At 44.3% G+C, this 72,089-nt stretch overlaps 1 protein-coding gene, 1 long non-coding RNA gene and 1 pseudogene across 4 annotated transcripts; 1 reads left to right on the plus strand and 2 right to left on the minus strand.

Annotated features, from left to right (window-relative positions):
- Nucleotides 1-19,831: 19,831 nt before the first annotated feature.
- On the minus strand, nt 19,832-21,312 carry LOC147329723 (uncharacterized; annotated as a pseudogene).
- A 9,780-nt stretch (nt 21,313-31,092) lies between these two features.
- Nucleotides 31,093-54,013, plus strand: LOC147329724 (uncharacterized). Its single transcript, XM_086290870.1, has 10 exons — nt 31,093-34,119; nt 45,098-45,208; nt 47,858-47,945; nt 48,206-48,333; nt 48,376-48,465; nt 48,855-48,986; nt 49,413-51,157; nt 51,299-51,413; nt 52,117-53,007; nt 53,939-54,013. The coding sequence occupies exons 1-10, from the start codon at nt 31,093-31,095 to the stop codon at nt 54,011-54,013; spliced, it is 6,402 nt and encodes a 2,133-aa protein (XP_086146996.1).
- Nucleotides 54,014-63,090: 9,077 nt separating this feature from the next.
- LOC147329725 (uncharacterized) lies at nt 63,091-66,224 on the minus strand. 3 transcript variants are annotated; one of them, XR_015129001.1, is made up of 5 exons: nt 65,878-66,224; nt 65,113-65,178; nt 64,607-64,762; nt 64,062-64,154; nt 63,091-63,763 (listed from the first exon to the last, which is right to left on the minus strand). It is a non-coding gene; the product is annotated as an uncharacterized LOC147329725 (long non-coding RNA). The 3 variants fall into 3 exon arrangements; XR_015129002.1 differs by lacking the exon at nt 65,878-66,224 and adding an exon at nt 65,721-65,745; XR_015129000.1 differs by lacking the exon at nt 65,878-66,224 and having other exon boundaries at nt 65,113-65,790.
- Nucleotides 66,225-72,089: the final 5,865 nt, after the last annotated feature.

Below are 72,089 nucleotides of genomic sequence, written 5' to 3' on the forward strand. Positions count from 1 at the left end.
CGGGTTTCCCTCACTAAGGACGCTAAGACCATGGCAGTTGGGATTAACGCTATAGAAGCGATCCTGGAGGGGAATCCTCATTTGCGCACACTAAAGGGATTTATGGGCTTCATGGACCAGCTGCATGAAGCCCAGGAGGTGCTACAGGCTCGGGAGCTTGCAGCCTTTGTCCGCGCCCAGTATTCTTCGCCGAAGCCGCCGCATCGGCATCGGCCGCAACACAAGGAGCTCTCCGTGGAGTCGGCCGCCGTACAGCAGCAATTGCAACAGGGGAAAGGCGTTTCTGCACCGCGGCCACAGAGCTCCACTTCTTGCCGCTCAGGGCTTAATTCACCTGCCTCCTGCTTGGCGGCGATGTGGTCGCAGGACGAGGACGTCTTTTCTCCATCGTCACCAGTTTCTCCTGTCGCCTCAGCCCCTGCTGCCAGGAGGAAGCGGCGCCACCGCCGTCATTCCTCACTACAACCGGAGCCCAATCACTCGTCAGAACAGCAGGCAATGGTGAGTGATGTTGACTGTACCCCTATTGCTTGTACCCCTATTGCTTCACCTGCAAATAGTAATGGGAACTGTTTTCTTCTCACGGCTAAGAGTAGTGAGGTGAAGGCGGTTTGTTCCATGGACATTCACCCCGGCCCAGTAGAAAGAAAAGACTCCCTGACTAATTATGTTGATGCTTTTTCCGCTGAAGAATCAGAATGCATGGGCAAAACTCTGATTGTGCACCCTCTGTTGGAGCCTGCTAAGAACTCTTCTGTTGATACAGAGTTAACCCCGGACAGTTTGAATTCAGTTTTGACATGTACTGCTGAATCTATGAATGACGCTGTGGGTTCGCAACCCAAGAATGGGGAGGGGGACTTAACGGGCTGTTTCTGCCCTGTTCTCTTAGAGCAGAGAAGCCTAAGCAGAACTGTTTCTTCTGAACTCGTTCAGCTAGTTAAACCGAGCCCTAGAGGCTCAGGGGAGCCTATACCACCCCCTGCATCACGCTCACTACAAACACCTCCTCAACCGTTAGCCCATTCAGCAGCCCAGCTCGCTGTTCAGCTGCCCTCAGCTCAGTCAGCTGCCCAGTTAGCTACTCCGTTACCTGCAGCTCAATCATCTGCTCCTTCACTAGTTTCATTCTCACCACAACGGTCACTTCAGTCTTTCTCAACCCAGTCTCCTGCTGAGCAGCCAACTTTTCTCACTCGTATTAAGCAGGAAAACATGCTCAACAGGACTGTTTTCGTCCCTCGAAAGCTGGCCCGATTAGAGACATTTACTACCTCCAGGGCCTCCCCAGAGTCCGAGTTTCAACCCGCAGTTGACTCTGGACCCCTGGGGGCTAAGGAGTCAGCCGAGGACTGCACCCAACTGTTGCCTCCTGAGCCTAACCTATGTGTTGCTCAGCCCCAGTCAGCATCAACGCTGCCAGAGGCCCGTGCGCCTGCTGGTCCTGCTCTGTCCCTGCCAGAGGCCCGTGCGCCTGCTGGTCCTGCTCTGTCCCTGCCAGAGGCCCGTGCGCCTGCTAGTCCTGCTCTGCGTTTTCCAGAGGTCCCCGGGCCTGCTGGTTCTGAAACTGTTTTTGCTGGGGGGCCCGAGGAGCCCGTCCAGCCTTCTGCTTCGTCAGCTGGGGGGCCCGAGGAGCCCGTCCAGCACCATGCCTCGTCTGCTGGAGGGCCCGAGGAGCCCGTCCAGCACCATGCCACGTCTGCTGGAGGGCCCGAGGAGCCCGTTCAGCTTCCTTCCACGTCAGCTGTACAGGCTGGGAAGCAGCCTGCTAGGAATGGCGTGAGCTTTCTCTCCGCCTCGGACTGCTTTCTGCTTCAGCCGTCTCTTCCGGCTGGAGGGCCCGAGGAGCCCATCCGGCCTCAAGCCACGTCCGCTGGAGGGTCCGAGGGGCCCGTTCAGCCTCCTGTCTCCGCTGGAGGGTCCAAGGGGCCCGTTCAGCCTCCTGTCTCCGCTGGAGGGTCCGAGGGGCCCGTTCAGCCTCCTGTCTCCGCTGGAGGGTCCGAGGGGCCTGTCCAGCCTCACGCCTCGTCAGCTGGAGGGTCCGAGGGGCCCGTTCAGCCTCCTGTCTCCGCTGGAGGGTCCGAGGGGCCCGTTCAGCCTCCTGTCTCCGCTGGAGGGTCCGAGGGGCCCGTTCAGCCTCACGCCGCATCCGCTGGAGGGTCCGAGGGGCCCGTTCAGCCTCACGCCGCATCAGCTGGAGGGCCCGAGGAGCCTGTCCAGCCGCCACCTGCGACCGCCTCGTCGTCGCCTGGTCCGGCTGCATCCGCCTGTGCTTCTGCTACGCCTGGGCCAGCCTCTGCCTGTGCTTCTGTTACGCCTGGGCCAGCCTCTGCCTGTGCTTCTGCTACGCCTGGGCCAGCCTCTGCCTGTGCTTCTGCTACGCCTGGTCCGGTCTCAGCCTCTGCTTCTGCTACGCCTGGTCCAGCCTCAGCCTCTGCAGCTCCGCCTGGTCCAGCCTCAGCCTCTGCAGCTCCGCCTGGTCCAGCCTCAGCCTCTGCAGCTCCGCCTGGTCTAGCCTCAGCCTCTGCAGCTCCGCCTGGTCCGGCCTCCGAGTCTTCGTCCTCGTCTGGTCCGGCCTCCGAGTCTTCGTCCTCGTCTGGTCCGGCCTCCGAGTCTTCGTCCTCGTCTGGTCCTGCCTCGTCTGGTCCTGTGCCCACCAGGCCATGGCCAGCACGCCTGGGACTGGAGGGTTCAGGGGGCCGACCTTCCGCGCGGTCGGCCCCCTGAACTGCTCCGTCGTCTCCTTCGCCGCCGCCGCCGCCTTCCGCGCGGTCGGCCTCCTGAACTGCTCCGTTGTCTCCTTCGCCGCCGCCGTTGCCTTGCGCACGGCCGGCCTCCTGAACTGTTTCCACGTCTCCGCCGTTGCCTTCCGCATGGTCGGCCCCCTGAACTGCTCTGTGTTTGGGTTGTTTTCTTGGGCTCCGGTGTTTGCTGTGCTCTTCTTTTGTTTTCTGTTCCGAGCCCTCCGTCCTGGGCCCCCGCCGCCCGCCCTGGGTTGTTTTCTGTTTGGTTTTGTTTTTCTGTGTTTGGGCTGTCTGGAGCCAGCCCTTGAGGGGGGGGTACTGTCATGGTCCTGGGCCATGTTGGCCCAGTGTTCTTAGTTTTCTTGTATGTTTGTATTTTGTTCCTTGCTTAGGCCATGTTTTCTGAGTTGCCCTGTTGTGTTGTTCCCTAAGTGTTTTCCCTTCATGGCTTTTACCCCCTGTGTGCCCCTCTGTGTATCTGTGAGCCCTCGTCTCTCCTTATGTTTTATTCCATGTTTCCCCTGCCCATTATGTCTAAGTTCTCCCCGTGCTCTCTCTTCCCCCTGTGTGCCCTCTATGTATTTATGAGCCCTCGTCTCCCTTTGTGGTTGTTTCATGTTTTCCCAGCCCGTTATGTCTGTGTTTTCCCCGTGCTCTCTCTCCTCCTGTCTGAACCTCTGTGCACTTCCTGTTTACTTTGTGACTCTCACGCCCGTACATGTCATGTTCAGTTCACCCCGCCCTGTCTCGTTATGATTATCAGTGTCACCTGTGTTCCCCGTGTGTTCCCACTTTCCTCGTTAACCCTCTGTGTATTTCTGTCTGCGTCTCCCTCTGTTCAGCGTGACGTCGTCCCTCATGTTGTGTGGATCTTCCTGTGCCTTCCTGCGAATGTTAGTTTACTTTTTCCCAGTTAGTTCTGTATTTCCTGTATTCTGCCGTGCCAGCATTAAAGCTGTGTTCTTTAAGTTTATCCCCGTGTCTGTGAGTCTGCATCCTGGGTCCTTCTCCTGCCTGCCGCACAGCGATTCATGACACATTATTCATAAGGAGACAAAGAATTTAAAAACAACACGGAGAATGTTTTGATGCATGCTCAAACATCCAGGTAATTAAATCCCCAAAGGTTGACTCTGTTCATCTAGACATAACGTTTTCAACGAGAGAAAAGTTTTGTCACTCATCCAGGTGACTTCTTCAGTCTCAGCTGACTGCAGGTTTCCCCAATCTTATAAACAGGACATTCAGTTTCAGTCATTATGCAATGTACTGTTTAATAGAAAAAACATTTTTTTTGCCTTGACAGCATACATCCGTCTTCATTTCACATAAGTAGTTATTTTTTACACAGAGAGCAATACCACTCTCCAGCCTCTGCTGTCCAAAGCTGCTCTGCATTCATCTGGAGGCACTGTGTGTGAAACCACTTTAAATAACTCTCATTCAGGAACAAAGCAATTGTATAAAATGAAGTGAGGGAATGGAGCTATAAATAGATTAATATAGAGATATGAAAATAAACTTAAATATAGACATAGGAACACAAGTATTAACGGTAATGTTTCTGGGATATAATAAACAGTATAAAGAAACAGGTGTGCAAGCAAACATTGTGGCATACAAAGTGAGAGAGTGCAGTGAGTCATGTTTATTCCTGTTCAATATGTGTCTGACACAAGTGGATGAATTAAAAAGTCTGACAGCAGCAGGAAGGAAAATCCTAGTGTGTCATTCCCTCAGAGAGCAGGGTTGAAAGAATGTTGCTGAAAATGCTCTTCACTTTGTCTAGTGTGTTATGGAGGGGATGAGAGTTAATGTCCTTGATTGCTAGGGTGGCAAGCATAACATAAACAACAGACTATGCCTTCCTGATGACTTTCAGTCTGTTTACATCTTTTTCTTTGATGCCTGTATCCCAGCTTGAAGAGTCTAGACCCTTTTTGTAGTCAGTGGGTGTGTGGGCAGACAACTCTGGCTTATCACCCAGTTGGATTTCCTGGTATTTGTAAGATGGCACTATCTACTGATCAGGACACATTAACTATGATATTAAAAAAATGACATGATGACATAGTCCTTGGTCAGTTTACCAAGCATTTCTCAGCTTTGTTCTTTATAGTTGTGTTCATCATATCAATGTTTGTGAGTCCTGGATTATTTGATGATATGTTTACATTATGTATTTGTAGCACTGGTGGTGCAATAGTGGTGGACATGTAAGACCTGGTAGTGCTACTTCCAGCCTTCTTTGCATGTAGTACAGGCAGTATAGTTACCTTTAACCACAATACGAGGACAGAAGGGAAATATGGGCCAGATCAGACAGGTTCTAGATTCGTAGGAGCCAAGGGTTTCTGACAACAGAGGACTTGTACGCAGTAGGTGTAGGAAACACAATTGCGTTTATTGACAATTATTAAAGTTTAGCAGGTTGTGCACATCTAACAAAAGTAGAGCGCGCTTCTTGAAAACAAAATAAAATAAACCCCGCAAATAGTCAACCCAAGGATTTATTGTCTTTTGTGTCCTTTTTTTAAAGTCAATTTCAGTCTTTCAATGTTCAATAGTCACTCAGTGTGTTTGTAACCAGTTGGGTTACAATCTAACAGTTCATCTGGATCTTTGGGCTGGGCTCGCCATCCAGTACTGGAAAAGGGATCCTCAAAACCAATCCAATCCAAATAAGCAAAGAAAAAAAACCTGACCAAGCTACAAATGCTACATGGGACTTAACAGTGCTCACGTTGGCTCACAGCCTCTGGAACACACTATCACTCTTATTATTTTCACCAAAAAAGGACGTTTACTATCCAGTTAGCTTCTTCACCGCACACGTAACGGATCTTTCACCGTCTCTGTCTCTGGCGTATCTGGTAGACAAAGGCACACACAGGTGTCTGAGCAGCGCACACAGATTGGGGGAGGGTCAGACCAGCCAATGATTGGTTGCTCAGTGGATCTAACAAACACACTCTAAAGGACAAAGTCCTGCCTCCACACCATTTATCCACATATTAGTTAAACTTATGTTTACATGCTCTTAATTAGTATTTATTATATTTAATTGCTTTTTATCAATATTTATTCCCATTGTGAAATGAGTATTTTAATCAAAAGAGTATTAATATTTATGCTTTTATCCCGTTTTTAACACTGGGTTACATATTGTTTTGTTTTCAGTACCATATTGCTTTTTAGTGTAGTTCTTCTTCAATGTTCCACAAGTGGATGGAACGCTTGTGAAAACACTCTAGTGTTAAAGCCAGTCTTGTCTTCATGTCTGTTTATGGTTTTGTCAGTGTCAAACTCATGTGTCTAAGTCTGGGTTTTATTTTGGTGGCCTCTTGTCTCTTTCTTGTATTGAGTCTTATTTCCACTGTCTTCTTATTCCCAATGTATCCCTGCTGTGTTACGCAGCTGTCTCCAATTCCCCTAATCTCCATCCTATTTATACATTTTGCCAATCTCCCAGTCTGAAGTACGTTATTCTATTCGATTCGATTCAATTTGATTTATACAGCGCAAATCACAACAACAGTCACCTCAAGACTTTATATTGTAAGGTAGAACCTATAATAATACATACAGAGAAAAACCCAACAATAATATGACCCCCTATGAGCAAGCACTTTGGTGACAGTGGGAAGGAAAAACTCCCTTTTAACAGGAAGAAACCTCCGGCAGAACCAGGCTCAGGGAGGGGCAGAGCCATCTGTTGTGATTGGTTGGGGTGAGAGAAGGAAGACAGGATAAAAGTCATGCTGTGGAAGAGAGAGGATTAGGGTTAGAGTTAGTAGGGGAGAGCACTGTAGAGCCAGTGAAGTTTGGCGGGCCATCGCGGAAAGTTATTCCCCAGGACAGTGAGCCCATATCGGATTGCCCTCGGAGGTTTCCCCGCTCCTTATACTGGTTCTCAAAAAGATGGTGTTACGCCCCTAGCCCTGGTTCCCAAGCCAGACATCCAAAACCAGTTGTGAGTAAAAAAAGGTGATTTTATTGAAGGTAATGAAGTATAGCTCCAGGGTGAACCGAGGCCAAAATAATAAACAAAACCAACTAAGTCCCACCAGAGAAAACTAACTAAACCCTAAGAAAGAAACAGAACAAACAAATGCAATACTAACCCTCGCTCCCTAACCCGGAAAACAGGAGAAAACTGTTCCAAAGAAAAAGGCGGCTCACCCCTTCCGCTTCAGCCTAAGAGTGCCTAAGCACTAAGTTAATGCACCAAGAGCGGCTCTCACAGATCACGCTCACACAAATACACATTAAAAGTATAGGCTGGGAAAACCAGAGTCAGGACCACGTCGGCTGTCAAGCTACTCGCTCGCTTGCCCCACTCTCTCTCTCTCTCTCTCTCTCTCTCTCTGTCAGAGCGGCTTTTTGAACGTGGTCACCTGTTCCATGGTCCAATCAGCTGCTCACTACTCTTCATTAGGGGAGGGACCTGTAAAGAGTCTTAAACACAGTAAAGAGACACAGAACAAAACAGCCCACACAGTGTTCTTATGGCCACAGCCGTAACAGATGGCTATGCAGGCCGGTATTATTGAACGACTCTGTGTAGAACTACGATGACATGCCGCCTAACAAATGCAGAGAGAAGGAGTGTTTTGGGTCAGAAATGTTTCCAGCCCCTAACTTAACTTATAGCCAATTGAAGAAAAACACAGCCTTGTGAACGCGCATATGTTGCGGCATGCGCTCTCATAATGTGGAACCGGCCCAAACCGCTTCAAAATAAATCTAACTGATAACTCTTCATGGATAATTGCTGCCTTTTTGCAGCCTCTGTCAGTGCGCCCCAGGGTGGCTTGGGCTACAATGTAGCTTGCTATCACCAGTGTGTGAATGGGTGGATGACTGAATATGTAAAGTGTTTTGGGGACTAGTGTTAGGGACTAGTAAAGCGCTATATAAATACAGGCCATTTACCATTTTTTACCCACCTTTTTGTTGAAATTGTTGCATTCCAAACGTAAACTTTTATGAAAAAAGTAACATAGGCAGATATATTTGTTTTCAAATACATATGTTTCTCTGTCTGACTCTGTCTGACTGTATTGAACCTCTGCCACTTCTATCTGTGTCCAGAGCTTTTATTATTATAATGGATTGGATTTATATAGCGCTTTTCAAGGCACCCAAAGCGCTTTACAATGCCACTATTCATTCACTCTCACATTCACACACTGGTGGAGGCAGCTACGGTTGTAGCCACAGCTGCCCTGGGGCAGACTGACAGAAGCGAGGCTGCCATATTGAGCCATCGGCCCCTCTGGCCAACACCAGTAGGCAGTAGGGTAAAGTGTCTTGCCCAAGGACACAACGACCAGGACAGAGAGCCCGGAGATTGAACCGGCGACCTTCCAGTTACAGATACACTTCCCAACCCCCTGAGCCACGGTCGCCCTTTATTGCCTATATTAGGGAAATATTCATAATGTTATTATGGGAACTGTCGTAGTGTGTGGAAGAAGCGGACTCGAGCGCAGATCTCCTTGCAATGAGACAGTGAATTTATTTACAGAGTGAAACAATTACAGTCCACTGAAATCCCTTGGCCGTGGCCCCCGTGGTCCATTCACCCAGCTCCCATGTTCTCCTCTCCACCTCCTGGTGCGAAAGACAAAAAAATGAGTAAATAGCAATCCGAAAGCGAGTTGGAAAGAGCGCATGATCAAGACACTACTAATGAGCTTAGTCTAATGCTCCAGCACTGACTGAAGCCTGGTCACCGCGTTAAATACATCAGGGTCTGATGGTGGATAATTCGTGGCAGCTGGCGAATGTTGATTAATCGGCGGTGTGCCGAAGCTCCGAATGGAGCTACTTCCGGGTCGGCGGACCTGCCTCCGGGAAAGTGCGGCTCCATCAAAATAAACTCAAACATAAATGATCAGGTCGCCTAGCAGGGCTGGTCAGACCATGACAGGAACACTGTAAGGGACAAGTAAAAAAAAAAAAGCATGAAATTATTCTTTTACCAATTAAAATGTTTTATCCATGTGATCTATCTTGAAGCGTGATCATCATTTTTACATCACTAATTCACCAAGTTATCTGGCAACTTTTAAGTGTTGGTAAGTAGCACATTTCCCTTGTGTAAAACAGTTTTGGAATTCTATAAACTTATTTTTCACTGATATTGTCTTTTTTTCCTTTCAGGTAGTTGGATGTGGACATGTAAAAGCTGCAGTTTAGAATTATCTAGCAGGTATTTGTTGTTGAAACATTTTAGACAGGCTCACGGGCATATAAGAGGTGTTAATCGCTTTCCCTGTCCGTACTCAGATTGTCCATGTAGCTTTACTACATGGACTAAATTGTTAAATCACACGTACAAAAATCATTCAGAACAAACAACACAAAACAAATCAGAACAATCTATTTTTCAGTGTCCTATTTGCTCACACAGAGAATATATTTCAGAGAGAAATTTTTTCCAACACATAAATACACATCTCAGCCGTCACCAAACTGTCCAATGTTTGTTTAAAAATTGTGAATTTGAAACTAATATATACAGTACATTTCAGACACACAAATACAGAAAACACAACAAATACTCCCTTCCTTAATGATTTTAGAGATAATATTTGTATACGTAATCAGTTGATTCAGTCAGGGAGTTCTGAAGATGATCTGTTTAAGGCTGGGACAACAGATACTCTTCAAGAAAAAGTAGATTGTCATGAACCAGTAGAATTACTTACTTCAGACGTTGGTGTGTTGGTGGTCCTTGTCGTCTGGGGCTGGGCGCTCATGTATGTACCGGCTCACTCCTGGTGTCCGATTGGCAGGGCCGGGCGCCTGTGGCCTGGCTGGGCTCCTTCTGGGGGGTGGGGTGCCCTCTGGCCTCAGGGCCTGAAGCTCGGTCCTCTCTGGCACAGCTGACTGCCGGCAGAGCCCGCGGGCACGCCACTGCAACCCCCTCTGGCCTTTGCTCCATAGCTGCGGAGTGACCTCTCGTTTGGGGCTCTACTCGGCACGGTTCGCCCCCTTTTGGTGGTCCTCCTTGGGTCCTTGTACTCTGGGGCCTCTGGATGTCTGGGGCCTGGAGCTCCTCCATACCTGCTTCATACCCTGGTGGACGGGGCTATCGCTCCCCACACTCCCTAGCAGATCGTTACGTGGAGAAACCTTTGGAATGCAAGCATGCTGATCCACACAGTTATGCACACAGGTGTACACACGGGTATTCACGGACGCGGACTACAGCTTTCTGCTGCCTCAAAGCACATTGTGCGCTGTCTATCTTGCGTGCGGCACAATATCGTTTAATATTTAGTATCTACTGTTATCTACTGCTAGCTAGTTTATAGTGATGGTGCTGTATTTATTATGTTGCTCTTTGTTGTTTGCTTTCTCTTCTGTTTTTTTTTCTCCATACAGGTGATCCAGGTCTTTTTTTTTCTTTCTTCCCCACCTTCTCACCGTCTCTTCTCCCCTCTGGTTTTCTTTCTCTCCCCCTCTTTCTTTCATTCTTTCCCCCTGTCCTATCCCCCAGTCATGTCTGTCCCGTTTGTAGCAACTGAAAATAAAAGAAATTCATAATTATAATAAAGGTCAATCAAATGGACCAATATGGCAAGGCCATGATGATCCACTTGGTAAAATAAATCCGCTTGGCATCTTTCTTGGCCTTAAGACAACAATTCTGATGTCTAAAGATCCAAACGGGACACAAAAAAAAAAAAAAGAATTACTTACTTTAGATTAATTTGAAGAAAGAATTGCTTGCCTTTTACTGAAGTTAGAAAATGTCATTCATGTCCCAACAACAGTTGTTGATGAACTGCTGTCTGAACTCGATTACTTATTGAGTACAGCATCTTTACATGCCACAAAAACAGTTATTTCTGGTGTATTTCAAAAATAATCAGCTACAAATTGAAGAGTCTTTAATTGATTAGATTTCCTCTGTTGTTTGCAGATCTAGTCCTGTTTGCGTAGCCATTGGAAGTGACGGCACCTCTTGCTACTGCATATAAAAGAAAACAGTATTACTGTTCACATTTTGGTATTATAGAGCCAATAGAGTACATACTAGATGCTCAAAGGAATCGGACCTATCAGTACATTCCTTTATTACGATCTCTGCAGCAGTTGCTTTCTCAGTAAGATGTTCTTGAACTTCTTGTAGCCCAGAAGGGTCAAAACATGCAATTGACTTCTAAAGAATACAGAACAGTTAGAGATGTTGAGTACTACAAGCAGAACAGTTTTTTCTGTGCTGAAGAGTTAAGAATTGCTGTAAATCTTTATATTGATGATTCTGAGATATGTAACCGGGATGTTCATCCCGGCACCCGTATCTGCTCCTCGGGTGGGGTTGATGGACACCCAGCCTTTGCCTGCTCCTGTTCCGGTTCCCCAGGTGAGGTCAGCCGTGACCCTGCCGACTCCTGCACCCGTCTCAGTTCCTCAGGTGGGAGCGGCAGAGGTCCAGCTTGCTCCTGCACCTACACTGGCCCCCAGGGTAAAGGCTGCCAGAGCCCAGCTCGTCCCCGCACTCGTGTCTGTTCCTCGGGTGGGGATGGCTGGTGTTCGGCCAGGCCTAGCACCCGTTCCTGTTCCCAGGAGGAACAGCTGAACTGTGTAGTTTTGTGCTGTCACCCCTCCGGGTTGACCGTCTAACCTCTTTGGACATTTGCCTCCCTGTTTTGAACTGTTTTTGTGTCTTTGTGAACTCAGTTTTGGTTCATGCTCCTCGTCTTTTGTTTGGTTTCGTTCCCTCCGTCCTGGTCCCCCGCCTCCTGCCCTGGGTGGGTTGTTTTCCGTTTTCTAGTCTTTTGGTTCTCGAGTTTTGGGCTGTCGGGAGCCAGCCCTAGATGGGGGGTGGGGGGGGGGGGGTGATGTCATGATCCTGGGCCATGTTGGCCGATGTTGGCAGATTTTGAGATATGTAACCCGCTTGGGACATCTCGTAAAAAGCACAAACTCTGTGGTGTCTATTGGGTTTTGGGTAGTTTACCACCAGGTTCCCATTCAGCACTAAGTTCAATTTATTTAGCTGTACTTTGCAAGTCAGATGACACAAAAGCTTTTGGTTTCGTTATAGTATTGGAGCCTCTCACTCAAGACCATTTTAGAAAAGCATGGTGTCTTTGTGTCTCAGCTTGGTAAATTTGTAAAAGGCTCTGTCCAATGTGTAATAGCGGACAATCTTTCAGCTCATGGTATTGGTGGATTTGTTGAGAGTTTTTCTGGTGGATCCATTTGTAGGTTTTGTACTGGAGACAAATCAGAATTTTAGAATCAGGATGTAATGTCAGGGATTTTCCAACTTCGAACCAGAGAGGTCCATGAAATTCATGTCCACTGTGCTCAAGAAAATGCAACTGCTCTCTGTGGTGTAAAAAAACAATGTGTGTTGACAGAGAATCTCTCACATTTTCATGTCAGCACTGGATATCCCCCAGATATTGACCACGATATCTTTGAAGGTATTGTTCCCACGGAACTGGCACGTTGTATTAGCTTATTAATCTCCAAAAAATACTTCACAGTTGACAAACTTAACACCTTGATCCAGAAATTTCCATACAAATTTGGTGACAAAACAAATCAACGTCATGCCATACCACATACTTATTCTTCAAAAAACACAATAGGGGGCAATGCTCATGAAAATTGGTCCTTGCTGAGGTTGCTTCCTTTAAATCACTTCTAGGTTTACACTGTGTTTCTACATGCTCACTACACGCATGTGGTGTACCCTCCTCCTCTGTGGGCAACAATGTAGAGGGATTCAAAGTTGTACACCGCTTAATAGTTATGTGTGGCTGGGAGAGCAACAGTGACATTAAAGACAAGTGTCTGGCAGGTGACAAAAATGTCATTTTAGTCTGCAGCAATAAAACATCAACCTCATGTGGAACTAGCAGAGTCAAAGGGTGAAACAAAACAATTTCACCAGAACACTTTACGGCTTCAGCGGCTGCACACACAGATCGCACGCAGTGAGGTAAGGCACAAGCCACTGGATCCAGCCTCTTAGAATAATAAGCTACTGGCTTCATTCGACCTCCACATTTTTGTGCTAACATGGATGTCATAAAATGCCCTTTACAGTCAACAGTTTGAACAAAAGGCTTGTTATAATCTGGAAGTCCTAAGACTGATGCTCCTGTCAGCATCTGTTTCAGCATGCACAGAGCTTGCTCCCCCTCAGGGGTCCAACTTAAACTTTCTGACATAGCTAAAGGTTTACTGTACATCATATCTAATAATGGCTGCGCAATTTCAGAGTAATGGGGCATCCACGATCGACAGAAATTTAGCAACCCTAGGAATTGCATCATGCATCATTTATAAGTGACTTATGTATGTATGTATGTATATATATGTATATATTGTACTATTCTTAGTTAGCGTATTGTCTGTCTTGTCTTAATGTTGGTTTAAAATGGAGCACTGTAACAAAAAATAATTTCCCCCAGGGATCAATAAAGTATTCTGATTCTGATTCTGATTCTGATGTGTTTCTTTGTCACTGGCCTAGGTGCTGCCAAGATAGCTGTTTTCCTCTCTGGATGTATGCTCTTCCCTGCTGCACTAAGCAGATGTCCTAAAAATTTCACTTCTGTCTTTACCCACTGTAGCTTTGAAAGTGAGGCCTTGTTACCTGTCTCAGCTAAGTGAGTCAGCAATGCCAATGATATGTCTTTGCAGTTCCTCTCTGAATTGGATGCAATTAAAATGTCATCGACATATACCAACATCTGTGAATGTGGTGGAATCACAAAATCAGACAGACAATTTGTAATATTCTGTGTGAAAATTGTAGGACTATCACAAAAACCTTGCGGCAATCTGGTGTATGTGTATTTTTTGCCTTGATACGTGAAACCAAACCAGCCTTGCGAATTCTCATGTACTGGTATGGAAAAGAAAGCATTACTTAAATCTACCACAGTGAAATGTGTCATGTCTGGCTTAAGCTGATTTAACAAGGTGTGGGGGTCGGGGACGCATGGAGCTATACTCTCCACTGCCTGATTTACAGCTCTTAAATCTTGAATCATGCGCCACGACTGTGAATCAGCCTTTCTAACTGGGAAGATGGGTGTGTTAGAATCAGAATCAGAATCAGAATACTTTATTGATCCCTGGGGGAAATTATTTTTTGTTACAGTGCTCCATTTTAAACCAACATTAAGACAAGACAGACAATACGCTAACTAAGAATAGTACAATATATACATATATATACATACATACATACATAAGTCACTTATAAATAAATATTTGGAAAAGAAACGTGTAGTTGTAGCAGCAAACAGTGTGTTAAGTGGATGCGTTGTACAGGGAGATGGCCACAGGCAGGAATGATTTCCTGTGTCGTTCAGTGGTGCTTTTCGGTAATCTCAGTCTCTCACTGAACGAGCTCCTGTGACTGACCAACATGTCATGGAGTGGGTGGGAGGTGTTATCCAACATTGTCTTTATCTTGGACAGCATCCGCCTCTCCGACACCACCTTGAGGGAGTCCAGCTCCATCCCCACAACATTGCTGGCCTTACGGATCAGTTTATTAAGTCTGTTGGCATCTGCGACCCTCAGCCTGCTCCCCCAGCATGCAACAGCATAGAGGATCGCACTGGCCACCACAGACTCATAGAAAATCCTCAGCATTTTCTGGCAGATGTTGAAGGACCTCAGTCGCCTCAAAAAATAGAGACGACTCTGGCCCTTCCTGTAAAGTGCTGTGGTGTTTTTAGCCCAGTCCAGTTTATTGTCAATGTGTACTCCAAGGTATTTATAGTCCTCCACAATGTCCACACTGACCCCCTGGATTGAAACAGGGGTCAAGTGTTTCCTGGTCTTCCTGAAGTCCACGATCAGTTCCTTGGTCTTTGCCACGTTGAGCTGCAGATGATTCTGCTCACACCACGTGACAAAGGAGTCGACCACAGCCCGGTACTCTGTCTCATCATCCCTGCTGATGCATCCAACCACCGCAGAGTCATCAGAAAACTTCTGAAGATGGCAGGTCTCTGTGCAGTGGCTGAAGTCTGTGGTGTAGAGGGTGAAGAGGAAGGGGGAGAGGACAGTCCCCTGTGGTGCCCCTGTGTTGCTAATCACCTTGTCAGACACACACTGTGGGAGACGTACATATTGTGGTCTTCCTGTCAGGTAATCAACAATCCAGGACACCAGAGAAGCATCCACCTGCATCGCTGCTAACTTATCACCCAGGAGGGTCGGCCTGATGGTGTTGAAAGCACTGGAAAAGTCAAAAAACATGACCCTCACAGTGCTCGCCGGCTGGTCCAGATGGGTGTAGACACGATTGAGCAGGTAGATGATGGCGTCCTCTGTTCCGAGACGAGGCTGATAAGCGAACTGAAGGGGATCCAGATGTGGTCTTACTATGGGTCGCAGCTGGTCCAGGATGAGCCTTTCCAGGGTCTTCATGATGTGGGAGGTCAGTGCCACGGGCCTGTAATCCTGGGGGCCACTGGGACGAGGCGTCTTTGGTACAGGGACGAGGCATGATGTCTTCCACATCACCGGGACCCTCTGCAGACTCAGACTCAGCATAAACAGTTTATGAAAGACTCCACACAGCTGGGGGGCACAGGCCTTGAGGACAAGGGGACTCACTCCGTCTGGTCCAGCAGACTTGCCTGAGTGAAGTCTCCTCATTTGCATCTCAACCTGGTATTGAGTGAAGGTGATGGGTGGGGGAGGGGTGTCAGGAATCTCACAGGAGGCAACATGTGAAGAGAGAGGCTGGCACAGTGGTGTGGCTCTGGATTCCAGGCTGACTGCAGGTGAGGTTGTGGGGGTGGGAGCAGACACTGTGGTGTCGAATCTATTGAAAAACAGATTCAACTCGTCGGCTCTATTCTCACCTCCCTCAGCTCCCCTGCTGTTGGTTGGCCTGAATCCAGTGATGGTCTTCATGCCCCTCCACACCTCTCTCATGCTGTTCTGCTGGAGTTTCCACTCCAGCTTCCTCCTGTAATTGTCCTTAGCCTCTCTGATCTTGTCCTTTAGTAACACCTGGACCTTCCTCACCTCCTCTTTGTTGCCCCCTCTGAAAGCCCTCTTCTTGTTGTTGAGGAGGGCTTTGATGTCCTTAGTCACCCACGGCTTGTTATTTGGGTAACAATGAACAGTCTGAGCTGGAACAATGGAGTCGGTGCAGAAAGTTATGTAGTCTGTGATACACTCAGTAAGCCCATTGATGTCCTCGGCGTGAGGCTCACAGAGTGTTTCCCAGTCGGTCACCTCGAAACAGCCCTGTAGTTCCGCTATTGCCTCCTCTGACCACCTCCTAACAGTCCTGGTGGTCACAGGTTCCCTCCTCACAATTGGCACATAGCGGGGGGTGAGGTGAATCAGGTTATGATCTGACCTACCAAGTGGGGGGAGGGAGGAGGAGCTGTATGCATCCTTGACGTTAGCATACAGTAAGTCTAAAGTTTTCTCTCCCCTGGTGGGACAGTCCACATATTGTTTGAATGTTGGTAGTGTATTGTCCAGTGATACATGGTTGAAGTCACCCGAGATCACAATAAAGGCACTCGGGTGCTGAGTCTGTAGCCGAGCTATGGCAGAGTGGATAGTGTCACATGCAGCTGTGGGGTTAGCAGAGGGGGGAACATAAACAGCCACCAAGATGACGTGAGAGAATTCCCTGGGTAAATAATACGGCCTGAGTCCAACAGCACACAGTTCAGTGTCCGGGCAACAAATCCTTTCTTTGATTGTTATGTTGGCAGGGTTACACCACCGGTTGTTAACTAAAACAGCAAGCCCACCTCCTTTACGCTTACCGCTAGCGATACATACTGCTTGTGGAGCTTCAACTAGTATCCCTGCTTTAATCATATCCTCTATTACTGGTTTAATACCTTCTACTGCATCAGGCTTCAAGGGATATTGTTTCACTCTTGGCCTAAAAGACGTTTTGGGCTTTATTACTACTGGACTCGCTGTTGTTATTAACCCCACATCAGTCTTCCCAGTAACCCAGAGCTTCTCTGGGACCTGTTTAAGCTCCGGGTGATCTTTGACATCTACAACATATCATTCTGCTGTGTCATTCTCACTCCCCTGTAAATGTGTTTGTGGTGTAGTATGTATCACCCATCCCAGCTTTTTACGAAAGTTGTTGTGCTGCACGTCTGTCTCCCAACCCCCTCCAGCTTGCTGCCACATTCCAACACTCTCCCCCTGTCTCACCAAAGATGCTAAGTCTGTCCACTCAGCTGTGCCACTCTTTGTCAGTGAAATATGTGGTGTTTGCCCTGTAAAAAGTTGTTGTGCAGCTTTAGAAAGGATAACACTACATCCAGCCATGGTTTAATAATAATAATAATAATAATAAATTTTATTTATGAGCGCCTTTCAAGTCACCCAAGGACACTTTACAATAGGATAAAACACTTAGTAAAACAATGGCAGAATAAGAACAATAAAATAAAGCACAAGATAAAATGAACAAACAGTGGATTCACAGTGAATATGCAGATTTGAACAGATGAGTTTTGAGTTGGGATTTAAACTGGGGGAGAGAACCAATATTTCTTATTTCAGGGGGCAGAGAATTCCACAGCCTGGGAGCAGAGCAGCTGAAAGCTCTGCTTCCCATGGTGGTGAGGCGGAAGGAAGGTACAGTAAGCTGGACAGAAGAAGAAGAACGAAGTGAACGGGCAGAACAAGTGGTGGTTAACAGGTCAGAAAGGTAAGAAGGAGCGAGGTTATGAATGGCCTTGAAAGTGAGCAGAAAAAGTTTGAAAATTATCCGGAATTTCACTGTGAGCCAGTGAAGTTCCTGAAGAACAGGTGATGTGCTGGTAGGAGGGGATTCTGGTGATAATGCGAGCAGCAGAGTTCTGAACCAGTTGAAGCTTATGGAGGGATTTTTGGGGGAGACCATGCAGAAGAGAATTGCAGTAGTCAATACGGGAGGTAACAAGACTCTGTACAAGAATGGACGTAGACTGGGTGGAAAGAGAAGGAAGCAATCTGTTAATGTTACGTAGATGGAAGTAGGCAGAACGGGTGAGATTATTGATGTGTGATTTATAAGAAAGTGTACTGTCTAGGATGACACCAAGGCTCTTAACCTGAGGAGAAGGGAAAACTGTGGAGTTATCGATGGTAAGTGAGAAATGGTTTGCCTTTAAAAGGTTGGATTTGGTGCCAATAAGGAGGATCTCAGTTTTATCCTCATTGAGCTTTAGAAAATTAGAGGTAAACCAGGATTTTAACTCGGATAGACATTCTGTAAGGGAAGAAGGTGGGAGGGAGGAATCAGGTTTGCAAGAGAGATATAACTGGGTGTCATCAGCAAAACAGTGAAACTGAAGATCAAATTTGCGGAAGATGGTACCTAGAGGGAGGATGTATATTATAAAGAGAAGAGGGCCTAAAACTGAGCCTTGGGGTACACCAGAGGTGACGGGGAATAGACGAGAGCGGAATGATCTTAGTTGAATAAACTGGGAGCGGTCGAGGAGATATGATTGAAACCAGGCGAGGGGTGTGTCAGAGAGGAAAGTCTGCTTAGAAGGACAGAGTGAGAAATGGTGTCAAAGGCAGAGCTCAGATCTAAAAGGACGAGAATGGTGAGAAGACCAGAGTCAGCTCCGATTAAGAGATCGTTAGTGACTTTAAGTAGAGCAGTTTCGGTACTGTGACATGAGCGAAAACCAGATTGAAATCTCTCATAGATGTTATTATTAACCAGGTGTAAATGAAGTTGAGCTGCAACCACTTTTTCGAGTATCTTAGAAATGAAGGGTAGATTGGAAATCGGACGGAGGTTGTTAAAGTTGTTAGGATCTAAAGAAGGTTTTTTCAGTATAGGAGTGACTAGAGCAGTCTTCAATAAGGAGGGAACGATACCGGTGGTGAGAGAAGAGTGAATGATAGCACAGATGAGTGGGAGTAAAGAAGAGAGGCAGGATTTCACAAGCCCCGTGGGCATGGGGTCAAGATGACATGTGGCAGGCTTTGATTTACATATTAACTCGGAAATATCAGATAAATCAGGAAGATGAAAAGTGGAAAACGGCTCAAAAAGGAGAAGAGGTTCTGGAGAGGGCGTAGACACAACATTCGATCTGAGTTGCTGGTGGATGTTATCGATTTTCGTAGTCCAGAACAGCATCAAGGAGTTGCATGTTTCAGAGGAATAGAAGTGCGGTGGTAAAGCGTTGGGGGGTTGAATTAGTTTGTTGAAAACTGAAAACAGAGTCCTAGCATTACCCTCATAAGAACTGATAATACCAGAGTAGAAGCTTTGTTTGGCCTTGTTAATGGAGTCTTTATACTGAAGTACATGGTATTTATAGATTTCTGAATCAACAGTTAAACCAGATTTCTTATATTTACGCTCTTTCACCATCAGTATATATTGCTTTTATGGTGATTCTCTGTGGCCCTAATTTCAGCACTTTATCTGTGTAGGCCTCATCAGGCCCAGGCATGGTCTTAAATCTCAGTGTGACATGCAAGTCTTCTGGTGGCTGTATGTCATGGCTAGTTGTCAACATTTCCTCAGCTGCAGCTAACAGTTTACAGTTTATTTGATCAGGTCTGGAGGCCGACAGGTCGAGTGTCCAGTAATAATGCAAATCCCCACTGTCCTGATGAACCATTGTCTCAGCAGTTTCACCTTTTCCTGCAGCTATCATCCCAATGGATGTTGGAATTATTGAAATTCCAAGTTTCATCATCATATCTCTTCCCAAGAGGTTCACCGGACAAGTTGGGCACATTACAACTGAACCCTGAGCTGCCTCTCCTGTGGTAGGATCTCTAATCCACACTGGTTTAGAGATTCTATGCTGATTTAACTGACCATTTGCAGACTTCACATAAATTGTGCCATTTGAAGGATCGACTCCTGACACATGATCTTTTAAAACAGTTTTATCTGCCCCTGAATCACACAGAAATTGAACAGTTTTGCCTTGCACAGTTAACGTGCGAACTGGTTTTACTTCTTTCCCTGACAGATTTAACAATACTTCAGTCAAATCTAGAGTTTGAAACACAGGCTGTTGTAAATTCTGACAAAGTAAGGGATCATTTGTACATGTATGTGTGTTAGCAGTGTCAACAGGTGCTAGTCATTTATTATAATAAGGGTTTCTTGGATCAGGGCGTTTATACTCTTCAGGCATGCGATCAGGACACTCCCTTGCGTGATGGCCCATTTCCCCACATGCATAGCATCTATTATCTCTTTTACCACGGTTCCTCCCAAATTGCCATGAGCCTCTATTTCTCCTATTCCTGCCTCTATTTTGCTCTCTTCCAGCCTGTCCCTGAAACAAAATTTCACCTGCTAAAAAAGCAGCGGCCTCAGAGCTTTGTAACTTCTTTTTTTTTTTTTTTTAATGACTTCCTGTGCATGGCGGGCCTAGTTCATGCATTCAACGGACCCGTCAGTGTTATGACTAACATTTTGTTTTCTGATGAAATCAGCAATGGGTGAATGAAAGCCATTCATCAAAGCATGTTTTAACTGCTGCTGATATGGGCTGGCCTTCTCTGCACTCTCTTCAAGGCAGCTATGTTCTTTGAAAACTTCCTCTAATCTTGCCCTGAACTCATGAACATCTTCTCCTGCCTTCTGAATGCATTGGGCAATTTTGTTGTAATCTACAGAAGCTTTAAAAGTATTTCTAAGACGCTCATAAACCCCATCAACTTGGCCTCTTAAATTTGCATGGCCATAGGGTAGGACAGTATTACCATCCCTCCCTGTGTAGGTGCCTCGCACCCGAGCCCAGTTATATGTGAGACACTTCTTAAAGGTGGCTTCTGTTTCCTGACCGTTTAAACGATACGAGGAGCAGAGTTGCTTGTGTCGGGCGATAAATTCATCAACATTAGTCAACGGGTTTCCTAAATCTTTACATGCCTCTGCACATTCAGATTCAGTCCATGGCCTGTAAACACAAATAACACGGCTTCGGTCATCTTCAACACCAAAGTGGGGATTTGCAACCTCCACCATGGGAAAGGTATCATGGAAAGGGTAGGCAGGCATACCAGCTGCACTCGCCTCATCCCTTTTAGTTTTGGATCTAGTGTTATAAGGGCTTATATATCGTGCTGCGGCATCCCCAAACTCCTGCCGTACTCTATCCTCCTCCTCTCTCTCTCTCTTCTCCTGCTCCTGCTTTTCTACCTCCTCTCTGGCCTCTCTCTCTCTCGCTAATGCTGCTCTACGCTGTTGGTCTTTTAACATCAGCACCACTGAAGTAGACCGCACCGTCTCATCTTCAGGTTTCACAGCTAATGCCTGCAAAGCTGCTGTCTTCGCATTCACTGCCTCCTGTCTTTTCTGCGCCTGCTCTAACCACAATTTAGCGGACGCCAGTTGCAACTCTCTCTCCTGTTTCAATTTCCCTTTTGCACAAGCTGCCTTTACTGTCAACTGGTCTACTAACATTTGACATTGTCCTACAACCAATTTACCTTCAAAATCATATTTCTTGCGCCAATGTCCTAAATACTTTGCGCTACCGGGAGCGAATTTCACCATAAACTTCTCATCACCCTCTGACACACTCTTGGTTGCTTGGGAACCCATAATAACAACAACAGCTGCTGACGTCACAGACCACGCGTTCTGCTCCGCACACACTCACACAACAACAACAACAACGACGACAACGACGACAACAACGACAACGACAACGACAACAACACAAAATAGGCCTATCGCCCAGCACAGTCTGGACCCCGCGGAACTTCTCAATTCCTCACAAAGTGGCGGAGAACTCACCTCTCGCTCCACAAAGCAGCGAGGAACCCAGTTATCGCTCCACAAAGCAGCGAAAAACTCACTTATCGCTCCACAAAGTAGCGAACTTCTCAACGCCTCACAAAGTGGCGGAGACTGCACAACCACACGGTTATAGAGTCGGGCTCTTTAAACTTACTTGGTGTTGCTTATTGCGAGTAGCATCAGTCCCGAATCCCGTCAATCGTCATCCATCGAGGAGAAAAAACAGACGGCTAATCCACCGGCCCGATGACGAATTCTCACGCCTCGGGACTTTGCTGCAGGACCTCTATAAGTCCTGGCTGACGTCAGTCTGTCGGCGTGTCTCTTTTCCCCTCGGTGAATGTCGACTCCAGGGATCCGGCTCTCGAAGGACCAATTAATGATAGGTTTGTAGCATAAACCTATTCGCTGGAACGTTAAGGACAATTTGCTACGCAGCAAAAAGCAAGACACAAGGCACCAAAGTTCTATGGTTTACTCATGCATGAGGGAGACCTGGCTGGAGCCAAGCGTCGTTCCACCACTTGACCTCTGTCAGATTCTCAGCCAGGTTCCCCATAGCACTCCTTTTATTGTGGTTACATGAATATGCATAGGGTCATTAACATATAGCATCTTACATAGGTATATATGTGAACAAAGAATACTGTGTGTGTGTGTGTGTGTGTGTGTGTGTGTGTGTGTGTGTGTGTGTGTGTGTGTGTGTGTGTGTGGTACTGCTGATCAAAAGGGTCATATAACATGAAAGCACAAAAGCAAACATCCTTGGTCAGGAAGAGGGTAGCCTCCCCCTCACCCTAGATGGTTCACCCTAGATAACATGGTGAAGAAGTCCAGCAGTTCATCTAAACAAAAAGCACTTAGACTAGAACAGACGTAGCTACGTTAATCCTACCATAAAACAATAAAACAAGGTACGACCTCTCTCGTGCTCCTAGGATGTAGGTGTGCATTCCAGTGTGGAATACACACCAAGCCTCTGTAGCCTGCGAAAGATCACACATCCTATCACTACACAATTGATTATACACCTCTAAGCATATATGGTTAAATGTTTCCTAATACAAATGACAATAATAAAATCTAAACCCATCAGTAACTTAGTTACATTACTAGTTCTCTCAAAAGTAACTCAGTTACTTCAAGTTACTCGTTACTTTCAAAGTAACTAGTTACTAGGGAAAGTAACTTTGGTTTTACTCAGAATTCTCTTGTTAATGTGTTGCTTCCATAACTTTGCCAGTCTTCTAGCTTGCTTACTTGCCACAGTGCACTGTGCCACCTACCAATAGAAAGGAAAAGATAATGTGCACATTTCCACGAGAGAAATCCCACGCCTGGACCGTCATTGACTGGTGCCATGATTCTAGCCTACGTCACAGCATCATGCGCGCCTTTTACATCCAATACAAAAACTGCAGTCGTGGTGCTTTCGATTGTACTCAGAACTCGGAAATTCTGCCTTCTGAATAGGAAGATGTAGGTAACACCAGACTGCAGATGAGCTGCATACAGGGCTGGACTGGGACAGACAATCGTCCCGGGCATTTTGACTAGAGACCGGCCCACCATTATAGGAAAAATCATAAAGCCTTTGAATGAAAATAAACACTGTTGTGACAGTGATGTTCACTGTTTTGATGGTATACACTCAGAAAAATTATGGTTCTTAAATGGTTCTTCAGATGTCTTCATGGTTCTTTAAAGAACCATCATACGTCAAAGAACCTTTTGATTTTGTGGATGGTTCTTCAGCTATTACAAAGGGTTCTTTAAAGAACAAAAGGTTCTTCATCCCTGCAAACCCATTATGAATATGGTGAGTTAACAAACAGTAGACACAATACACACATTCAAATACCGTACTTTAGTTTTACATTTTAATAAAGCATTACTATTTTCTACTCCAAGGCATTACTTTTGAGATTATTAGGCAGACCACCCCGGAGTCGGGTGGTCTGCCTCTCCCCACCGCAGGGAAAAGGGTAACACCACCTGGGTCTGGGTGCAGTTCCCCCTCCAGGGGCAAGGGTACCTAGACCCGGTTTGTAGAGTACGCTTGGGGAGTGTGATCGTGTGTACAGCGTCTCTTTATGTCTGTCTCCACGTTGGTTGAGTGTGGAGTGAGTGCATATGAGAGCATGAGGGTGGGAATGGATGTTTGTGTCTGTGTGTGCCTGTATGTCTGTGTCTATATGTCAGGCTGGGTATCAGACGCCACCTCTCTGGGGACACCTCAGGCCCTCCAAGGTTTGGAGGCCTATCTCCACCTACCACCACTTCCCCTGCCGGTGGCTGACTCCCTCAGGTGTCGGTGCGTGGGTGGTTCTTTGTGTCTGGGGGTGGGCGTCCAGGTACACACCGGCTCACTCCTTGGCGGCCGCTTATCTGGGCCTGGAGCCTGGGGCTCGCTCGGGCCCCTTCGGGGGTGGGGTGCCCCCGGCCTCTCGGCCTGGGGCTCGGTCACTCAGGCACAGCTGGCGGCCGGCGGAGCTCACGGGCGCGTCACTGCAACTCCCCCTGGCTTCTGCTCCGCGGCTGCTGAGTGAACCCTCATCTGGGACTCTCCTCAGCTCTTACTGGAACAGTGGCGCGGCTGCCCCTCTGTTGGTTTTCCATGGTCTCTTGTGTTCTGGGGGCCTCTGGATGTCTGGAGTTTTGATCTCCTCCATACCTGCTTCACACCCTGGAGGACGGGGCTGTGGCCCCCCCACACTCCCTAGCAGATCGTTACATGGAGAAACCTTTGGAATACAAGCGCGCTGATCCACACAGGTATGCACACGGGTGTTCACTGCTCGTAGACCCAAATTACACCTTTCTTGGCTGCTACTTTGAAGCACATCTGTCCTGCGTGCTGCACAACAACATTGAATATTTAGTATTTACTGCTGTTTACACTTAGCTAGATTAATGCGATGGTGTTGTGTTTAGTATGTTGCTTTGTTTCTTTTTTTTTTGTCTTTTTTTGCTTGTTTTCTATTCTTCTCTCAACAGGTGATCCAGGAGATTTTTTATTTTTTTTCTCCCCCCCTTTCTCACTGTCCCTCTCCCCTTCTGTTTTTCCTTTCCTTCCTCTTTCTTTCTCCCTTTCCTATCTCTCACTCATGTCTGTCCCGTCTGTAAAATTCAAAATTCAAATTCAAATTCAAATTCAAATTCAAATTTTATTTGTCACGTACACAGTCATACACAGTACGATATGTAGTGAAATGCTTGGACAACTGCTCGTGACCTAAAGAAAACAAAAAAGGAAAAGGCTATGAATAAGATAGGAAATAAATATGAAAAATTAAAAAGGGTAAATTTAACTAAGAAGGAATAAAATATAAATTAAGGTTAAAAATGAAATAACTGTATAACACAAATTAGAATGAAGGGTAAATTTAACTGGGAAGGAATAAGATAAAATATATAAATTAAAGTTGAAAATAAAATAACTGTACAACAAAATACACAATATAGAACTATATAAGAATGTATGAAGAAATCTAAATATAAATAAATATATACACAATAACAGCAGCTGTACAAGTATTAACCGGAAATGAAGAATATAGTGACCAGTGTTGTGCAAAACCAAAGTCCAGAAAGTCCAGTGTGTGTGTAAGAACTGTATGTGTGGGTCAGTACTGTGTGGTGGTGTGATTGAGAGACCGTATCGCCTGCGGGAAGAAGCTCCTCCTCAGTCTCTCTGTGTTGGTCTTCAGGGAGCGGAATCGCTTTCCTGACCTCAGCAGAGAGAACAGTCTGTTGTTGGGATGGCTGAGGTCCTTCACGATCTTCCTGGCCTTGGTCCAGCACCGCCTGCTGTAGATTGAGTGCAGGTCAGTGAGCTCGGAGCGGATGGTGCGCTCAGCTGACCGCACAACCCTCTGTAGAGCTCGTCTGTCCTGCATGGTGCTGTTCCCGAACCAGGTTAAGATGTTTCCCGCCAGGATGCTCTCTATGGTGCACGAGTAAAAGTTCCTGAGCACCTTGGAGGGCAGTTGGAAGTCTCTCAAGCGTCTGAGGTGGTAGAGACGCTGTCGGGCCTTTTTCACCACGGTGTTGATGTGACAGGACCATGACAGGTCCTGCGTGATGTGAACTCCGAGGTATTTGAAGCTGTCCACTCTCTCCACTGGGCACTCGTTGATGACGGGGGTCTGGTAGTTCCTCTCCTGCTTAGTGCTGAAGTCCACTATCAGCTCCTTTGTCTTACTGACGTTTAGAAGGAGGTTGTTCCTCTGGCACCAGTTCTCCAGATTCCTAATCTCCTTCAGGTAGGCCGTCTCGTAACATCTGAAAATAAAATATAATAAATAATAAAAACAAAGATCGACCAAATGGACCAATACGGTAATGCCACGATGATCCATTTGGCAAAGTAAATCCATTGGGTATCCTTGTTGGTCTTCAGATAACAATTCTGATGACTAAAGAACCAAATGGGACAGGCGAGAAAAAAACAAAACAAAAACAAAAACAAAAAAACCAGCATGAATCTTTATCAGGGCATTTATTCAGGGGCACATTCCATTTAAGAAGATTTGGTGACAATTTCCTATCTGGTAATAGAAACAGAACTTTCAAAAGATAATGTGTTTTTAGAGAAAGGGAAAGTGAGATGTGTCTGAATATCATTAGTATACCTTCTGTATTTCCCAATATATAACATCACATTACAGTACACATTAGAGTGTCCCTTTAGTATTATCTTCATAGCTGTAATCAAGGAAAAAAGAAGAAAAAAAAAAAAGAAAAAAAAGAGATTATTATGTATTTTTGAAAATATAGCATAATGATAATACTAGTTATTGTAAACTTTACAAACCACCCAGCAGTATGTAAAGTCAAATTACAAGATACAAGTAAATAACAATTGCAGAACAGAATGTCAGTGTAATGAACACACACTTCGTTTTGACAAAGCGCACTGCTTAGGTAAATGATCTGAGTAGTTGTTCATAACTGAGCAATTTGTTAATATGTGTTTCGAGCCAAATACATGACAGGGAGAGAGAGAGTGACGTCAGAACACGTCATACTATAACCTCCCGGGAGCGGACGGAGGGGGTCAGTCATTGGGATGCGCATGCGCAGACAGAGTGCGCGAGCGGCGGGCCTTGACCTTTCGGGGAAAAAAACCCTCTTTCTGTCAGCAGGGTTATGGCGTCCACCTGAACGGTAGCGAGACTTCAAGCTCCGACCTCATCGTCCTTTAAGTACGCCTAAACAGCGGTTAAAAGCCAACCTCTTAGCGGCTGCCTCACCGACCTAAGCTTCTGCTTTGATCTAAACAGCCAGGATGCCGACTAAATATAGGTCCAAGCCTAAAACAGCCGGAAAGGATGGATCAGACGACGATCCTAGCAACGAACCTGAAACCGAGAAAATGGAAGGAGCTAGTGCTAGCTCCCAACAGACCGAGGCGAGTGTTTTGGCCGCAATTCAGTCGCTGAAAATTCACTTCACTGCCCAACTGCAAGAAGTTATAACATCAAACCAAGAAATAAAAGACGCAATTGGAGTGTTTTCAGAGAGGCTTACCTCAGCAGAAACTCGCATCAGTAAAATTGAAGACGATGTCTCTTCTCTCACAAGTAAAGAGGCTTCCCTTCATAAGAAACTTCAGGAACTCCAGCTAAAGGTGGATGACCTCGAAAATAGAAGTCGAAGATCCAATCTGAGACTCGTCGGACTACCCGAGAATACTGAACAAGGAGAAATTACAATATTCTTGCAAACATGGTTAATGGATGTTTTGGGACGGGACGCGCTCCCATCCCCACCTATCATTGAACGAGCACACAGGCTACAAGGCCGAAACACTCCAACTGGCCCACCTCGTGTGATCATCATGAAATTCTTGAATTATCAAGACAAGATGAGGGTGATGAGAGCGGCACGTCTGAAGGGAAAAATAACGCACAACGGATATCACGTTATGTTTTTCCCTGATCTGTCAACGGAGGTACAGAAACAGCGAAAACAATACAACCAGGTAAAACAACAACTCCGTGAAATGCACATAAACTTCGGACTGATCTTTCCAGCAAAAATGAGGATTTTCCACCATGACAACAGGCTCCTTTTCCACACACCAGCGGAGGTGGAAGATTTCATACGAAAAGTCCGGCAACAAAACGACGGATAAACTTCACGCCCACTCAGAAACGCTACCATATCAAACACGTGTAACTCTGATGAACAATTCCAAATTGGGCATACAATGGCTGCTGGTGTACAGGTATGATATAGATGGCCTTAGATATACTATGTGTGGCAGGATGAATGTTATCCCTCGGTCCAACCCACTTTCAGCCTGGCCCATTAGGGGGCGCTGGTATAAATAGTGGCCATTTGAGTGTCTCTGCATCGCTTGCCTGTGATCTCCTTTTTGGTCACCTGACTTCCTCGGTGTGGTAGAGATCGTTTGTGGGTTACTCCTCTGAAGTCTCCATCGTGGCTGGTCGTAGCTATAGAAGCCTCCTCTGAGCTATTCTGCTTACGTTCTGTGACCCGGCTTACTTGGTACGTAATCAACTTTTGTCACGCTCTCTGCCTTCTATTGTTCTTTTATAGTAATTATTTATTATGTTTCGCAGGAAGTGTGGGCCGTAGTTTTGCGCCAAGCTACACGAACTGAAGTGCTGCTGTTTTGCCTTGCTGTGCTTTTATCGTCTGTTCCCGTTGTGAGATTTCTTTCCCTGCTGCTGTCAGCTTTTACAGTGGACGTCGGCATGGACAACGGCCATATGCATGCCGGTTATCGGAGTCAGCTGGCGTGCATATTGATTGACTGTTAACTTGTCGTTGTGTGACGGCAAGTTGGAGCAGTACGGCGATTCCGTTTGCTCCAGATTTTAGCGTTTTATCCAGATTGTATGTTGCTTTATTGCTTTTGATTTGTAGTTTGGATTTTTGTTACACCACTGGTGGGAGGCCCTTTTTCTAGCTGTAGATCACCAGTGTGGTCCTGCAGTTGGGTTATCCCCCGGTGCTACACATTAGTTTGTTGTAATATATTAAAATTTTCTTTGTTTCTTTTTATTCAGATGCGGAGTGCCGACGTGGAGGAGACTAGGGTGCCTTGGTGGTGGGATCCCTTGAGTGTACACACCTGCCTTGTCTAGTTTATTAGTGTGAGTGTGTGTGATAGTGTGTTGCACTTGTGTTTTGGGTGTGTTTTCTTTCTTTAGTTTGTGTGTGGCATCCCTGCCCCTCCACTGGTAAGCCTCAGCTCTGAATACCTTTTTAAGCATATTTGTACTTGAATATTTATGATTGTGCTTTTATATGGTGTTTTAAATAATTATTAATAAATTGTGAATTTGTTGATCATTGAACCTCGTCTCTGGACTGAGTATAGCGAACCTAAGTGCCTTTCTGGTGATTTAGTGTTACTTTCAGTATTCTCTGGGTGAAATTCCCAGGGTGGCGTTGTCTTTTTAAAACTGCAAAGAGTATTTACTTTATATCCCATCCTCGTCTCGCCACAAACTTGGCGTTGTTGTCGACAGGATATACTCTTTAACACAGAGACGTGTGTTCTTTTTTTTTTTTTTTGTCTGGTGTAACGTAAACTGTTTTTTTAATTTTATTTTGTACAGAATAAAGGCAAAGCAGCAGCTACTTTGGTGTGGGGTTTCACAGCTGTGTTACAGAGATGGAGGAAGAGTTACAGGAACTCAGGGACTTGATCGCGCAGCTGAAAGCAGACAATGAGAGGCTGCGCCAGGAGAGGGCTGTTGGGTCAGGTACTAGTGCTACACCTTCTACTTCAACTGCATCATCTGTGAACCCCCCAACGGCTGGTGTCTCTGTAGCAGAGAGACTAGTTTTTGTGCCCCGTGACAGAAAATGCCCTATGTTTAGAGGAAAATCAGGTATAGGGTTGAATGAATGGTTGGAGGAAATAGAAGGTTGTGCTAGAGCACGTCATTTGTCTTTGGCTGATAAAGCATTTTTCCTGTTTGACCACCTAGAAGGAGAAGCACGTGAGGAGATCAAATATCGCTCTAGTGCAGAGAGGACTGATCCTGCTAAGATAATTACTATATTGCAAGAACTTTATGGCTGTTCAGACTCCTATGTAGCATTGCAGGAAGCTTTCTTCTCCAGAAAACAGCAGGAAAGTGAGACACTGCAAGAGTTTTCCCTCGCTCTCTTGGGTCTTATGGAAAAAGTTAAATCGAGTGCCCCCAATGGCATGCCCAATGCTGATGTTTTATTAAGAGATCAATTTGTTGAACAGGTTTTAGATAGTACCTTGCGGCGGGAGTTAAAGCAGCTAGTAAGGAGGCAGCCAACACTGACATTGCTGGAGATTAGAGGGGAAGCTATTAGGTGGGAACGTGAAGGGTTGCCTAGTGGCGTTAGGCATAGAATCAATTCTGTCCCTTCTGTTTATGGCATTCAGTATGGGGTCCATAGCGGTCCTTCAGGAATAGCCCAGTCTACCCATTTGTCTGAGATGAGCGAGATGAAGGAATTGTTAAAGTGCCAGCAGGAGCAACTTAATCAGCTCACTCAGAGCATTGCTCGATTGCAGGGCCCCCATCGAATGCCTCGCTCAGGACGGGGCGATTCCATTATATGCCGTCGTTGTCAGCAACCTGGACATTTTGCTCGGGAATGTGATGGGGAACGCGTTCCTCGTTCCCGGCCTCTTTCGCAGGCCCCTCTGCATAATCGCAGGCACTCTCCTTTAAATACGGCTTCGGAAAACTAGCACCCTCCGTATTGCTGAGCCACAGTTCGGGTGGGGTGTCTATTGGCTCAAGGGTTGCTTCTAATGGTCCAGAGGCAGTCTCCAAATTAATTTCATCCTGTCCTCATATAGATGTGGACATGGGCGGTATAAAAGTACCTTGTTTGGTTGATACGGGGTCCATGGTCTCCACCATTACTGAAAGTTTTTTCCGCCAGCATTTTGAGTCCTGGGGTCAAGAGCGTCTCCAAGCTTGTCATTGGTTGCAGCTTAAAGCGGCTAATGGGTTGTCCATTCCTTACCTTGGCTATATCGAGCTAAGTGTAGAGCTCGGTGACAAGTTTCTTCCACAGTGTGGCGTGTTGATCGTTAAAGATCCTCCAGGTGCAGGACCTTCCACGGTTCCGGGTGTATTGGGGATGAATGTCATTCGGAAGTGTTACCACGAGCTTTTTGGGCAACACGGTGAAGCATTGTTTAGTTTGGGCTTTGTCACAGAGGCCCCTAAACCCCTTGTGCAGGCGCTGCAAGAGTGCCATGACGTTAGTATAAGAGCCCCACTGGATTTGTCTGGCCATGTGAGGGTGAGGGGTAAGCGAGCATGTTGCATTCCGGGTGGCGTAATGAAAGTAGTGGCCGCCACCTGTTCGGAGCAATATTCAGGTGCCACCGTGTTATTTGAACCTAATGATGTTAACTTGCCTGCTGGACTTTTAGCATCCCCTGCATTGGTTCGAGTGGTTAGAGGTACTGCATACATACCAGTTGTTAATGTAGGGACCACGGCGGTCTTGCTTCACCCCAGGACCGTTATAGGGACCCTGGAAGATGTTCATGTGGTCAGTTTGCCCGCTGGTGTGACAGAAATACCCCCTAACGTAGCCAAAATGGCATCTCACACCGCCACCCCTACTGTGCAGGATCAGATGGAAGGGATTGATTTGTCTAAACTGTCAGCAGAGGAACAGGGACAGGTGATGTCTCTCCTTAAGAAATACAGCTCTGTCTTTTCTGCTCATGATACTGATTTGGGTTGCACTAACTTGATCTCCCATGACATTCCACTCTTAGACGATATCCCCGTGCGGCAGCGTTACAGGCGCATCCCCCCTTCAGAGTACGAGGTTGTGAAAGAGCATATTAACCAGTTGTTAGGGGCCAAGGTGATTAGAGAGAGTAGCAGCCCCTATGCTTCTCCCATTGTGCTCGTTAAGAAGAAGGATGGCAGCCCGCGCATGTGTGTTGATTATCGGCAATTGAACAACAAGACAAGGAAAGATGCATTCCCCCTGCCGCGCATTGAAGAATCTTTAGATGCGCTGACTGGTGCCCGTTGGTTTTCCACCATGGATTTAGCAAGTGGCTATAATCAAGTCCCAGTTACAGAAGAGGATAGGCCTAAGACTGCCTTTTGTACCCCTTTCGGCCTATTTGAGTGGAACCGAATGCCATTTGGGCTCTGTAATGCCCCTAGCACCTTCCAGAGACTAATGCAACGCCTTTTCGGTGATCAACAGTGCCAGTCTCTGCTTCTCTATCTTGATGACATTGTAATCTTTTCATCAACAGTATCGCAACATCTGGAGCGGCTGGATGTGGTGCTAGGTCGGCTTCAGCAGGAAGGTTTAAAAGCAAAGCTTGCCAAATGTGCCTTTTTCCAGCGGGAGGTTCGCTACTTAGGCCATGTCATCTCCGATCAAGGTGTTTCCACGGACCCTAGCAAGGTGGAAGTGGTGGCTAACTGGCAGCCCCCTAAGACTGTCTCAGAACTATGCTACTTTCTTGGGTTTGCCAGCTATTATCGCCGTTTTGTAGAGGGTTTTGCCAAGTTGGCGGCACCTCTGCATAGACTGGTGGCAGAGTGGGGAGGCAGAAAATCAAAGAAGAAGTCAGAGCATGGTGTAGCGGAGAACTGGACTGCAGAGTGTGCTCAAAGTTTTGAGGCATTAAAGACTAAGCTGACGACAGCACCAGTGCTGGCTTATGCAGATTTCTCTTTGCCTTTTATTTTAGAAGTGGATGCCAGCCATGCCGGCCTAGGGGCAGTGCTTTCCCAGGAGCAGGGAGGTAAGGTGAGGCCAATAGCCTATGCCAGTCGGGGTTTGAGGCCCCCTGAGCGCAATATGCTAAATTATAGCTCAATGAAGCTGGAGTTTTTGGCACTTAAGTGGGCCATGACTGAGAAATTTAGAGAGTACTTGTTGGGCCATAAGTGTATTGTTTACACCGACAACAATCCTCTTAGTCGCTTGCCTTCTGCTAAACTTGGGGCTACTGAACAGCGCTGGGCAGCTCAGCTCGCTTCGTTTGACTTTGACTTAAAGTACAGGTCAGGAAGGAGTAATAAGAATGCAGACGCTTTATCTCGCCAGCATCCACCTGATCCTCAGGAGATTAAAGCCATGGTCCCTGGTACAGCCTTGCCTGGACCTCTTCAACAAGCCTTGCGGCTGGGACCAGCTGAGGTATCACAAGCTGCCATTACAGTTTTGCCCCATCTCACTACTCCTGATCTTCATACCCTCCAACAGGTCGACCCAGTGATAAAAGAGATCTTGGTGTTCTGGAGACGGAAGCAGCAACCCAGCTTTGAGGAGCGGCAGCAGCTTGCTCCACCTGCTCTGGTGCTGCTACGACAATGGGATCGTCTGATTGAAAGGGAAGGAGTTCTGTATCGTCAGGTTCACCGCCCTGACGGTGCCGAGGTGGTACTTCAGCTTTTGCTGCCTAGTGCACTGATTGAGCAGGTGTTGACTCATGTTCATCAGGACCATGGCCATCAAGGGGTGGAAAGGACCCTAGCGCTTCTCCGCTCACGGTGCTACTGGCCAGGTATGTTTGCTGAGGTAGCTCGTTGGTGTCAGAGATGTGAACGTTGCCAAATTGCAAAAGACACCCAACCAGCAGCTCAAAGTTTCATGGGACATCTGTTGGCTTCTCGACCAAATGAAATCTTGGCCATTGATTACACCTTGCTCGAACCTTCCCGGAATGGGCTGGAGAACGTTTTGGTGATGACTGATGTTTTCAGCAAGTATACATTGGCTGTCCCCACTCGTGACCAATGTGCTGCTACAGTGGCCCAGGTTCTCGTGACTGAGTGGTTTTCAAAGTTTGGTGTACCAGCGCGTATCCATTCCGATCAGGGTCGTAACTTTGAAAGCTCCCTGATCCAGCAGCTCTGCAGGTTTTATGGTATCGAGAAGTCCCACACCACTCCTTATCATCCGGCTGGAAATGGTCAGTGTGAACGTTTTAATAGGACTTTGCACAATTTGTTGCGGACCCTGCCAGTATCCAGAAAAAGAGACTGGAATGTATGTTTGCCCCAGTTACTCTACTGTTATAATACCACTCCCCATCAGGCTACTGGGGAAACCCCATTCTTATTGATGTTTGGGCAAGAACCCAGGTTGCCAGTGGACTTTCTGTTGGGCAGAGTACCGGACCCCATCAGTGGAGATGTGCACGAGTGGATTCAGGAGCATCAAGCCCGGCTACAGGTTGTACATGAAGGAGCCAAGGAACGATTGCAATTGGCTGCCGACCGCAGAAAGAGGCACCACGATAAAAAGGTGAAAGAGGCACCATTGAACGACGGCCAGTTGGTGTTCCTGCGCGATTTGAGTGGAAGAGGGAGATGTAAAATCCAAGATCGATGGAAACCCGTGGTATATAGAATCCTGAAGGCACCTAAAGGAGGTGGGCCAGTATATACCATTGCACCTGCAGATGATCCCAGCAGTGTAAAGCATGTTCATCGTACCTTGTTGAAGGCTGTGGTAACGGCAGCTACACCATCAGAAGGGCCTGCTCCAAGCAGTAGCCCACATGGCCCAGAAAGATCCTCCCCAGAACCAGGACATGACTCATCAAGTGACAGTGACCTGTTATTCCTGAGCATAGGAGCTCAAGTAAATGTTTCACCATCTTACAGCCCAGTGGCAGTGATTCAAAGTAGTCCTGAGTTGTTGCTCCCACCAGAAGACCGAACTTTCGATGTCCCAGCCACTTCTACGGTTACTCCGAGTGTAGCACCAGTTCCATCTAGCTCTCTTCCTGCTCCCTCTACGAGTTCTGATACAAGAAATGTGGTGGTGCGAAAAACAACCCGGTCCACAGCTGGCCAGCATTCAAACATCCATCGTCTCCCAAGACCAACAGGGGAGGTGGCACAAGGGGCTGCTAACTCTATTTCTGAGCCTAGGGTACATGCTGTCTCTGCATTTTTTAGGCCTTGGGACTAATCTGGGTGTCTTTGTAATTCATCGTCGGGGCGACGATGCAAGAAGGAGGGGTAGAATGTGGCAGGATGAATGTTATCCCTCGGTCCAACCCACTTTCAGCCTGGCCCATTAGGGGGCGCTGGTATAAATAGTGGCCATTTGAGTGTCTCTGCATCGCTTGCCTGTGATCTCCTTTTTGGTCACCTGACTTCCTCGGTGTGGTAGAGATCGTTTGTGGGTTACTCCTCTGAAGTCTCCATCGCGGCTGGTCGTAGCTATAGAAGCCTCCTCTGAGCTATTCTGCTTACGTTCTATGACACGGCTTACTTGGTACGTAATCAACTTTTGTCACGCTCTCTGCCTTCTATTGTTCTTTTATAGTAATTATTTATTATGTTTCGCAGGAAGTGTGGGCCGTAGTTTTGCGCCAAGCTACACGAACTGAAGTGCTGCTGTTTTGCCTTGCTGTGCTTTTATCGTCTGTTCCCGTTGTGAGATTTCTTTCCCTGTTGCTGTCAGCTTTTACATTGCATATTGATTGACTGTTAACTTGTCGTTGTGTGACGGCAAGTTGGAGCAGTACGGCGATTCCGTTTGCTCCAGATTTTAGCGTTTTATCCAGATTGTATGTTGCTTTATTGCTTTTGATTTGTAGTTTGGATTTTTGTTACACCACTGGTGGGAGGCCCTTTTTCTAGCTGTAGATCACCAGTGTGGTCCTGCAGTTGGGTTATCCCCCGGTGCTACACATTAGTTTGTTGTAATATATTAACATTTTCTTTGTTTCTTTTTATTCAGATGCGGAGTGCCGACGTGGAGGAGACTAGGGTGCCTTGGTGGTGGGATCCCTTGAGTGTACACACCTGCCTTGTTTAGTTTATTAGTGTGAGTGTGTGTGATAGTGTGCTGCACTTGTGTTTTGGGTGTGTTTTCTTTCTTTAGTTTGTGTGTGGCATCCCTGCCCCTCCACTGGTAAGCCTCAGCTCTGAATACCTTTTTAAGCATATTTGTACTTGAATATTTATGATTGTGCTTTTATATGGTGTTTTAAATAATTATTAATAAATTGTGAATTTGTTGATCATTGAACCTCGTCTCTGGACTGAGTATAGCGAACCTAAGTGCCTTTCTGGTGATTTAGTGTTACTTTCAGTATTCTCTGGGTGAAATTCCCAGGGTGGCGTTGTCTTTTTAAAACTGCAAAGAGTATTTACTTTATATCCCATCCTCGTCTCGCCACATATGTTTAAATGTTTTCATTCATTTACATTGTGTGGCCACTTCTTTAGTTAATAAGGTCGGACCTAAGTTTGAAGCTTCAATCATGAGGACGCTTCATCAGCTCCTTTACATGGATCTGATGCATACCCAAGCCGCAATGACTTTGGGGGGGAAAGTTTTGAGACCTACACCCACGGGAGGTCTCTGGGTTGTTTTTTCTTTTTTTTGCTGTTGTTTTTTTGTTTATAAGAGATTGTTTTTAAAGTATAGTGCTCTTGAAATAAGAATTTGTGAGCTTCGACAAGAGAGACGAGATGTAGTCAAACCCAGGTCACTAAGGGCACAAACTGTATGAGTAGTTATTCAAATATTGAACTAATTTCCTGGAATGTAAGAGGCCTTAGGAAATATATTAAACTGAAAAGAGTAATGGATAGAATAAAACAATATCACCCAAAGATAGTTTTTATTCAAGAAACACACTTACTCGCGAGTGAAACTGACCGGATATGGAGGAGATGGCCAGGTCAGGTTTTCTCTAGCCACTTCTCAACATATGCTAGAGGAGTGGCAACACTCATTCATAAATCAGTGCCCATGTGTATTAAAAAAACCATCTTGGACCCTGCAGGGAGATTCATTATTCTACAATGCTCCGTACTCAACCAAGATTTAATATTAGTTAATGTATATGGCCCCAATATTGACGACCCCAGCTTTTATAATAATCTATTCCTCTCTATTGCAGCCCTCCACGGTGAGATAATTATTGGGGGGGACTTTAATTGTACCCTAGAGCCTAGGCTTGATAGATCATCAGGTTTAGACTCCTCCCACCCAAAATCTAGACAAGCCATACAATACTTTATGTCTGAATTGAATCTTAAAGATATATGGAGATTAAGAAATCCAACAGGGAGAGAATACTCTTGCTACTCAGCCAGTCATAATAGCCGCAGTCGCATAGATTATTTTCTGATTTCAAACTTTCTTATTTCCAGAATTAACAGCTGTTCATATAAAAGTGTGCTTATATCTGACCACTCATTAACTAGGCTTAACTTTTCAGTTACAACAGCTTTTAGACGTAACCCTATTTGGCGTTTAAAACCACACTGGCTGCACAATCAAAATTTTTTGGAATATGTAGGTAAAAATATTGATGACTATTTTTACTTTAATAAATCCGAAACCACAGCCTCAGTAAGATGGGAAGCCTTTAAGGTGTTTATTCGTGGGCAGATGATAAGCTACACCAAAAGCAAAGCAAATAAAAATTATACTGAGATGTTGGACCTCGAAGATCAAATAAAAGAAATGGAACTTGAGATAAACCTGAATGACTCTAAAGAAAACCAACAAAAACTTTTAAGATTAAAAGCAAAATATGATAAATTAACTACTGAGAAAGCCTCAGCAGGACTATTTAGACTGAGACAGACCTACTATGATCAGGGGGAGAAGGCAGGAAAACTTTTAGCATGGTGCATAAAAACGAACAAACAATAAATGAAATTAGAACTGCAGACGAAAACACCACAGATCCTCATAGAATAAATGAACTCTTTGAACTCTATTACTCACAACTATATACCTCAACAGGAGATACGACTCGAGAATCACTAGAATCCTTCTTTGACTCAATAAATACCCCTTCACTCCTTGAAGAAGCTCGATGTGAATTAGACTCTCAGTTATCTATGAATGAACTGTCGATCGCAATTGATAAATTAAAAATGGGAAAAACTCCCGGCCCAGATGGAATTCCACTAGACCTTTTCAAAATATTTAAAGACAAATTAATATCCCCTTTGTACGACATGCTGGTGGAAAGTTATGATCTAAAAGAGCTTTCCCCTTCCTTGCGTAATGCACTCATAACGGTATTCCCTAAGCCTGGGAAACCGCCTACAAAATGTGAATCTTATAGACCAATCTCATTAATAAACTCTGATGCCAAGATAATAAGCAAAGTACTGGCAAACAGACTTGAACGGTACCTTCATCTTCTCGTTGATACTGACCAGAATGGTTTTGTAAAAGGCCGACAAACGCAGCATGGTATCCGCAGAGTACTGAATGTACTATACTCAAACTCAGAACAACTAGACATGGCTTTGCTTTCCTTAGACGCAGAAAAAGCTTTTGATAGGATCGAACATAACTATCTCTATAAGGCACTGTCTCAATTCGGCTTTGGCAGTTACTTCATGACCTGGGTCAAAATATTATATAATAAACCTATAGCCTCAGTTAGAACTAACAACATCATATCTAGACCATTCTATCTAGGTAGAGGTACACGTCAAGGCTGTCCCCTTTCGCCTCTGCTCTTCGTCCTAGCAATAGAACCATTGGCTATTGTGATAAGGAACAATCAAAATATCTCTGGTATTAGAACAAATAATATTGAGTCAAAAATTGGATTATTCGCGGATGATATTATCTTAATGCTATCTAAGCTAAAGAGCTCAATTCCCCAGCTACTTAAAACAATTAACTCCTTTGGCAAGATCTTCGGTTATAAAATTAATGAATCCAAATCGGCCATCCTCTTCTTTAATCATTCTGAAAGAACTAAACCACCTATTCAAACAATGTTCCAAATTGCCAGAGACAGTCTTACCTATCTAGGTATAAAAATCACTCCAAAAATTAACGATTTGGTACAAGCAAATTACTCTCCTATTATCAACTCTGTTGTTGACTTAATCAATCGATGGTCTATGTTGCCAATCTCATTGATTGGACAAGTAAATATTCTCAAAATGAACGTCCTTCCAAAATTTCTATATCTCTTCCAAGTCATTCCTCTCAGCCCTCCAGATGACTTCTTCACAAAGGCAAAAACAATATTCATTAAATTCATTTGGAATAACAGACGAGCCAGACTGCGTCTTTCGTTACTATATCTTCCGTATGATAGGGGAGGTCTTTGTGTTCCAAACCTCAAATGGTACTACTGGGCTGCCCAGCTCTCCGCGGCCTCATGCTGGTTTTCAACAACAACCCTACCCTGGGTAAATTTACCCCCTTACCACTCAGCATGTACTTGTACTCTGCAAAGTATAAAGATCTGATGAAAGATACATCAAACCTCTTTGTTAAAAATACCATTCGTGTGTGGTTCGACGCACTCAAATTTAAAAATGAAATGCCAGCACTATCCCAATTCTCATCTATCTGGGGCAATAGGGCCTTTAAACCCGGTTGGAAAGATTTGGGCTTTAAAATGTGGGCCGACAGAGGCCTGTGTAAAGTTGCAGACCTATTTGACAAGGATACCTTACTACACTCAACAAAAATATAAACGCAACACCTTTGTTACTGCTCCCATTCCCCATGGGATGGACGTAGAGACCTAAAATTCATTCCAGATACACAATATAACCATCCCTCCCAAACAGTGGTCACAAATCAGTCCAAATGTGTGGTAGTGGGCACATCTGCCATATTGAGATAATCCATCCCACCTCACAGGTGTGCCACATCAGGATGCTGATCTGACATCATGAGTAGTGCACTGTGATGTAGCATAACTTAAGCAGCAAGGAAGGTGATAAGTAAATAGCATTAGCAGACAATTGAAGTTCTTTTTAAGCATACTTTATTGCTAGCATCTCCCTTTTACCATAAAACAATCAATCAGGCATGCAAAAATCCCACTGGCTTTATACAAGACTTTGCCCACACCTGACCTCGTTAGTCCCTACCATTGAACAAAATAGGTCAAACCAAATAATACAATTCTAAACAAAGAACAGGAATAAAGTCATGCATGAAACTGACAAACTCATTTACTCAACTAAATGGTTTGTAAAGTAAAACACTGCATACAATATAACTCAAAAGGCTACTTTAAAGAAAACAAACAATACTATACAAAATGAAAACCCTCCATTTGGTTACACCCAGTGATCCAATCATTGACCTCATGACCCTATATAAACAGGAAGTAGTGGGCGGCCCTTCCCATACACCCGTCTCACATACAGGACCTGAATGCACAACATGGACACCATGGTAAGTATAACCAAAGCAACATAAAGAAACATAATTTACTAGACATGTGCCTGTAAACAGAAGAAAATTCAGATGATCTGATGGTTAGTAGTGTTTGCTTTAAAACACATGCATGGATGTAAAGAATGTAACTACTGCTACCACAAACAAAACCCGGGATATTGTGTGTTAAGAGAAGTTACACCAGCACTGTCTAAATTAAAGCATTATGGCTGACTGTAAAATAACAGAACACAGAATAACAATATACGCAAGTGACAAATGGCAAATGAATTCTGTCCTAGCCACTTTGTCACATGCACAGGTGTACCTCAGACTGCCCACAACAAAAGGCCACCCTGGAATGTGCAGTTTTGGTTCACAGCAAAATGCCACAGATGCCACAAGCAATGAGGGAGCGTGCAATTGGCATGCTGACAGCAGGAATGTCAACCAGATCTGTCGCCCGTGCATTGAATGTTCATTTCTCAATCATAAGCCGTCTCCACAGGCGTTTCAGAGAATATGGCAGCACATCCAACCGGCCTCACAACCGCAGACCTCGTGTAACCACACCAGCCCAGGACCTCCACATCCAGCAGGTTCACCTCCAAGATCGTCTGAGACCAGCCACCCAGACAGCTGCTGGAACAATTGGTTTGCACAACCAAACAATTTCTGCAAAAACTGTCAGAAACCGTCTCAGGGACGCTCAACTGCATGCCCGTCGTCCTCATCGGGGTCTTGACCTGACTCCAGCTCGTCGCCGTAACAGACTTGTGTGGGCAAATGCTCACATTCGATGGCGTCTGGCACGTTGGAGAGGTGTGCGCTTCACGGATGAATCATGGTTCACATTGTTCAGGGCAGATGGCAGCTGAGAATGTCCCAGTTCTTGCATGGCCAGCATACTCACCGGACATGTCACCCATTGAGCATGTTCGGGATGTGCTTGACCGGCGTATACGACAGCGTGTACCAGTTCCCACGAATATCCAACAACCTCGCACAGCCATTGAAGTGGAGTGGACCAACATTCCACAGGCCACAACTGACAATCTGATAGACTCCATGCGACGATGTGTTGCACTGCATGAGGCAAATGGTGGTCACACCAGATACTGACCGGTTCTGGGTCCCCAGACCCCCAATAGCGCAAAAAACTGCACATTCCAGGGTGGCCTTTTGTTGTGGGCAGTCTGAGGTACACCTGTGCACTACTCATGATGTCAGATCAGCATCCTGATGAGGTGGGATGGATTATCTCAATATAGCAGATGTGCCCACTACCACACATTTGGACTGATTTGTGACCACTGTTTGGGAGGGATGGTTATATTGTGTATCTGGAATGAATTTTAGGTCTCTACGTCCATCCCATGGGGAATGGGAGCAGTAACAAAGGTGTTGCGTTTATATTTTTGTTGAGTGTAAGTTCCAGAGAGACATTCGGGACTGCAACCTCCTCTGCTTCACCGAGACTTGGCTGAGCCCAGCGATACCAGACCACGCCGTGCAGCCGGCGGGGTTCTTTTCGGTTTACCGCATGGACAGGACAATGGAGTCGGGGAAGAAAAGAGGTGGTGGAGTGTGTTTGATGGTGAACAACAGATGGTGCAACAGCACAAACATCTCCCCACTCACACGCTCTTGCTCGCCCAATCTGGAACTTTTGATCGTTAAGTGTCGCCCTTTCTATCTCCCTCGGGAATTCACTGCGGTCGTTGCCTGCACTGTTTACATTCCGCCCCACGCGGACTCGGACACTGCCTTATGTGAGCTACATGAGGCTCTCACACATCAACAAACACTTCACCAAGCTGCCGCACTCATTGTTATGGAAGATTTTAACAGAGTGAATCTCAAACGGACATTTCACAACCTTCACCAGCACATCAACTGCCCCACCCGGGGCACGAGGACATTAGACCACTGCTACACCCCGTTCAAGAACTGTTACAAGGCTCAGCCCCTGCCGGCATTTGGAAAATAGGACCATGCCGCCATCCTCCTCATGCCTGCTTACAAACAAAGGCTAAAGCAGCAACCACCAATCAGGAGGGAGGTCGCTCGCTGGACGGACCAATCGGTGGCCGCGCTGCAGGACGCACTGGATGACGCAGACTGTGACATGTTTCGGCGCAGCTCTGATGACATCAACATGTTTACGGAAGCGGTTGTGGGATTTATCGGGAAACTAGCGGACGACACAGCAGAAAGAACTATCATCCGAACGTTTCCCAACCAGAAGCCGTGGGTGGATAAAAACATCCGCGACGCTCTGAGATCACGCACCGCTGCCTACAATGAAGGGCTCGTTTCCGGTAATATGGACCTATACAAGGCTGCGTCTTACAACGTGCGCAGCGCGGTCAGAAAGGCCAAGTGGAGATACGGGGAAAACTAGAGTCACAGCTCATAGTGCGACTCCAGGAGCCTGTCGAAAGGACTGCGGACAATAACGGACTATAAACGACCAGCTTCTTCAATGATGAATCCCGACTCTTCACTGGATGATGAGCTGAACAAGTTTTACGCTCGCTTCGACGCCGCAGCAATTAAAACAACAAACGGCGCTGCACGTGCTCTGAGTGCACCAGTGAAGACAATGCATTCATCATCACAGAGCATGCCGTGAGGAACACCTTCAGGAGGGTGAACACCAGGAAGGCAGCAGGACCAGATGCAATCCCTGGCCGGGTCCTTAGAGCCTGCGCTGATCAACTAGCACCGGTGTTCACGGAGATCTTCAACCTCTCCCTGGCCCAAGCTGTGGTTCCCACGTGCTTCAAACGGTCCATTATTGTCCCTGTTCCAAAGAAACAACAGCCTGCTTGCCACAATGACTACCGTCCAGTAGCACTGACTTCAATTGTGATGAAGTGTTTTGAAAGGCTGATGAGAGATCACATCACTTCTTCACTTCCTGCTACCATCGACTCACTTCAGTTTGCTTACCGGACTAATCGTTCCACAGACGATGCCATATCTCACCTGCTCCACACATCCCTGAGTCACCTGGACACTGGCAGAGGGAATTATGTTAGGATGCTGTTCGTGGACTACAGTTCAGCATTCAACACAATAATTCCCTCTAAGCACCAAGTTGAAGGATCTAGGACTCAGCTCATCACTGTGTCAGTGGATCCTCAACTTCATCACAGACAGACCCCAATCAGTGAGGGTGGGAAAACAAGTCTCCCCCTCCATCTCACTCAGCACTGGAGTGCCTCAGGGCTGTGTTTTAAGCCCCCTGCTGTACTCACTGTACACTTATGACTGTGTGGCCACATCAGACACCACCTCCATTGTCAAGTTTGCTGACGACACTGCTGTTGTGGGCCTGATCTCCGACAACATCGAGACGGCCTACCTGGAGGAGATTAGGAACCTGGAGACCTGGTGCCAGGAGAATAACCTCCTCCTAAACATCAGCAAGACTAAGGAGCTGATCGTGGACTTCACTACAAAGCAGGCGAGGAATTACAAACCCCTCATCATCAGTGGCACGCCAGTGGAGAGAGTGGACAGTTTCCGATACCTGGGTGTCCACATCACTCAGGACCTGTCATGGTCCTGCCACATCAACACCCTGGTTAAGAAAGCCCGTCAGCGTCTCTTCTTCCTCAGAAGACTTAGAGACTTCCATCTGCCACTGAAGGTGCTCAAGAACTTCTACTCCTGCACCATCGAGAGCGTCCTGACGGCAAACATCTGCACCTGGTTTGGGAACAGCACCAAGCAGGACAGACGAGATCTGCAAAGGGTGGTGCGCTCGGCAGAACGCATCATTCAATCAAAGCTCCCTGACCTGCTGTCCATCTACACCAAGCGGTGCAAAACCAAAGGTAGGAAGATTATGATGGACCTCTCCCATCCCAACAATGGACTCTTCTCACTGTTGAGGTCTGGGAAGCGCTTCCGCTCCCTTAAGCCCAAAACAGAGAGAATGAGGAGGAGCTTCTTCCCCCAGGCTATTCGAGCCCTGAACCAGGTGTAGGACTGGACTCTCCCACACACGTCACTATAAGACTGGACTCTCCCACACACATTACATCACCACACGCACTCTGGTTTTTCTTCATGCACACTTCCTATAATTTATAATCTCTTTCTGCTATTTGCACATTTTTTTACTGTAAATTTCTAAGTTAAATCTGTAAATTTTGTATAACCTGTAAATTGTAAGTACTGTAAAACTACTGTCATTTAATGGTCGGGCATTGCACAGCTACAAGCATTTCACCTCATGTCATACTGTGTATGGTTGTGTGTGTGACAAATAAAATTTGAATTTGAATTTGAGCTCATTTCCTGTGTTGATGTCTTCTGTTTGGACTTCTGATGGACACAGAGATGGATTGGAGAGTGGCCTGAGGCAGGTAGACTCAGGTAGGCCACGTCCTGCTTCCACAGCAGTGCCAAGATGAGCCATACCAGACTCTTTGAGGACAGAGATGGCAGGAGAAATGCATCAAATGCACAGGTATTGAGCACAGAGATTATTGATTCCCCTAATCTAATAGGCTGATGAAGGTTTCCATTTTTAGGTTTTAATAATAACCTTCACTCTTTTGGCCCCAAAAGATTCATCTGCATGGAGCAATTCGGCACATGAAGAGAGGTAAGAAGTCCTCTTCCTTTTTTTGGGTGGAACAGCTAGGCCCCTCCAGTTCTCAACTGCATCTTCATCAGCCTGGGGAATGTTTGTGGCAGCATCAGATCCCACAAACGGATGAGCATCCATTCTTATTTTGTCTTCTGCACTATGAGTCGTCATGGATCCTGAATTGGCATCTGTGACTTTCAGTGATCCCACTGTTGCCTCATCTTTGACCTTTTCTTTTACAGAACAAATCTGCATATTTCCCTCAATGAAAGAAAGATGACGAGCAATGAAGCGATCGACTCAAACAGGCAAGTTTTCATGTTTGAAAAGGCCATGTTTTATGTTTTTGAACTCAGCTTCAACAGTGGCTGAACTTGCTGTGATGCTGGTGCTTTGGAAGAGAGGGACCATTATTCCTGTCCAGAGTGGCAAGTAACTTGCCAGTCTTATTATATGAGGAATGATCTCAGGGAGAAAGTGAATATTATCTCTATCCCTGTTTGCTGCAGCAGGTGACCTGCTCTCCTCACATATTTCTGTTACCCACTGTCGTAGGTCAGTCTGGATCTCATCAACTGAATCCACTCTCTCACTTTCCTCTGTCTGTTCATCTGGAATGATGATGGAGTCTTGAGCAATTTGGGCTTTCAAGTATTTCTTGCACCTTTCTGAAGGAAGAGGGGCTCCAGAACTGTCATCACCTTCTGCCTCACTGAGGGCCACAACAGTGATAGCATGTAGGAGCTGTTTTGCATGGTCCAAGCATTGAGGCTGAAGAAGTTTTGCTAATGACCTGACAAAGAAATCTTTAACACGATGTGTTTTCTTCTTCAGGCAGTCCCACTGGCATATCATCTTGATGCAGTGCGCAACATCAACCCTGATAAAACAAGGGGGGAGTTTGGCAGACTGGGTTCCAAGAAGGACATGAAAGCATTCATTAAGGTATGACTTCAGATCAGGATGAGGAGTGAAAGCCTTGACCAGAGCTCCCAGAATTGCCAGAGAAAAGTCACTCACAGCTTCCTTTGGCACAGGTGCACCTGCACAAATCCATTCTGTCAACCAGTTTGCGATGGCATTAACATCATGTTTCTCTGACAGCATTTGCACCACTGGGACACTGGGGCAATTGTTTTCTGTTAGAATGCCAAATCTGGAAGATATGGCCAGATTTGCCATTTGGTCTCAGCAGTCTTTTCACAACGGTTGCATCAAAACACAGTTGGGGGAGATTTTTTTGACAATGTCTTGTAAACATGCATCTGAGTTTGACTCCAGTAGTGACAGAAAAACCTGTCCAGTCCAATATCTCGGATGCTACCACTGTGAGGAACACTATATTTTAACAATTGCAGAGATGCAATGGGGTCTTTATCTCCTAATTCCAAGTCTTTTGTCTTATTTGGGTTTTCGCAAAGTGGCCAAATTTGTAAGGTGGCTTGGCTCAGGATCTCCAACATCCATCAGATCTGCTGCCCTCGCTGACCTCCATACAGCTGGTTCCATTCTGCCCTCACACAGCTCTTCAGCGATCTGTTCACGCAGGTTTCCAGACATGAACCGCTTGGAGTAGCCAGCAGGGAGAGATCTGTATTTCTCATGAAACACTGGAGCACCATTGGACTATTAATTGCTGGCTGTCTGTCACATGACATTTCTAACTGGCCATGACACTCCTTACAGTCGCCTCTAATGTCCAGATAATTATTGGTGACAGCTGGATGGAACTTTGCTCTTCGGAACACAAGTGTACATGCATTTTTGGTTTTGGAATGGTTAAAAAGCTATGTAGGGAATAGGCAACAATATGTACAAATAAATGAATATAAATCTAATTTGATGGATATAGCTTGTGGAGTACCTCAAGGTTCAGTATTGGGTCCAAAAATGTTTATTATGTACTTAAATGATATCTGCAGAGTATCGGAGATTTTAAAGTTTGTAATATTTGCAGATGACACAAATATACTGTGTTCAGGTGTGGAGTTGCCACAGGTTTTGGAAATGATCACACAGGAATTAACGATATTAAAGAAGTGGTTTGATATGAATAAATTATCATTGAATCTAGATAAAACCAAATTTATGTTGTTTGGAAACCCAAAGAAAAACATCGAAGTAGAAATATGTGTTGACAATGTATATTTAGAAAGAGTAAATGAAATAAAATTTCTTGGGGTGATCATTGACCACAAGCTCTGTTGGAAGCCACACATTACTTATGTTCGGGGGAAATTGGCACGGGGCATTGCCGTCCTGGGGAAAGCAAAGCATATGTTGGATCAGAAAGCACTGCACATTTTATACTGTGCTTTACTACTGCCATATATGAGCTACTGTGTAGAGGTCTGGGGAAACACATACAAAAGTAACACACAAACAATAACTATAATACAGAAAAGGGCCATTAGATTAATAAATAATGTAGGGTACAGGGACCATACAAATGCACTCTTTGTCAAAATGCAAGCTATCAAATTCCAAGACTTGGTGAAGCTTAAAACAGCGCAGATAATGTATAAAGTAAGAAATAAACTGCTTCCCAAAGAAATCTGTAAATTGTTCATAGAAAGAGAAGGTGGGTATAACTTAAGAGGGAGATGGAATTTAAAAATACAAAGTGCTAGAACAACTTTAAGAACTATGTCTATCTCAATTGCAGGAGTTAAATTATGGAACAGTCTAACAGAAGAAATAAAAGACAGTCAAAACATAAAACAGTTTAAAGTAAAATATAAAAACCTAATTTTAAATAAGTATAAGAATGAAGAAAACGGGGTTAACCCAGGACGGTAATGTTGCTGGTAATGGTGTTGCGGTTCTTTTTTGTTTTTTTTGTTTTTGTTTTTTGTTTTTTGTTTTTGTTTGTTTGTTTGTTTTTCCATAACTTGTCTATCTGCAAATATACACATTCTGTATTTTTCATATGAAAGAAACTATACTGTGGTGGGGCTTGCTAATTTCTTGTTTTGATTTATGTATGTTATGTTTTGTTTTACTTCATATGTTTCATATGTTTCATATGTTTCATATGTTGTTTAATTTAAGACAAAAAAAAATTAAATGAATGAGAGGTAAAACTTGAGGGGGTAGGGACAAATAAGTAAATACTTCAGCCTACTCCTTTTCAAACAAATAATGGAATGATATTTTGTAATGATTGTGAAGGCACATGTTTGAAATGTTTGAAATAAAAATGAACTGAACTGAACTGAATTTTTGATCTTCTTCCATATAAGATCGTTGATGATATGAGTCCAAGTGCCAGGCTTCAAAATTGTGTATTCCCGTTTTTGGGTAGGAGAAAACTTGTCATTGTATTCAACCTTTTCAGGAATAAATTTAACCCAGTCCTCAAAAGGGACATCTAGTTCAAAACCTTGACAGTTTTCTTGTCCAGGAGAAATGCAATGTGAATCTAACTGTGAAAAAAAAACATCACCTTCGCTCCGTTACATAATTGGCGTTGTTGACATAGGATACGGAGTCAAGAGCAGTTGGGTTAGTCAGGGGAATAGCAAAGATGATGTATATCCCGGAGCCCCGTGGCTGCCAAAATTTAAAGGACCTGATCAGAATGTGCAATATCAGGAGTGGAAGGAGCAGATGTGGGGGCTGCTGGGATCGCAGGATTTGCCTGAAGTGAGTAAAGTTGCTATTGTGTTGGGAGTGCTAGCAGGTGAGGCTAAACGTCAGGTCAGTGTTCTTGAAACCAGTGAAAGAGACCAAGTACAAAAAACTTTTCTTTTTTAGACTCTTTATATGGTGATCGTGTCCCCACCCCAGTTCTTAGGTCACAGTTTTTTAGTTGCACTCAGAACCCAAGTGAAACCGTATCTTCATTTATTTTGCGGTTGAGAGAATTATACTGTAGGTTGCAAAAGCATGATCCAGATAATGTCCCCTCTGATGCAGCCCTGCGATATCAATTGTTGCTAGGATTGCGGGAGGGCCCTGTAAGTCAGGCACTGAAGGCCTATGTGCGGCGTAACCCAGATCAAGATTTTGCTGCCATACGCCAGGAGGCACTGCTCCTAGACTCAGAACATGTACAGCCCCAGTCTGAGGTAACCTGCCTGTCTGTAAATAAGTCTCATGCTCCTTTTAAGGTTGAACAGAAAGAAGATTGGAGACAGGTGTTAAAGCAGGAGATACTGGAGGATGTCAAGGCACAAATGAAGGGATTGGCACAAGAGCTAGTAAGAGAAATTAGAGGCTCCACTCAGCCAGCTGTAGCTACTCTTCCGCCTGCACCTCAGTTTAGGAGAAGATCGCGACAATCAAATGCTAGCTGGGATGCACAAGGTCGGCCTATCTGTCGGAGTTGTAAACTAGCAGGACATATACCTAGGTTTTGCCAGACCTCCATGTCTTCTCAGCCAAGTTTAAACTAGATGACCCTGCTGCTGAGGTCCAAGGGGCGGGGGCTTTTGGTTCACCTAAGGAATTAAGGGCCACAGAAACATTTCTTGGGCAGTGTCCAACAGTGAAGATAGTGATCGAGGGGGTGGAGCTTCAAGGCTTGTTAGATACAGGATCACAAGTGACTTTGATACAGGAGAGTTTGTTTAATGAGCATTTTTCCCAGGCTAGGCTTGAGAAAACTCCAACCGCCTTTAAGCTGAGAGCCGCCAATGGTCTGGGAATTCCCTATACCACCTATGCTGTCCTGGACATGGAAATAGAAGGTGTTAAGGCTCCTGGACGCGGGGCTGTGGTGGTAAAAGATGACCATTGCACGCACCCACTGATTGTTGGTATGAATGTTGTGACTGCCTGTTGGAATGTATTTAAGTGGCCGGAAAAGACTGCTCCTGTCCCACAGCAATTAACGAATCAACAGGCCTGGAGGACTGCCTTCGCAACATGCAGACGGATAGAAGCAAGTACAGTGGAGGACGGAATGGTGGGGTATGTACGGTTAGCTGGCCGAGGCAAAATTAAAGTTCCCCCAAGGAGTGAAATAATGGTGTGGGGCCGGGCTCAGACGGGTCCGCAAGGAACGGATTATTGTGCCCTGGTGGAGGCACTGCCTGAAACCCCTGATGTGGGGGTGGCGAGAACCCTTGTCATGGTAAGGGCCGGGAGAGTGCCAGTGAGGATTTGTAACCCGCACCCCTATCCTCTTTTTATAGGTCGCTAACAGAAACTGGGAAAGCTATCCAGCGTGGATGAGGCCAACGTACATGGCTCACAGGACCTGAGCCTGTCCCTTGGGACGGATGGTGTGGTGGAGGTGGCTCTGGTCGACAGTGGCGCCCCCACGGAGGAGGAGAGATTACCTGAGGAGATGAGTAAACTGATTGAAAGACCTGATCTGTCTGAACTGCAACAGGGCGAGCTACGTGCTTTATTGCTTAAATGGGAGAAGGTGTTCTCTAAAGATGACAAAGATTTTGGGAGGACTGACCCGGGGCATCATTGTATCCCCACAGGTGATCCAGCTCCCATTAGAGAGAGGTATCGTCCTTTGCCCCCTGCAATGTGTAAAGAAATGAGGAGTCTCTTGGCAGATATGATGGAAAAGGGAGTTATCCGGGAAAGCTGTAGCCCGTGGGCTTCACCCATTGTTTTGGTGAGAAAAAAAGATGGCACCTGGAGGTTCTGTGTGGACTACAGAAAATTGAATGCGGTGACGCATAAAGATGCTTTCCCCCTGCCACGAATAGAAGAGACATTGACAAGCCTTACTCGAGCGCAGTGGTTTTCCACCCTGGACTTAGCCAGTGGATACTGGCAGGTCCAAATGGACCCGACGGACAGAGAAAAGACTGCTTTTACTACCCCAGTCGGGTTGTTTCAGTTCGAGCGGATGCCGTTTGGTCTGTGCAATGCACCTGCTACATTTCAACGGCTGATGCAGCACTGTTTGAGTGGACAGATTGCAGAGTCTTTATTGGTGTACTTAGATGACATTATCATTTATTCACCTGACTTTTCGTCTCATTTACAGCATCTAGATGAAGTGTTTCAGAGGCTGTGGCGTCATGGGTTGAAGTTACAGCCGAACAAGTGCAAGTTCCTGCAACAGGAGGTGAAATTTCTGGGGCATGTAGTGGATAAGTGTGGTGTAAGACCAGACCCTGATAAGATTTCTGCAGTGATGGATTGGCCGGTCCCTGAAACCATCAGACAAGCCAGATCCTTTTTGGGCCTGGCTGGCTACTACAGACATTTTGTGTCCGGCTTTGCACGCCCTTTAAATGCAATATTGACAGGGGTCCCTGTGAACAAGAAAACAGACCGTCGCAAAGTGCAGTGGTCCCCAGAATGTCAAACAGCATTTGAGGCACTCAAAGCAGCTTTAACGCAAGCACCTGTTTTAGCATACGCAGATTACTCTCTTCCCTTTATTGTGTATACTGACGCCAGTGGTCGTGGGCTGGGAGCTGTTTTGGCCCAGGTTCAAGAAGGCCAAGAAAGGGTAATAGCGTACGCCAGCAGAAGCTTACACCACACGGAACGGAATGACGCCAACTATAGTTCCTTCAAGTTGGCGCTGTTAGCCCTTAAGAGGGCAGTTACCGAAAAGTTTAAAGACTATCTGACTGGTGCACAATTCGTTGTGTATACTGATAATAACCCTGTGACCCATTTACAGACTGCTCGCTTGGGCACAGTAGAACAACGTTGGGTTGCCCAGCTGGCCTCTTTCGACTACGAGATCAAGTATCGTTCGGGTAAGAGCAATATTAATGCTGATGCCCTTTCTCGATTTCCCACTGTCCCAGCAGAGCACCTGGAGGGGGCTGGATCAGAGCGTGGAGTCACTTCAGCAGCCATTGAATTGACCTGTGAGGTAGAGGGGAGTGACTGGGCAGAAGCACATGCTCGTGATCCGGATATTCAAGTGGTAAAGCAACTTCTGGAAGCCCAGGTCGCACCCACAAAGTTAGAACGTCAGACATTGTCACATGGTGTGCGACGAATCCTGCAGCAACAAAAAAGACTTTTTATTAAAGACGGAATACTGTGCCGTAAAGTGTTGGACAAATATACCCAGGAGACTTGTTATCATGTTGTGTGTCCTAGTTCCAGATGCCATGAGGTGTGGCGGAAGATCCATGAGGCTGCTGCCCATGCGGGGGTAGATCGAACCGTCTCTCGAATACGGCAGCGGTTCTACTGGGTTAACATGGAAGGGCAGGTACGTCAGTTTCATCTGGGTTGTGTCCCCTGTAGTTTACAGAAGGAGAGAGTAGAACCTAGGGCTCCACTACACCCTATTTCAGTCTCATACCCTTTGGAGGTTGTAGGCATGGATTTTCTGTCTTTAGGCCGGCCCACTGACACTTATCAAAACATACTTGTGGTGACTGATCTGTTTACACGGTTCGCTTGGGCTATCCCTACAATAAACCAAACAGCAGAGACTACAGTAAAGGCTTTGTGGAAGTATGTGATACAGCCGTTCGGTTGCCCAGGCTGACTCCACTCCGACCGTGGGTCTAATTTCGAATCTGCATTAATGAAACAACTCTGTGATACCTATGGTATAACTAAAAGCCGCACGACACCTTACCACCCTGCAGGGAATGGTAGTGTAGAACGTTTCAATCAGAGAATCAGTGACACATAACACTGGTGGAGCTTGGCGTTAGAGGGAGGAAGATACAGCGCTAGTGACCAGGGACGCGGAGCGAGCGGTCCGACTGCTGCAGCAACAGGAGGCCAGATTACGCGTCTGCGGGAAATTAGAGGTGGCGAGGCAGGCCGGTGCCGATTGGCGGTTACAAAGAAGTGGCGGGCAGGGGGTCACGTGATGTCAATGGCGGAGTAGCTGTGTTTCTCGCCCGCTCCCGCAGCTTGGCATTTGTTTAGGCCTTCATATATGTCTTATTTGGTTGAAGTCTCTGTTTATTTCGACTTTTAAACTTCGTACGATGCCAAGTACCCAGAAGAAGCTCAACCTCGGGTCAAAACCGGGCAAATCCAGAGAAAATCACCCTCCGCTCAGCGATCATGCTGCAGCGGTAATGGCGGAGGCCCAGTCGTCCCCACTTCTCGGCCAAATGGACGCCGACAAATTGGTGGAGAGGATATCGGCGGAGGTGCTGAAGGCTGTGGAGGCCTCCTTTGAGAAGAAGATTGACCCAGTTCTGAAAAGACTGGAAACATGCGCAGCTAACATCTCCGCATTGGATGTTAAAATGAAGGAGGCAGAGGCGCGTATATCAACGCCGGAAGATGTTACAGCAGGACATGGCGCCAAGATTTCTGAAGTGGAGCTTAAGCTGGAGGCCGCTTTGGATAAGATTGATGACTTGGAGAACAGGAGCCGACGGTGTAACATACGTGTTATTGGGCTACCCGAAGGCAGTGAAGGTACCAACCCTGTGTCTTTTTTCAAAACGTGGTTACCGGAGTTGGTGGCTGTGAGTTTCAAGGGTGGCGCTGTTAAAATTGATCGCTGCCACCGGGTGCTTGCACGCCTCCCTTCCAGTGCCCAGCGGCCCCGCGCAGTCATCATAAAGCTCCACAACTTCCAGGATAAAGCACAGATCATGCAAGCGGCTAGGAGGAAGCCGTCCTTATTTCATAACAGCATTCCTATTATGATATTCGAGGACTTCTCCGCCGCTGTTCTGAAGAAATGCCAGGGATTCTACCACGTCAAACAACGCCTCAGGCTAATGGGTGTCCCCTTCGCCATGATGTACCCGGCTGTCCTTAGGATCAAGATCAATGGCCAGGAGAAATCTTTTAGAACTCCAGAAGCAGTCTCAGCTTACCTGGATAACGTGCCTCAAGGGGCGGGACCGTGCTCATCCTCGCCAATCCCTCGTCTCCTCCTTTCTTTTTACTTTTTTTTTTCCCTGTTTATTATTATTGTTATTTTTTCTGTTTGTTTTCTTTTTTTTTTTTTCGGGAGATAATAACTGTATACATATAGACTATTTTATTTAGCCATTTATAATCCGAATCCTTGTTTTAGCTGCGGGCGGGCAGCTATTTCACGTTACTGATTAAGAAAAGACTCATACTCTGGTCCAGCATCTTTCTATGTCCAAGTTGGAAAGTTTGCTTGCGCCCCCCGCTGGGCGTTGGAGACCTTTGTCTGACCTCCATACTCTCTGGTTTCTTGACAGTTCTGTTTCTTGTAAATAGTTTTTTGTTAATTGTTACCAAAGCAGGACGTTTGTTTTTCTATGTGTATTTTACTTGCCACTGGTGTTGTAGAGCAGTGTTTGGGAGCCCTACATATCAGCTATGCTTTGGTCACCTGAGCGTGGTTCCATGCTTATTTGAAATATTGTATGATCTGGTCTGCAGGATTACTTTCAGATGGTACATGATGCCACTGCCGTGGGTCTGTGAGTGACCGTATCCTTTGAATCCTATTTGCCACAAACACGTGAAATCTCTTTGCATCATTATTCACGTATCCCAACACTACCTTGGAATCTGTCCAGAAGTGTTCTTCAAGATCACTTATCTCCAGTTCATTTCTTAACATTGCACTTGTTCTTGCAGCAACTACTGCAGCCGTTAATTCAAGTCTAGGGACAGTAGTGACCTTGGTTGGGGCTACACGTGCCTTTCCCAGGACTAGGGCACAATGAACATCACCCTTTGATGTTACTGTTCTTAAATAACTACACTCTCCGTAGCCTGTCACACTAGCGTCTGAAAAATGGTGTAATTCACACTGTGCAATGTCTGTGTTTGCAGGTAAGACATGTCTTTGAACTTTCACCTTTGACAGGGTTTGAAGATCTAGGAGCCAGGATTCCCACTGTGTGCTGAGATCATTTGAGAGTGGCTCGTCCCATCCAACTTTCTCTTGACATAACTGTTGCAGGATTTGCTTTCCTCTTAGGATGAACGGTGCCACAAATCCCAGTGGGTCATACACTGATGCTATTGTGCGCAGAATTCCTCTTCTTGTCATTGGGTGCTCTTTTACAGTTATTCTGAACTGAAATTCATCAGCAGAAACGCACCACTGAACACCAAGAGCCCTTTCCATTAATGGCTCTCCAAGTGCCAAATCTACATCCTTAATACTTTCTGCACACTCTTCTCTCGGCAATGACTTTATCACATTTTCACTGTTTGATATGAACTTGTGTAATCTTAGTTTACCTGTGCTACACAGTTCTCTTGCCTCTTGGACTAGTTTTATGGCTTCTGACTCTGACATAACACTAACAAGTCCATCATCTACATAAAAGTTCCTTTGAATGAACCTTACAGTGTTTGGAGTGAACTTTCCCTCACCTTGCGTGGCTAGATGTTTTAACCCAAAGTTGGCACAGCCAGGAGAAGAAGCAGCGCCAAAGAGATGAACCTTCATTCGAAAGACTGAGGGTGGAACGCTTAGGTCACCATGCTCCCACCACAGGAAGCGTAAGTAGTCCTGGTCTTGAGGTGTTACATGAAACTGGTGAAACATGCGTTCCATGTCACACATTACAGCAATGGAGCCCTTCCTGAACCTACAGAGCACTCCCACCAAAGTGTTTGTGAGGTCAGGCCCTGTAAGCAGGTGCATGTTCAGCGAAGTGTCTTGATATTGTGCAGAGCAGTCAAAGACTACACGTATCTTGCCGGGCTTCTGAGGGTGGTATACCCCATGGTGGGGGATATACCAAACAGGTGTATTACAGTTCTTTCTCCGGCACTTTCTCTGCGTCACCACATGCTATCATGTTCGCCATAAAATTTGCATAGTCTGTGTAGTACCTTTGGTCCCTTTTGAATCTGCGTTCGAGACTACTTAAACATTGCATTGCACTTGGCATGTTATTGGGAAGATCTGGCCTGTCACCCTTGAAAGGCAGTGGCATTTCATAGTGTCCATCTAGCTTTTGCTTTATTCCTTCTTGTAGCTTTGTAATAAAGCGGACATCTTCTTGCAAAATGCTTGTCTCTTCCACTGCTCTCTCTGTAAAGTCTGATTCAAGTGCTTTGATTACATCTGGAAATGTTACTTCCTTTACTTGTGTCTTGCAGATGTAATGAACCTTATTCTTTAGTTTTGTGGGTGACTCAGTCTCTGGTATAACTTGTTTTACAATGATGCGGTGACTTACTCCAATTACATCATTACCCGTATCACATGAATCACAGTAGCTGACGATGCTCCAACCCAAATCTGTTCTCTGAGCGTATGGCTGGTTTTCTTCACCACATACGACCTCTCTGGGCATTAAGGCTTGTGTGCAGTTATACCCTAAAAGGAGTCCTATTTCACAGTCCAAAGGGGGTGCAATATGTTCAGTGAGATGCTCCAAATGTGACCATGCCCTTGCAGTGTCTGGAGTAGGAATATGACTACGATTAGCGGGTATAAAGTCCCGTGTGTAAACAACTGGTACAGTGAGTTTCTTCTTGGAAAACAGTCCTCTTATTTGCAGAGCTTCAAGTTTTGTGCATGGTACAGTAGTTTTCTTGGATGACATTGTAGATAGATTGAGCTTAACTTGAGTTTTGGTTGTGTCCAAGTTATTTGCTACTTCATTAAGAATAAATGAAGAATCACTCTGTGTGTCCAGCAGAGCGTAGATCAGTACTTCTTTACTTGGCTCATTTTGTGTGGATACGTAGACTGGGACTATTGCGGATGTCTGTGTGTTTTTACTTTCATGAGTCACTCTATTAGATGTGGTCTCATTGACTATGTCTTGTGACTGTGTTACCTGATGCTGGGTTTCCTTCAGTTCACTTACTTGTTGCTCTTTAGGTGGTTCTTTCTTTGCCTCTTGTCTTTGTCTTTCTTCATGCAGGCATGTAGGATGCCGTTTTGAGCATGTGTTGCATGTCATCTTGTTGCTGCAGTTCTTGGAGAGATGGCCACTATTTAAACAGCCAAAACATAATTTTTCACCTTGAATGAATTTGACTCTCTCAGCGACAGGTTTCTCAGTGAACTTATGACACTTGTGTAAGCCGTGTCCTGCTCTTTTACAAAACACACAAGAGACCATGCTTCTTTCAGTAGAGTTAGTTGTGAAGATTTTCACTGTATCTTGTCTCTTAGGAATGGGTGTAGGTTGAGGTTTTGTCTTTGGTTGGTCAAAGTCACTTTGTCTTATGGCTTGGTATGATGTAATGGGATTACATGCGATACTTGCCTCCATTGACAGGAATGTTACAAAGTAACTGAAACGTGGGAATCCTTTGTGCTCCAGCTGGTACTCTGTAGCCTTTCGGTTCCACCTGTTACTTAACCAATCTGGTAGTTTAGCAGCAAGTCTTTGATTCTCAATGCCATCATTGAGAATGTTCAGATTCTCATTATTAGTCATTGCAGATTGGCAGCTTTGTAAAAAGTCCACAAACTTTCTTAGCTCTGCACTATCCTTTCCTGTGACCTTTGGCCAGGTGTGTAACTTGTCTCCAACGGCCTTAGCAATGACAAAAGGCTCTCCATAACGTTCATTGAGCATATTCCATGCTGCCTCATATGAGTCTTCAGAGCCAATCAGAAAATAGCCATCTAAGGCTTCCTTAACACAGCCACCAACATACTTCTGTAGAAAAAATATCTTTTCGTGGGAATGTTCTTTCTCTCTATTAGAGTCTGAAAGGACGCCTTCCAATGCTTAAACTTAAGTGGATCCCCACTAAATACCGAGGGCTCTGGAATAGGCAGTCTATTAGCTGACATAGCTTCTGCCAAAACCTTTACAAGCTCACCTGTGCTCTCATAAGTGACATTTAACTCTCTTCGTGGTTGTAAGGGTTGATTAGCAGTATTCTTGGACTCTGTTACCTGTAAGTTTGCAGGGTTTAGAGTGACTCTTTCTTGCTTTACTGAAACGTAGTCTTCCTCATAAACTTGTAGTTTTGCCTGTGCTGCCTTGAGTCCTTTCAGATTTTCCAATCTTTCAATTTCTCTTCTTAAGTCCTCAACTGACTTTCTCCTTGCAGCACTTTCCTCTTGTTGTCTCTTTATCACAGCCACTTTCTCCCTTTCTCTTTGTAACTTGCGCTCAGTTTCCTCCTTTTCCTCCAGGAGACGTTGTGACATTGCAGCAGCTGCTTGCTCTGCGGATATGCGTTTGTCTTCTTCTTCAAGCATTTGCATTCTTTCTCTGTACTTCTCTTGTTCTGTCATTATCTGAAGCACAGCCTTTGTGGCTTCATACTCTGCTGCAGCTTCTTGTCTTTTGGAGGAGGAACCATTAGAAAGAACTGTATTGGCTTTAAATGGACTATGAACTGAGACACTAACAGAGCTAGAGGATGTAAATATAGAGCCTGCATCAGGCCATACAATCTCCTCTTGAGTTTCTCCTTTAATGTGACATTTGATCTTTTGCAAAACTACTGTAGTCACTGATGTGCATTTGTCTAGCTTGGAACGCATATCATGAGGTGGTCCATCCATTGCTCTGTATTCATCATAAATATCATTAAGCTCGGCTGCTTCTCTTTGTACAACGTTCATGTGACCTTCAAGAATGTCAGGTGGATCTCCTTTTATAACAGATTTTTTTGCCACCTTGATTAATGCTTTCCATCTGTCATAAATACTGTCAAAGCGACGTTGCAACCCTTGTAACCTTTGATTATGGAATTCTTTTCCTTTTTCTGTGAGCATGCGAGACCTTTCACTTCTACGTTGCTCTATTTGCACTGTTTGCTCTAAAGAGGTTTCATCCACTTGCCTTGCAGCTTGTTCTGCACTGGGAGCTTCAATTTCTGTCTCATTTGTGTCTGACATTTTGTTTTTCTTGTAATGCACTTATTTGTTGATGCAAAATCTCCCTTTAACTTGACTTGAGTAATGAATTGTGAACTTGGGTGCATTAATTCCCTTCTTGCTAACTTGTGATGCTGTTGTTGTCAGGCTTAACACAGTTCCTTATTGTTTCTCCTTCCTTGTGTCATCTTTCCAAACATAAACTTTAATGTCTGGCTTCTGGACATCTTTATGAAGAAGCAACTGTGAACTTGTGTGTCCATTAACATTTGCAGCAGCTTGGTCCTTGGTGCACTGGCACGATGTTGCCACCAGGGGGCCGGGAATCATGCAGGTCCGAGTTCGACTATCACTTCTACCTCTTCTTAAAGTCAATAAAGAGTTCTTTTACTGATGGCATGAAGTTGGCTTTAATGTTAGTTGTAAGATCTTGGGGTTGTCACAGCTTCACCTTGATCACAAACTACGCCACCGTCGAACTAAAACATAACATAAAATCCAATGAGATAGTAAGACGAGTGAAGTAAAGACATAAAATGATCTATATAACATACAAACATACCTCGCTGGCTGACCCATGCTTTGAGGCAGAAATGAGCACTTTACAGATACTTTTAAGAAACAACTTTCTCTGAATTAAATTGGCTTCTCTTGCTTCAACTTGCCATGCTCACACATCAACATGGGCGTGCATCTCCCTCAGGTGCACCAGTGGAACCAAAATGCAGTACAATAGTTCCTACATGAGAATTTTCACAATAAATGACCTAATGGCATATAAAATATGCATAGTGCAAAACAAAATACATTAACTGAAAGTAAGGCAGTAAAACTATTACTCTTGTTCTCTTCTGCTTGTTTTCTTTTTTCTTTCTCAGCAGGTGATCCAGGTGATTGATATATGCATTTTTTTTTCTCTGCCCGTTCTGTTGGTTTTTGTTTTTTGCCCTTCTCCCCCGTCCCTCTTCTCAGCTGTTTCTCTTTCCCTCTTTCTTTCTCCCCTTCTTTCCCCCAGTCAAGTCTGTCCCGTATTCAGCAAGTGAAAATAAAATAAACAATAAAAGGTGAATCAAATGGACCATTACGGCAAGGCTGGGATGGTCAATTTGGTAAAGTAAATCTGTTGGGCATCTTTGTTTGCCTTTAGACAACAATTCTGATGGCAAAAGAGCCAAACGGGACAGGCCAAAAAAAAGAAGAAAAAAAAAAAAAGAAATATTTTTAAATGATCAGCTTGAACATTTTTTTAAAGATTAATGCAACCCCTGAAGTTTCTCCAGGCCTGCTTTGGGACACCCTGAAGGCTTACACCCGTGGACTGATTATATCATATTCAGCAGGCCTGAAACAGAAAAATCAGATGGAACAACGGAAATTAGAAATGGAATTGCACGAACTGCAAGATAAACATAATGAATCACCTTCAGAGCAATTAAGGAATGAAATTCAGGTGGTTAAAACAGCTTTGGAGGCACTATTGACAAGAAAGGCTGAGAAATCTCTTTTCTTCATGAGGCAGAGGTTATGAGTTTGCTAATAAACCTAACCGCTATCTGGCCAATCTTCTTCATAATAAGGGTGCTGGTTGTAATATCCCATGTGTTAGAGACTCATCTGGTTTACCTAAATATTTAATTATTAATGATACTTTTAAAACTTTTTATAAGCAGTTATATACCTCCCAGTTTAAATCAACATTGGAACAAGGTATGCATCACTTCTTCTTAGGACTAAATTTACCTAAAGTTACTGAAATCCAAAGGGATGATTTATGTAAACCTATAACGCAAAGTGAAATTTTGAAAGTTATTCAGATGCTTACAAATAACAAAGCCCCGGGTCCAGACGGGTTCACGGGGGAATTTTTTAAGAAATTTAGTACGATTCTGACTTCCCCACTGTATAAGATGCTTCTGCCCTCTTTTGAGGCAGGCACTCTCCCCCCCTCCTTAATGGAGGCTAATATTTCGCTAATTTTGAAGAAGGGGAAACCTCCTGAAGAATGCGCCTCCTATAGGCCTATATCTGTTTTAAATCTCGATTTGAAGATACTTGCTAAAGTCCTGGCTGTACGCCTTGAGCCAATACTACCTTCGATCGTTGAGAATGATCCAACTGGTTTTATACGGGGGCGGTATTCCACACATAGCATCAGGCGCCTACTTAACATTATTCAGCACTCGTCTTTGTTTAACCCTGAAGCTCTAGTCATCTCACTTGACGCTGAAAAGGCCTTTGACCGTCTGGAATGGCCGTTTCTTCTTTTCACACTTCAAGAATTTGGTTTAGGTGACAACTTCGTTAAATGGATCCAGATCCTTTATACTTCCTGTTAGGTATTTTAGTACCATGGTAGCATTTACTGGATATTGTTTTATAGTGACATTATGCAGGAAAACTCTGTCATTCAATAAGGCCCCTTTGTTTTAGTTATTTTTCTCTTTGACCCAAGAATTGATGTGTGAGAATCACAGGCTGGTACAAGGTTGAAATACCACAGAGATCACTCCCTCAGCTACATTAGTTTCTTAATCTTTTAGACGCCTGTTGAAGGCCAAATGGTTTGTTTCAGATTTCACTAATGTAAGAACTCTTCGTTTTGTGCCTTGAAAATATGTCGCTGAGATAATCACAATTGTAGCTGAACTAATAAACTACACAAAGGATGCTTCTTCACCCAAGGGCAGGAAGACGCTGCCTTATCTTGGTCTGTACTGGTTTAAACTGATAATCTGCTGTCTCATGAATTTTACCCTCTATATAAACTGTTGTACTTGTGAATAAAGTTGAGTCACTTTGGGAAGACAATCTAAAGCAGTCTCTGTTTTCTTGTTCTCCCAAGCTGCTCCCGAGCTGCTCGTACTAACACGCTGAATGGCATGCTTGAATATTACTTGAGAATATATTTGACTGTGTTACAGACTAAGGGACATTCTCTGCTGATAGGTGAAGGTACATTCTCTGCTGATAGACGTCCACGCCTCGGAGGAAGCCGATCCACGGAGTAGGCCCTGGAAACAGTTTCCTTCACTTCCCCTCTTTCGGCAGTGATTACCAATGGTTATAGGTCGGACAATTTCAGTATCGAACGTGGCAGTCGGCAGGGCTGTCCGCTGAGCCCTTTGTTATTCTCCCTGGCTATGGAACCCCTTGCCACAGCCATTAGGACGGATGCTGCTATTGAAGGACTCTGTTTGAACAATTCTCAACATAAGATTTCACTTTATGCAGATGACGTCTTAATTTTTCTAAATTCTCCTGCTCACTCAATTACTAGATTAGTTGCGTTAATTTCCCAATACGGCTCCTTCTCAGGCTACAAGATCAATTTTTCTAAAAGTGAGGCTATGCCCCTCTCTGTTCTAAATGAGGTTGATCCAAACATTTCTCAGCCTTTTCCTTGGTCTCCCTCCGGTTTCACTTATTTAGGGGTAAAGATTTCACCGAATCTAAAAGAAATGTATAGTCTGAACTACACCCCTTTAATTCAGACCATCAATCGCGATTTGGGTAGGTGGTGCAGCCTCCCTCTGTCTCTCTTAGGTCGTATTCATCTGGTCAAGATGAATATCCTCCCTCGCCTCTTGTATTTATTCCAGATGTTACCGCTTGCTCTGTCAAAAAGGTTTTGTCAAAATTAAATGGTTCAATTATTTCTTTTATATGGCGTAAGAAAAGACCTACACTCAAAAAAATGAAACGTTGACTTTAATTAAAATTATTTTGTCAACAGGTTCCACGAAATTGAATTATGTTAGTTTAAAGCAAAAATCTTTAGTTCATCTAATTTAAAAAAACTACTTAAGATTAACAAGACATATTTAAGACTAACTAAATCAAGTTATGTTGTATGAACAAAGATGATATATTTTCAGGTTAGATAGTTTAGATTAGTTACTTCAACACATTTCTTATTTGTGGCAGTAAAATGTTAAATTTAAGTTAGATTAATTCAAATATTATATTTTCAGCCACCTTGTGCTTTATTAATTAGTTTTACATAAATCTATTTTGTCAACAGGTTCCACACAAATGAATTAAGTACATCCAACTTATTTTTTAAAATTTCTTTTATTGCCAACACATTCAGTGAGCATTTGTGTAAACCCAGTCCAAAATAAAACACAACAGCTCATTAGGGTTAGTAATTAACAGTATGTAGACAGATGCAACATCAAGACTTTAAATTAAATGTCTGTATCTACCAGAAATAGAAGAAGAAAAAAAAACGCATTGAAGATCACATAACACATTGATAAGATGACACTTGAGTTATGCACATGTGATGCTAGTAAGGTCTGTGAGTGTTTTTTTCTTTTAGTGTCTAAAATGGATAGCAAAGTTGCTATTTGCAATGATTGCTTAGGGTCAGTCCAGTAACACAATGCCAATGAAGTGCTTGCCTTTAACAATGCAAAGTGAAGTGTCCACCTCAACAGCCACAATTTAAAAAAAATTTATGTAACAACAACAATAACAATAATAATAATAATAATAATAATAATAATAATAATAAATAGTCCACTGATATTAGCAATCAAAGAAAATTACATCACCATCCCAAATAAAACTTTAACAAAACATGCCAACATTATGGTCTAACAATAAAACAGCTTGTCAGCGTTCAGTTTTTTTGCAACAGCACAGCAGTAACCATTTAATACTTGCCACTGTCAACATTTATTTTACTAGTGTTTGGGCAAAAAACTTCAGATGTAAACATTTTAACATGGAAACAATTGTTCGTCTTTAAAAGTCCACAAAATATACATTCATCCTGCATTCCCAACTTGGATGATCTGATATCCTCGTGTTGGTGTTGTTCCCAGACCATCATGAAAATGTTGTCACATTGTTGTGACGTTATTCTTTTGCGCGCCAAGCCATTCGTGCATTTATGAAATTCCAATGTTGCAAGGACAATATCAATTCTGCTTACTGTTTATTAAAGGGTTACGGTTAGGGTTAGGGTCAGTTGATCGGCGGACAGAGGCGGTTTCACGCAGCTTAAGTACAGTTTTTTGTTTTACGCCGGTTTTTCCCGAAGTCGCAAAAGTATGACGTCACAACATTCTGATTGGTCACTTGCAATGTTGATCCTGGAACAACATTTAGTATGATGATCTGGGAACAACACCAACACGAGGATATCAGATCAACCTCCTAACTTACCCTTATTTTTAGTATGTATTGCAATTACCTTTACAATGCACACAATGTAACACAAACTGAATATGAACATATTTCCACCTCATAACAATATGCCTTGAACGCTAATATACACACCACCCTTCAACATTTCTGGTGCAGTATCATCTCTCAATTAAATCCTTTAAATCTCAATACTTTTGATTGTCTCTTACTAGCCCCCCACAACAGTAAAATCTCTCAAATTGTAGTAGTTTACAAACTTTTCAAAATGTTCTAAATTTCTCTTAAATGTAATTTTCCCGTTATCTGTCATTTACAAATTACCATTTTATTCCCATTCAGCCTCCGAAAAACTTCTGTCCATCTGACAGAACATTCATCATCCAAATTAAAGGTTGGCTTATTCATTCAGTGTATTCTTGAGCAACTGTACCTTGGTCAAGAGTATGCTGACATACAGATGAAGGAAGAGCTTCTGAAGTACTTCAAAGAAAGCTTTCAGTCTTGAGGTTAACTGAGATTCAGTGCATATATCCCACCCATTAAGAGTGCACATGCAGAGGCCAGGTCTTCCAGGTCATGCAGGACACACTAGATGGTTATACCCACATCGGCTGGAGGAGTGCTGGCATCAGCTCTTTCGATGGTAAAGATAGCAAGGGTAATTTGTTCCAGCTCCCTCTGAACAGCTGTAGCTTAGACACAAAAACATAGAAAAATGGCATCCAGTTTTAAAAAAAAGAAAGAAAAAGGGCCAAAGCTACCCTTTAATGACGTAAACACAATATTAGGAACATGCACCCCAGTGTGCCACTATTTCAGACTACAGATTCAACGATAAATATAAATAGTTTGGGTATACAAGAAGATTTCCCAAAACATTTAAACAGGTTCCATGCAAATTACAACAACAACAACATTACAACATGCAACAACATTAGTTATTCAAAATTTGGTTTAATACAGATAAAAAACTAAACTAAAATTACCAACCAATTATTCTTTGAAGAGGATGCTTGGGTCTTCATTCAGGTAAAAAGGTAGTGCCCTGAGGACACACTCCCTCCCCTTTTCAATACTTTCCTTCTGTAGAGAGTGGCAGAGATACAGGAAGAGAAAACAGATATACTTTAGGATGACAGAAACTCATATTATACGCAAAATGAATGACATAGCCACTGCACAGATAGACATGTACACAAGACCAACTAATCATCACATGGACATGAATAGTTAACCTGTTGGGCAGGGTTTCCACCACATTATATATGTCCATAATGGAGGTAAAGACAAACTAATACATCATCTTTTTTGCATTCAAAACATAACATAAAAACATTCACTTCTGGTTTAACCTAAATCAAGGGATCAGATTTTACATATGTTTAGGTAATTTAAATTTTCCAACGTTTTGAGTACCAAACTTTGTCTTGCTTAATATAAATGTAAGTGCACTGTGCAGCTACCATACACTAGCTGTTTAAATTTGAAAATGATCTTATTAGCCATAATATTTTGCTACCAACAGAATAACGCACCTGTGTGGCTGGGGCCAAAGTTTGTCTAATTTTCTTCCCTGCAACGCCTCCTTTTTTCTTGAAGACTTTTATGAGCTGGTCAGTGTATTGGTCAAGTTGTGTAAAAAGCCTTGGAACATGTGCAGCAGTAGTAATCCTCACATATTCTGCTTCCACCTGAAAATATGTCAACAAACACAACATACTGTACTGTAAATATACATACTATATGTACACATATACAAACTAAAACTAATGTAGTAAGACCTCATTAAAGCTATAATTTTAACACAAACATTTACACAAAATGCTAATGGAGCCATTACAGCTTTTATTGTTATTTATCAAGTTCCAAAAAATATTGATCACAGCTGATCTGAAAAGAATTTCATGCCTCAGGCCCTTGAACTGCAACCTTTACCATGGTTCAGATGTGGAGAAGAAATAACAGGGGCATGGGATGGGTCACAAAAGAAAACTTAACTTATAAAACAGTTTTGTTTTTAAAAGTATAACAGTTCACATACCACATACAAGCTCAGCAATACCACATACACCACATCAGTATAGGAGGGAGCAGGTAAAGGCAGGATCTGAGATTTATAAAGAAAAAAAATAATTAATTCCTTAATTTCAAGAAGCAAATTATTGTTTGAATTACAACTAAATAAAATACTACTCAGAAGAAAAGCAAGAGATTGACACTGCCATGTGCTAACTTTCTATAGAAGCAATTATCACCAGGTCTGTCGACCTCCATTGTCTGTCCACTCATATGTCTTGAATAATTTTATTTAAAAAATTAAGTGTGTACTTTCACAAACTGTAATTTATAACTACATTGATATGTATAACTCCGCTAGGAAACATGCTGTATTTACAGACCATTTTTACATAATACAGATTACTGATAGAGCAGAACAATGGTGTCACAGTGGCTTTCGCCCTTGACTTTTTGGATTTTAAATGTCACTTTATGCTATCCTTGCTATCCTATTCGATATTTCCGACTCTCGGATTACAGAAAAGGAATCCCAAGAAAGCAAATGGAAAAATAACCCCTTGAAAGAATAACCCCATGAACCCCTGTAGCTAATCCCTTAATAAAACAAAAAACAATAAAAATGTTTCTTACACAGTCCACAAAATAAGCATGTCCAGGACCCAGTAAAACTAATGTAAAACAAGCGCACGCAAATGATATAACATGTCTTGTAAGACAAACGCAAAATATAACCATGCTGGACATATAGATACTACACAACATAGTCAAAGAAAAAAAGTGGTCTTACCTCTCAAAGAAACAGTAGCTTGGCGCCAAAACAGCCTTTTTCAGTTAAATTTGAAGTCTTGCGCATGAGCAGGCACAAGCCGTGAAACCTTCTTGTTCTGCGCGGTTTCATTACAACTGTTTTTGCATTACTGCCACCTTGTGGATATACAAGGTATATCGATCCTAATTGACTTAACTTAAATGTTATGCGATCAAGTAACACATTAGTATTATGTACGTTGAATAATAGACACAATTACGTAGACTTGATTAGAAAAACATATGTTAACTTAACAAAAACATATATTTTAAGTAAAATGAAAATAAATAATTAATATACACTGAACAATCCACCTCATTCATTTTTTTGAGTGTAGGCTGAGATACAGTTTTCTGTGTTTGCCTGTTCAGAAAGGTGGTCTTGCCGCTCCCTCCTTCCCACAATACCTCTTGGCTGCACAGTTTAAATTTCTTACAGAATGGTTTATGGACGATCCGGATTCCATTTACCTCAGCGCTGAGTCCACTTCTTTAAAGGGTATCCGTTGCGGAACCTGCTATATATTTCCTCAGGTAAAGCCACAGTTCTAACACAAGATAATATGGTGCTAAAGAATATGCTCGTTATTTGGCGCAAAGTCAGGCGCCTGGAAGGATATTATAATTGTTTCTCCCTTCTTACTCCTATTCATGAAAACCCTGACTTCTTACCTGGTCTTCGGGCTGGTTTTGCGGACTGGTCTCAAAAAGGGATTAATACAGTGGGTGATCTTGTTCATGAGAACTCTCTTCTTACTTTTAATCAACTGAAAAGCAAGTTTGGTCTGACCAATAAGGATTTTTTGAAGTGCTTTCAGGTAAAGCACTATATTACTTCTAAATCGAAGGATTTTAATGGAGGGTTTGGTCTTTCTCCTATAGAATCACTCATGGTAAAAACTACCCAACTAAAATGTATCACTAAAAAGATTTATAACATTCTGTCTGATCTTAGAATGGATAATTCTAACAAAATCAAGGGCCAATGGGAATCAGACGTAGGCGCTATAGATGCTGAAGCTTGGGATGAGTTGTGTTGTCGTCCTTTTAAAGCCTTGGCATCTAATTCTATTTGGGAAAGGCAGTTTAAACTTATAAATAGGCTTTATATTACACCTGAGAAGAGACACATGATGTTTCCAGCTTTGCCTAATCTCTGTAACAAATGTCAGTCTGCTGTTGGTTCCTTTTTTCATTGTCTGTGGAGCTGCCCTGTTATTCTACAGTTTTGGAGATCACTCATAGATAAGCTATGTACTATATTTAATTGCCGACTGCATCTGGGTCCAAGGACTTGCTTGTTAGGACTAAATGATGAGCTACCTGCCGGCTTTCGCAGCAAAGATCTCCTTCACATACTGCTACACTACGCTCGAAAGTGCATTATGGTACTGTGGATTTCTGATAAGGCTCCATCTGTCAACCAGTGGCTACAGTCTGTGATATGTATTGTGCCAATGGAAGCCTTCTCTACAGCACTTAAGGACAAACCTTTCCTTTTCTATCGCATATGGGACCCTTTTTTGGGCCATCTGGGCACTCCCTCTGCTCAGAGGTTGAAATTGGGCTTACGGGATTTAGCCTGGCAACAAAGGGACGATTGTTAACCTTTTTCATTGTTTATTACTATTGGCTTTTTCTTTCTGCCTCCCACGTCCTGCTATACATGTAGATGCATCTTTGTCCTGTGTATGTATATGCTGGTGACTGCTGTTTTCCTGCTTTGCAATTAAAAGTTCAATAAAAAAAAAAAAAAAAAAAAAAGAAGAAGCGGCAGGCAGAGTTAAGAGCTCTGCCCACCCGGGGTAAGTCTTTTGACTTGTCCCCTTTTAGTGAATGAAAGCTGCCTAAAAGAGTAGTGACTCCCGCTGCCTCCCTTTCTTTAGTGCACCGAGGGCGCAGAACGCGGAGAGGAAGGCGAGGACGCCGCCGGGTTTCCCTCCTGCACCGCCTCACTGGATTTTTAATTCTTATACCGTGGCGGACGCCACTGGACTTTTAATGTTGTGTTTTATTGATTTTTATTGTGTTGTCCCCTGACCAGGGTTGTTTTAATTCATTTTACATTTTTAACTATTTAAATATAATAAATTATATTTTAATTATACAGTTTTTAATTCGTGTGCTTTCCCTTGGCGGCTCCACTGCTCTGTCCGTTTGGAGGAAGGTTTCCCTCCTTTAAAAACTCTGTGGAAAAAAAACATCACCTTCGCTCCGTTACAAAAGCAAACCACCTGAAAATTTTTAGCATTTTGTGTATCCCACAGATGTTGATTACCTTCTGCCAAACTTGTAGGGTGTGGGTTAACCAGGGGTTCCCCAGCTTTTCCAGCCGGCACATTAGACCCTTACCTGCCATTACAGCTTGTAGGGGGAATCGGTCCAACAGGCTGGACTGAGTGCCATAATAGTAATTCCTGAAGCAGGGGAGACCCAATCCTCCCTTTTCCTTGGAGAGCTGGAGGGTAGCATATTTAATCCTTGGCTTTCGGCCCTGCCAGATAAATCTGGAGATCCATTTGTCCCACTCAATAAATTGGTAATCGTTCACTTCTATTGGCAAGTTTCTAAAAAGATAAAGCAGTCTGGGGAGCGTGTTCATCTTGATTGTGGTTACCTGGGAGCTGAGACTCAAAAAGGGGACCAGATTCCATCTGTGCAAATCAGCTTTTATACTTGCAGATATTGGCTCGTAGTTTGCCTGAAAGAGCCCCAAGAGGTCCGCAGTCAAATATATTCCCAGGTACTTAATTTTGTAATTATCCCAATTTACTTTAAATTTCCTACGTAAAGCTGCAGAAGCTGTATAATTTAAAGTCATCACCTGTGTTTTTGAAATATTGACCTTATAACCAGATAACTTCCCCAAATCACTTAAAGTAGACATTAACTCACTAAAAGACCTCTCCGGCTCCCGCAGGTAGACCGGTACATCATTGGCAAACATTACCACTTTATGTTCAACTCCTGACAATGCAATACCCCTAATGTTATGATTTTGTCTAATCGCTTGGACTAATGTTTCTATGAATAAATCAAAGAGAAGTGGCGAGATTGCACAACCCTGCCTACAGCCACGTTCCAGAGCAAAGGGCTTGGAGAGATCACCATTCACCTTAATACAGGCTGAGGGTTGAGCATACAGACCTTGGATTACTCTAATAAACTTGTCTTGAAAGCCAAACTTCCCCAGAACCTTATACAGAAATCAGTCCAGTTTTCCATGTGGGAACAGCGTTTACACTGGAATCTGCCTTTGACGGCTTTTTTAGAGCAAATATGAATTCAGCAGTATAACTGACACACAATACAAAACAATACCTACACAACACACTAAGTACAGCCTCCAAATACGCTAAACATCACTAATGTCTCTTTCGCTCGCCCGCTTTCCGTTGCGGGTGTCACCCCTAAAAACTTCCCCTTCTCCCTAAACAACCAAATGTCACATGTTACCTTATCATTTTTTTTGATTGGCTGACATGGTAAACTCTAACACCAATAGGGAAGTTTTTTTTTTCTCTTTCTTTTTTCACTCGCAAAGGGAGAGTGTTTGCTAGTCTGTAGAAAACGCCGATTTTACCGTTCTTCCCGCTGTAAACGCCACTGTTTTGTTCAGAAAAAAACATCGTGTGTAGTTTTTATCCTAACTCTGGTTTTACGTGGCCCATCGACACAATTCAAAAACTGGTATATAGTTTGAAGTCCACACTTTCGACCAGTGTTGGGAAGGTTACTTTTAAAATGTATTCCATTACAGAATACAGAATACATGCCCCAAAATGTATTCTGTAACGTATTCCGTTACGTTACTCAATGACAGTAACGTATTCTGAATACTTTGGATTACTTAATATATCATCATGCTTTTTACAACAACGTGAATGTACTATTGCTGTGTGATTTATTACTATTACTGAAGGTCCGCGACTCCGAACTGTAGTAAAGGGACCTCTGACTAATACGGCGGGGTCCCTGTCGGCTCGTAGCCGAAAAATAGCTTTACTTTGTTGTGTGGGTCAACTTTTCTTGCGAGAGACAGAGAGAGGCGTTGAAAGGCTGCTCCAACAGAACTTATTGTTTTCGGAGGAAAACACGAACACGGTGTACAGTCGAGTCTTAATAGCTTACTTACAACTGGGCTCGTCAGGCTCTCTTCTTGGCTGAAGTGGTTATTATTATATTTACATGCTTCCAGCTCCCGTTTTTCCTCGATGACAACTCGTACCTTTCCACTCCCCTTTTTCTCCCTCCTCGCGCTCACAGACCCATAACGTGTATGGCAGTCCATTCTCTCTGCAACACGGACTACACTGAACATGATGCTACATTCTTTAGAGCTATGCTTGTAGCATTCTGCCTGTTAGCTTAGCACAACAACAACAACAACAACAACAACAACGAAAAGGCGCTCTCTCACCCAGGAAACACACAGTCGCAGAGAGAGAGAGAGAGCGTCGCCCTGTAACCATGGCAACCGTAGCGCTGCTGCCTGGAACAACAGAACGTAGCTGTCAAAGAAAACCCAAACAGTCCTGACCCGCGACAATATGAAACAGGAAAGTACCGCAGTGTAATCCATTTATTTCAACAAAGTAACTGTATTCTGAATACCACCTTTTTAAACGGTAACTGTAACGGAATACAGTTACTCATATTTTGTATTTTAAATACGTAACGGCGGTACATGTATTCCGTTACTCCCCAACACTGCTTTCGACCCAAGTTGAAATAGAGACTCTGAATCGCTGCATCTTGTAGCTGTGTCCTCTTAAATTGGTCATGGGATTTTGACACGCCCGGCGACCCCAGAGGGTTAAGTGGGAGGCGATAGAAATTAATTTACCTCTCATTACCGCTTTGAGCGTATCCCAAAGAATAGTTGGAGATACCTCCCCTGTGTCATTAACATCTAGATATTCTTTAATGTCTACCTTTAATTTGGAAACTATGGCAGGATCATTAAGGTTAAATTTCCACAATGTGGTACGTTTTTTCCTAGCCACCTGCAAAGATAGAGATAAGACTGTGGTCAGATAGATCTCTTGTTAATATGTCACAGTCCCTGACCCTACTTTAAACTTTAAACATGAAAAACTAGTCCAGCCTTGCATACACTTTAAATGAACCAGAGTAATGAGTGAAATCTATGGTAGATGCCTAGCGGTCCCTCCATACATCTATTATCCCCATCTCTACCATATAGGAATTGACTTTTCTAGTAAGTGCTGTTACCTAGTTGGTCGGGGTGGAGGAGTCTAGTTTAGGGTCAAGTCTAAAGTTAAAATCCCCCCCAAAGACAACTATCCCCTGAAAATCCACCATTAAATCAAACATATTCCTATAGAATAGCCAATCGCTCCCGGGGAGAGCATAAACATTTAAAATTGTGATTTCAGACCCCTCTATCCTTTCTGTTATTGTAACAAATCTGCCTTCCTCGTCACAGAGTTCTTAGATATGTTCATAGTTAAGTGTACCAGAGATAAGTGTAGCCACACCCGTCTTGTGTTTGGACTTAACGGAAGAGGAGAATACATATTTAAAACCCTTTCTTTTCAATCTCAAGTGATCTACTTGGTTCATGTGTGTCTACTGAAGTAGTGCAATCTGGGCCTTCTCCTTCCTTAGTTTGGACAGTATCTTATTCATCTTAATCACGTTCAGAACCCCGTTAACATTAAAAGAGATTACTTTCACTGACTCACTTCCCATAAAGATATATTAAGTTACCACAGCGCATAAACTCAATAGCAGCAGGCAACCCCCTCTTAAAACAGTAACAAGTGAAAAAAGTTAAGAATAAACAGAAAACATTTGAACATAACTGGATCTTGAAAGCTCCAAAGCTGGCTTCTGACAGTGGAGCACTTCCACTGACACCCTCACAACTTGAAGGGAAACCCCTTATTACTCCCTGAGTTAGGGGGCCTTCCACTGCGACGGCAGTCACAGCACGAGAAGCCCCACCCATTTTAGCTCGACAGTAACCATAATTCACCATGTTGTTGTTAAGGTTCACATAATTGAGGAAGGAGAGTACAAACAACCAGGTCCAGAAGATCTTGGTCAAACAATTGATTTTAATGAATACACGCGTGGGAAGACCAGTCTGTACGCAGACAGGGATTGATCTTCGACTTAATCAAAGCATACACAGATTTTTATAGCATCAGGGTTTGAATTAATGAC

The sequence above is a fragment of the Aulonocara sp. 'chitande type north' Nkhata Bay genome, linkage group LG5 (assembly GCF_057382095.1).
Source record: "Aulonocara sp. 'chitande type north' Nkhata Bay isolate Kocher_YH1m ecotype deep benthic linkage group LG5, A_spYH_male_GT1.1, whole genome shotgun sequence".
NCBI classification, from domain to species: domain Eukaryota; kingdom Metazoa; phylum Chordata; class Actinopteri; order Cichliformes; family Cichlidae; genus Aulonocara; species Aulonocara sp. 'chitande type north' Nkhata Bay.

What these genes read in the sequence shown, in the direction of transcription:
- LOC147329724 (XM_086290870.1), top strand. Translation starts at nt 31,093, where the DNA reads ATGGCATCTCACACCGCCACCCCTACTGTGCAGGATCAGATGGAAGGG. An exon ending in ACATGAAAGCATTCATTAAG is followed by an intron (nt 45,209 to 47,857) that starts GTATGACTTCAG and finishes GTGCAATATCAG; the next exon opens with GAGTGGAAGGAGCAGATGTG. An exon ending in CTGGACGCGGGGCTGTGGTG is followed by an intron (nt 48,987 to 49,412) that starts GTAAAAGATGAC and finishes GGTCGCTAACAG; the next exon opens with AAACTGGGAAAGCTATCCAG.